We start from the raw sequence: 72,089 nt of genomic DNA on the forward strand, positions 1-72,089 counted from the left end.
ACTATGTTGAATTGGCTAAAGGTTTTACATGTCTATTGAAAAAAGAGGTACCCTTCCATTGGGATTAGGTTGCACAAGCTTCCTTTGATGCTCTTAAAAATTTCCTGATTAGAGCATCATTAATGTATGCCCCAAACTATCAAAAATACTATTACCTGTATCTCACCGCTGCAGATACAACCATTGGTATGGTTTTAGTCCAAGAAGAAAGTGGAATTGAACATCCTATTTCTTACTTAAGTTGTAATCTCAACGATACAGAAAGTAAGTATTCCTATGTCGAAAAGTTAGCTTTGGCAGCCATTGAAGCTGTACAGATATTTTGTCATTACATCCTCCTCCGTAAAACTACCATTATATCAGATTGCAACCCTATGACATACATTTTGTCATGTCAATTGTTGGGCGGAAAATATTCAAAATGGATAGTAATTTTGTAGGAGTTTTCTTTAGAATTCATCAAGTCTAAATCAAAGAAATCTCTTGTCTTTGCCAAGTTACTTTGCGATCTTCCCTCATCCTCCAATGATTTAACATCAAAAGAATCAATCTTGGATGAGTCTCTGTTTCTTATCTCATCAAATGATCAATGGTATGGAGATATACTGGTCTATCTCCAGACCCAAGCTTTTCAGCCTATTACCTCTCGCTCTGAACAACGATGTACTCGATACCAAGCCAAAGATTATCTGATCATTGGTGATACCCTTTACCGTCGTGGTGTCGATACAATTTTACATAGGTGCCTCACTCATGAGAAAGTTGAAAAAGCTTTAAATGAATGTCATTCAGGTGCTTGTGGTGGAAATTTATCTGGTTACGCTACTGCACAGAGAATTCTTCATGCTGGTTATTTCTGGCCAACCATATTCAAAGATTGCATTATTGCTGTCAGAAGTTACCATGCTTGCCAGATATTTGACCACAAAACCAGATTACCACTTGCACCACTACATCCAGTAATTGATGTTGGCCCATTCGCCAAATGGGGCATTGATTTTATGACATGTAACCCCACCATTGACTATTTTACCAAATGGGCTGAGGCGATGCCAACATTGAACAACAGTGGCAAAATAGATGCTTTATTTTTCTTCAACCATGTGGTTGCCAGGTTTGGTGTACCACAAGCCATAGTTACAGATCATGGATCCCATTTTCGCAATCACATGATGGTTGCACTGACTCCCAAGTTAGGATTGTCACATGATATTTATACTCCATACTACCCACAAGTTAATGGACAAGTTGAGGCTATCAACAAAGTCCTTAAGCACATGTTGCAAAGAATGATTGGAGTTCATAAAAGAAATTGGAATTTAATCTTGTACTTGGCTCTGTGGGTATATTGAACCTCGGTAAGAAATTTGACCGGATTTACACCCTTTCAATTGGTGTATGGTTTGGAAGCAGTCTTACCAATCCAATGTGAAATCTCGTCTCTCGAACTCGTGATTGACCTGCTACCCGATACTTATAAAGAAGAAGTGTGTTTCTTGCAGTTAATCCATCTGAATGAAACCCGTCATGATGTTGCATTGGCTAACGAGGCGCACAAGAAATGTATTAAGGCGCAATATGATAAAAATGTCAAGCCTCATGTCTTCTCAGAAGGTGACCTGGTCTTGCTTTATAATTAGGAGTCTGATATACTTGGCGTAGGAAAATTTGAACCACTTTGGATGGGCCCTTATATTTTTAAGCATGCTTTGACGAAAGGTGCCTATGAATTAGTGGACTATGATGGGATTCCATTGTTGCAGCCCAGAAATGGGTTGTACCTTAAACGTTACTATGCTTAGTTAAGTGTAGTAAAAATCACTGTATATATGCTTTGATTGCATGTGTGTGTGTGTTTCTTTTAGAGCTATTATTTGGTTAAGTAATCCACTTTGCATTTGTTGCATATGTCGAAGTTTTCGAAACCATTTGTTGGTTACGCTGATGGGGCTAGTCATAGTACGCAGAATTTATCCTCTGCAGCATGGGCCATTTTCGCTCCAAGCAGTGAGTTAGTGAGTTTTAGAGGGATATGTATTGGATGATAGACAAACAATATCACTAAGTATAGTGCATTGATTGAACTCCTCCCTGATGCCATTTCACTTGGCATATGCCGAATCATCATCAGGCTAGATTCACAACTCATTGTACTACAACGTACTAGCATTTATACCGTCCGAAACCCAGCAATTCATCACATGTTCCTTAGAGTTCGTACTTTGGAAAGGTATTTTGAGTTTATTCAATATCATCATATTTCCAGAAATCTAAACACATTAACTGATTCTCTAGCAAATTATGTTTTAAATAGACATTTGTAACATATGTAAAGTAAACTCTGAATGTAAAATAGATAGTTGTTTTAAAAGTTTTTACAAACAGTTTGTGCCCAAGACAAAAATTACTCATTTGACCCAAAAACTCAAAATGTATGCAAAAAACATCTAAGTAGACTAGTGCTGCGGATGATAATAGGTCATAGCCTGTGCTATCATACGTAAAAGTCTCATCCAATGACTCAGCACACCGATGGTGTGGCGCTACAGTCGCATAGGCAACTCCTCGATCCGGACATCTAGAATGCCTAGGGTGAAACCCTCGATGTGATCCTGTAGCTCAGCCAATGTTTCGGCTAAATCTAAGTCTTGGAGAACTGCTCTCCCAACAGGTCTTTGTGTTGGCCCACCTGCCTCTCATTGGTGCCCCACAGGTCGAACACGTCCAACATCTTCATACATTAAAAAAATGTTTTGTTTAGTCTTGGAAATAATAAAAAAACACAAAAAATGTAGAAACTTTAAAATAAAAAACACTTTGGTCAAAAAATTTACCTATAGCACTCCACTGTGCTCCAACTGGTAACATCAAGTCTGGATCACCACGGAAATCCATTCCTGAATATGGATATTCTGCGACAACCATATCCTGTCGATCAAACCACTCAAAGAATGCAGGGGTAAATGAGATCAATGACTGACCAGCATGTCTAGCCATAAGATCTACCCATCTCTGCATTCGTGGATCTCTAGGTCTAGATACACCCAGTGAAATGAGTTGTGGTTGCATAAGTGGTATTCTCTCCAAGGCAAAAGAAATCAGGATCGACCCATAGCCAAATTTTTTTGTCTTTCCATTCTTCACCTTGGTCAGTTGTTCTTTCATGGATGAAAGAACTGCCTCACACCAGTTGAACACTTTTGGCTCTAAACACTCTAAAGCATATTGCATATATGATTTGTTTGCCAAATGTAGTGTCGCACTACCAACCAGTTTGGCAAGGGTGAAGAGGATCGTCCTCAATGGTAAATCACTAACATCCCTGATGTTAATCTTTCGGTCTTTGCTAGATTGAGCTCCTTCTCAGCAAAACTGTCGTATATAGTCTCTCACTAATTCACCTCCTCTGGAAAATCCTGATAGAGAGATGGGGGCACCCCGCCTCAACAGTCTAGTTAGAAAGTAAATGTCATCGTTGGTAAATGGGATCATTTTGTCCCTAATGTGAAAGGCCTTGATCAGTAGGATCCCAAGAACGAACAAGGAAATGTAAAAGCTCAATTTGTTGCCACATGCTAGATAATCGGAAATACTTGAGTAACCCGCAATTACTTAGGGCCTCAATCGTACCCTGATTATTTAGGGCAACCATATCTTGTTCTTCGTGCTCTCATTCTCTCCATATAATCACCATTTTGATTCGATGAATGTCTGCAATGCAACCATTAGACAAATTAGGATCCATTTTTTTTGCAAAAAAAGGAGGAAAATTTGGGAGAAAATTGCTGTGTAAATTTAGGTTTTGTGCCCAGCGCACCCCTCCCTTAGAGACAGTGCGCTGCAATGCATATAGCCTTCTAGGTGTATGCAATGTAGCACACCTTTCGATATTGAAAGGGTGTGCTAATTCTAGTGTTGAAAATTGAAACCCTAGGGGACTCAAAAACTCAAAATTTTTGCTTAAAACTAAAAATAAATGGAATGAAATGAAAGAGAACAGAGATAGCTCCTACCTGGTCCAGACGACACGAGAAACAATCCACTGAATCTTCCGCAATCAGCTAGTGAACTTCGAGGTAAAAACTGCTCCAGAACACCAAAATCAAAGGGTAAAAGTGAAATGGTAAAACTTGTTTTTATGTTTATTTCTTGCACGTTAATCGAGCAAAAATTAGTTTCATTCATTTTTATCCATGGAACAAGTATTTTTAATCTATTTTGATGGTGTTTTGAGCAGGTTTAACAACTTAAATGTAGAATTTTACGTGCTCAAATGTAAATTGAACATCTTTGACCACAAAGAAAAAATTTATCTATTTTTTGAGCTTTGTTAAAAAGGAAAAAGGAACCCCCTTGGAGTCCTCTTTAAGCTCTTTTTAGACTCTCTAAATATGAAAATATTGTCGAGCGCTTGTCCATTCCAGCTCGTTAAAGGATTGGAAACGATATCTCTCTTGTATTATTTTACGCCTTTTTAAGACTTGAGAGATTATTTTACGAAAAAGAACTTGTGGAGTTTTCTTTTCATCCCTTTTCAAACTCTCTAAACATGAAAAGGACCGAGTTATATTTGTCGTTAAACTCGTTAAAAACATCAAATAGCAACAAACTTTTCCATCTAGACAAGACCGAGTTTCACCTTCACTAGACTCGTTAAAGCATCAAATAGCGATGGATTCGCCCGAAGGGTGAAATTATACAAGCATATGTTATCCTCCTCAAGCTTGAAAAAAATAAAGAGGTACTGGTCAGCAATGACTGGGGAAAATTGGAAAAAGGGGAAAACACTTTATGGTAGCAAGTCGCTCTTGAACATGACACTTTCACCTCATCACCGTGACTATGTGGGTTGGGTCATTTAGTTTGATGGTTATCACACCGTTGGTCTATCATACCATCCATTACTTTGTTTTGGGTCAATGCTACCAATTCATCTTAGTGTCTCCGACATGTTCAAGAAAAGTCATTCAATTTAAATTTCATCCTTTGCAATACCGTAAACCTTCATTTTCATGACCACCATTCCTGAACCTTGTGTCGACAATCGATTTTTCATCTCCAAAATCATTTACCTCATTTCATGTCATTGATGTGGCATACATCAAGGCCCTCCTACGATGAGTCGCTTCTTATCGACATCAACACATCATCTAAGAAGTTTACTTAGAAACACCCCTTCAGTACCTTGAGGCTTGCTTACATCAATGACAGGTTTCTCACTTCCCGCGATAAGTTGACATCACTGGCCTTTGACCGAAATACTTTTTATGTTGTTTGACATCAAATCATTTATTCACACCATGCAAAATGTACTGTAGTACCTTGAGGGTCATCATCATTATCGATGATTCCTCTCGCATCTGTTAACAGTTTACATCATTGGCTGGTAATCAGACGATGTCTTTCCATGTTCGACTTCAGAACATCTATTCACATGGTTAGACTTGTACTTGAGTGAAAGATTGAACGAGATTGAAGACCTCAGATCTAGTTTCATCCACCTGAGCTGCGATATTTTAAGGAGTACTAAATCAAATGTACAATGGCCTTACATTCATGGTCATCCATTCATGGGTCTATATCTGTAGACGACTATATTTGTACATGTAATGAAAGTTTATAAGCTGAGCATGGCTATGCCTTCCCTCAGCAAGTTCATGAGAAAAAATCAAATTATCATGATATATGTATTGTAATTGATGTAGGTCACCTTCCGCTTCGAAACCTCCTCTCCACATCATAAAGTATTTCACTCGACATACATATTTACGACTTCATGCTTTAGGGGGAAGCTTTTACAGATCCATTTGGGCACATCAACCCCAACCTATAGATCAGTACTATTAAGGCCCATCAAACCCTACTTCAGTTGTTACATGCCCTAAACAAGTCAACCATCAAAATTCCTGGCTTCCAAAGAAGTTCCATGACCAAAATCATCCAGAAACTGCCTCTAAGAAGATCAGTGCAGGTAGGCCTTCATTAGGGTGCACTGTAATGCAAACCATACACTGATAGGGTGCTATGCTGCACACTTGGCCCCTCTTTGGTCTACGCTAAGTGAATTTGAGCAAATTTCCATTGGGGTTTAAAAGATTCCTTATCCATTGGATGCCTCTAGAAGTTTCTCAAGGCTATCTACTCCTTTGAGATTGTATTTGGATGAGGAAGGGAGTTAAGGAACATCAATCCCTTATCCCTTCCTCCATGGAACTAAATTCTAAGTTTGGGAGGGCATTCATTATCACCATTTATGGCATAACTTCCTTCATTCACCTATAAAAAGACCGCTCATTCAAGTGATCAGGGGCTGGAAATTATTGAATTATAGGGAGATGCTATTAGTATGAGACTTGAGTTGATCTCAAGTATTGTAATGATGTCAAAATGTCTTGCTTGTTATGAGGAGAGGATGGGATTGAACTGGAGGAGTGATGTTGAATCGAGCAATGGGTTGTAACTCTTCATTTTACTAATAAGGTGTTCAAAACTTTTTCCATATGCTTGTGTTATTCATTTATGCTTTCATATGTGTATCATGTACTTGATTCCATGCTATGTTTAATCAATAGATCATTATCATATGCTTTGATTGGTTGTTGTCTTCTGTTTGTGTGCAAGTACTCTTCAAGCGGATTAAGTACGGAGAGGAGCGACAGAGTTGGTCAATGGAGATAAGGAGCAAGCAAAAGCTACAGGTAGGCTTATTTGCCTCTTATTTAATCTATTGATCATAGGAAAAGTATAGAACTCTTTAAATTGTTGTTCTAGACTTAGCTACTAGTCTAGGGGTTTAACCGTTTATTCGTAGACACTAAAACTTCCCAAAACAACATGTGACCAGGATGTGGACTATTGTCTCACAGTGGATGGTTTGATCAAATTTAGGGACATGATCTATGTGCCAGATAACAATGAGCTCAAGAAACTTATCTTATGGGAATTTCATGTTAAGCCATATTCAATTCATCTGGGATATCAAAAGACATTGACATCAGTGAAGAAGTTCTACTATTGGTTGAATCTGAAGAAGGAAGTGGAAACTTTTGAGGCTATATGTTTGTATTTTCAACGGGTAAAAGCAGAGTGTAGGAATCCAGGTGGTCTAATATAGCTGATTCTAATTCCAAAGTGGAAATGGGATGTCATTTCCATGGATTTCATTATAGGCTTGCTAAGGACACCTAGAGAACATGATTCTATTATGGTTGTGGTTGACAGGTTCACAAAGGTAGCATAATTCATTCTAGTGAAGTCTACTTATTCAGCTAGTGATGTAGCAAAAGTTTTCATCAGGGAGATAATGAGGTTGCACGATGTTTCAAAGAATATTTTGCCAGACAGAGATGCTAATTCCACTTCCAGGTTTTCGAAGGAGTTATTTGCATCTTTGGGTACAAAGTTGGACTTTAATACAACTTATCATCCGCAGACAGATGGACAGATAGAGAGGGTCAATAGGATTTTTGCGGACATGTTGAGAATGTATGTTATGCACCAGCAATGGAAGTGGGAAGAGTATCAACCACTGGTTGAGTTTTCTTACAACAATGGGTATCAAGAGTCACCAAGGATGAGTCCGCTTGAGGCACTTTATGGGAGGGGCTGTAATAGTCCCATATGTTGGAGTGATCTAATGAATAGGGTGTTGATAAGACTAGATATGATGGCAGATATGGAACAAGAAATGCAGGTTATCAAGAAGAATCTAAAGGTAACATAGGATAGACAAAAGATTTATGTAGACTAGCACAGGGCATTTAAGGAGTTTCAGGTTGGATAACATGTGTACTTACACATCAATCCCAAGAAGAGCTCTTTGTGGATTGGGTCATGTATGGAATTTACACCTCGTTATTGCGGGCCTTTCGAGATCCCTTAGAGGATTTGAGCAGTGGCCTATAAACTTGCACTACCTCCGACAGTGAAAGTCTATGATGGTTTGCATGTTTCATTGCTTAAAATATATGTAAGGGATGTTGATCATGTTATTGATTGGTCTATATTGTAGGTGGAGCCAAAAGGAGGATTCCAGCCGGAACCTTAGTGCATATTTCAATGAAATATGCTAATACTCCATAATTAAGCAATCGAGCAAGTTAAAGTGCAGTGGAAGCACTTTGGGCCTGATGAAGCTACATGGGAGATGGTTGATCATATGCGGGCTATGTATCCTTCATTATTTGCCAAAGAAGGAAAATGTGTTTTGGTATATGTACATATTTATGTATGGTTGTCATTGTAAATACCTCAATGAGCTATGTTATAAAGCTCCAATATGCAGCATGGGTGTCATGTTGTTATTTTTGTCATGTTGGTTTTCCTTTCAGCAGGATTATATTGTAAATACTAGATCAAGCTAAGTTATAAATCTCCATGGGTAGTATGTTTTGGTTTTTGGCAGTCTTGTTGGTTGTAGGTGTTATAGAACATTGAGGATGATGTTCCCCTAAGGGGGAGGGGTTTGTAACAACCTTGGGTTAAAATTTCATGTAATAAATATAATAAATGAAAAATAAGACCAAAGCCATGGGACACATATTCCAAGATGAATGTTGGGTAAAACATCATAGTGGGTGTTCATTTGGTTTATTATGGCTAAGGGGAAATTGGCAAAGGCAATGGAAAATACTTTGAAAGGAAAATAGGCATTAATTGGAAATTTTATTTATGAAATAATGGAAAATATAAGAAAATGAAGGTGAAAGGTCACATGTTGCATGTGAGGAGGAAAATGAAGGAAAATAATGGAAATTGAAGAAAGTAGAGGCCTCATTAATAAAAAGTCGTATGAGGATCAGTTCACAACTTTGGTTGGTTAGCCTTTTGATAGTTTTGGGTTGGAGCTCTCTCTCTATTCTCTCTATCATACTCTTGCACACTCAGAGCATTCTTGGAGCACTCTAGCATTAGAGAAATGAAGGTAAAGTAAGTAAAAGAAAGCAAATAGAAGAAAATATCAAGTAAGGAAAATTTGGATCAAGCGACTATAACAGGATTACTCGTAGGTATCTAGTTACATGTATGATTTCCTTGCTAGTTTTGGCATGCATGGTACATGCATGTGTGTATTTGGTTCTCTTTATATCATTGGCATGTGTTTTTCCAGGTGTGACAGTGGTTTCAACCTTGCCTTGCCATTTCAGGATAATCGTGGTGTGATGGGGTTCTTTCATTTAGTTGAGCTGGATTGATGGATGGTTTTGGAACCTAGTGAGGTGGTCTAAGGAAAATTCCCAAATTCATAGGAATCCCTTGACCGGTAATGGAGGGATACATGGTAAGGACTGAGGGTGGAGACGAGAAAATTCCTTAAGGTATTGGTGAAGAAATCTAGAGGCATCCATGCTTGTTTAGGCCTAGACCGATAATGGCAGGATTGTGGTAAAGCCTGTAGTGTATGTTTCTTTGTTTAGGCCTAGGAATCCATTGAACAATAATGGTGGGATACACGGTAAAGTATAGTTGTATAGATGAGGGTTTTGGGCCTAGTAATCCCTTTACCATAATGGAGGGATTCACGGTAAAGCCTGAGTAAGCCCTAGTTGGTTTTGTTGTGAGTCCCATGTTCATGCTTGGAATATGGCACGAGGGTGAATGGATAAAAGAAATATTTTCTTCAGCCCAGTCTATGGTCGGGTGGTACATGGAAGTTTTGATTTGGTCAACTTTTGCATATGTTAATAAGAGCTATTTTTCCCTTATATTTTCATGAGTATTTATGCATGTTTTTATGTGTCTCTTATGGTTGTTATATCATTGCTACTATTTTTTTATATGTTGGTTATAAGCATGGTTTTATGGAAGACTTTAGTTATGGCTCTCATCATGTTTTTATTAGTAAACAAATGGTTAATGAGTGTGTGACCTAATAGATAATAATGCAACTATTGTGAGAGGGCATTAGACCTTCTTAATGATTCTTCGATAAGTATGAGGCCCTTATGTTATGAAGTGTATTTATGACCTACACATTACATGTTCATGATGTGTTTGGAAAAAATCCTGTCACGGTTAGGAAGTTAGGTTAGGTCCTTGTTCAAGTTTTGCATTAGAGGCATTGTCTCCTTGTTATTTATCATTTCTGATAGTTTCATTAAGTTTTGATTAGAGGCCTAGGTCCTAGCCCTGAAAAAGTGGCTCAGATCTTAGGGTCCTTGGCACAAAATTCAGTGAAAAAATCTGCAATCTCTATGATGAAGGCTCATGATAGTGATATAAGGGTCTTAGCCGCTGGATTTCCTTTTCATGGGAGCGATTAAGAACCTAGGTAAGTGAAAAGCTAAGTTATCTCAAGGCTTGGGAACCTGGAGTGGTTGATTAGCTCCTAGGGGTCCCGTAGCACCTGAGGGAGGCCAGTAAAGTTCTGTTTGTTGGATTCCACTTCCTTAACTACACTTAGGGAGTTGAGTCATATCATATTAACTCTTCGTCACATATTTACCCTGGTGGACCGGTAAGATTGGGTAAGTGTGGGAGGAGGGTACTACATTTGATATATTGTCATGATGTTGATTTTCATGGTTACTATCATATGTATCATTTTCATAGTCTCCTGCACAATATTATTGAGTGGTATATTTTTAATGTGTATCATGTCAACTTATATCATTTGTGTTATCACCCTATAATTACCTCTAGGTTGATAAAAGGATCACAGGGGTAACCACAAACCACTTGTAGAATTGGAACCTAGCCCTTCCAACTCCAAAGAGGGCTCTCTCTATAGTATTTTTCAGTCAATTAGATAACTAAGTGTTCAGATTTTGGGCTAGCTCTTAAGGACAAAGAAAAATGAATTTGTTTTAATGGTTTGATGGTAGGTATGAGAAGAAATCCATTGGGCATGGAGTCAGTCTCAGTTGATGTTTTCGATGAATAAATGGGATAATGAAGATCTATTGTAATAGGAGAAATATAGGTAGTCTTATACGGTTTAAATAAAAATTTGTTGTAGGAGGGCGAGCAGAGGAAGAATGAACTTAAGAACACCTAAAGCGCCTCACCAGGGGAAAATTTTAGATGTTTACTGAGGAATAAACATTAAAATGCTTAGTAAGCCATGAATAAGCACCTTAACAATGAATTTTGAAACCAAATTTTTCTTTACTAAAGATGAAGTAAGACAATGATGAATGGAAATAACATAAGGTAATGAAAAAAATATGAAATTACATCCCATAAAGGACTAACACTTGAATTCCTAGAACAAGTCACTTCGTCCTTCTTTCATTCACTAAATTTTTTATAAAATTTACAAAACACAAGTATTTTCTCTCACACTCTGACCAACCAACCCCTTTTTCATCTTCTTACATCATTAAATATGAAGAGGAATTCAAAATTACCAGTCAAGGTGGTCAAATTCACCGCACAGGAGTAAAACAGGATCAATACAATGTATTTGTAGAAAATAAAAAAACCTACCATATAGAAGCTATCATAATTTTAGAAACATCAATGTTTTAAATATTACAAAAAATTAGAAACAACATGTCCAGATTTATCAACTAAACTATCTTATCTACGCTTATCCACACCTATTCAATCGCTAACATACTTCTAGAAGGTCTTGAAATACCAAAATGCAAAAATAAACCTGACTGATATAGTTGCGCAGCAGGGTGAAATATACCTCTAAGCTTGACATAGTTGCAGATCATCATGGACAAAACCAAGCTAATGGGTATGCTTGAAATGGTGTTGTGTTGGTGTAGAACCCCTGATATATCCTCTTTAGCCTTCGCCAACCTCCCAATTGACTGCTCACCACTTGTGCAACTAAAAAAATATTTTGAGGTTGTATTAGAAGCTCTTGATCCAAACTAATTGTAGTGGCCATTCAAACATCTCATTCATCCTTATATAACCCAACATACTTCCAACCTACCAAAACTCGAAATTTACAAATCAAATTTCAAAAAACAAAATTAGAATTTTGTCAGCAAGAAAATGTGGAAAGTGGGTCTCCAAGTGACACTTGTAATTCCCAAACCATGATACTTGTGCACAGAATGAGAGAATTTTTTGTTATTTGGCCCATTTTAGACATAAAACTCTTTTAGTTTTTAAAAATTCACATCCATTTGTTAGAAAAGTGTGCCAAAAAAAACACTGAAATAGGAGGAAAATGCAGAATTTTATTTTTTTGAAAAATAGGCATCCCAGAGCGTTGCATATCTCCAAAACCATAACATATGTAAAAAAAATGAAGGAGGGTTTTGTTATTTAGCCCGTGCTTGGAATAAAAAAATTTCAGTTTTTCAAAATTATTTTCCATTCGGTCATAATCCTCTTTTGAAAATAATTGCCAAAACACTCAATTTCAGAGCAAATCCATAGTAGAGTGCAACATCCTTCATGGTTGACATGGTTGCAAATGGTTCTATGCAAGGGTAAGTGTTTAGGTGTGGTTTAGATGACTTGTTGATTATTAGCACCCCCTTAGTGCTTCCCTCCATGCTTGTAGACCTCCAAAATGATTGTTCTTAGTTTGCACAACATTTGCGCAACGACCTCTTTTCTTTTGAGTTTTCAAACACTAGCTTTCAATTCACAACTTCTTTGAGTGTGGGTTGCAATTAGGTGGGAATGAGTGAAGCTTTTAAAAAAAATTGAATTTAGTGCCTCCATATGCCTTGTTTCATGTCATGAGGATGAATGGTTGAGTGGAGGAAGAGTGAGGTGACATGAGGATATCCCTTACTAATGAAACCAATGATGAGAAGTGAAGACCACTAATATACTTATGATGAGTGAAAACCCCATGAACCGTCAATAATTCCTTTTCCCTCCATGTTTACGCATTTTAATTTATGACCTTATGACCTTCTCATGAATTTTAGATTTGAGCCTTTCACAAAATTCAACCTTAGAATCAAAAACCTCTTTATGACATGAACCTTTACAATGGGGATGACAACATGTGACACACACAAACCCTTTCATATATAAACATTTAGACTACGACACTTTGTGATTCATAGGCTAAATTTTACAAGCATACCTCGAGAATGAAATAGTAAGATAAAAAAACACTATGATTCCTAGACTATAGGACCCTAACAATTTGGACATGATGTATCGTATTGACTTGTATAATTTTGTCTTACATAATTTATCATTTTTATTTATATCATTTGTACATGATGTATCATTTTGAATTATGCCGACTGTTGTACATGCATCATTTTCACATGTCATTTTTTTCAAAAGGAACATGTATATTTATATTAATCAAACTAGAATATGGCCAATGCCATTACATTCAAAAGCATCAAAATTTTCAGAGTTCTCCAAAATTGCTCTGACTAGTATATTTGGGTATGCAATAATGTTTTTCCAGATTTACTACATCATTCTTCTTGTCGTTTCTCGAAAATACCCCATTAATACTTTCATACCTACATAACATAATCTACATAGATATTAATATAAAATTAACTACCCAGTTCCATCCACATTGTTCTGGCCGAGTTCCTCCATAATAACCTTGTCTGCTTCCTCCTACTGGGATGGTTCTGCTTCTCTTTTCTGCCCCTGCTCATGCTCCAACTCCTGTTGATCAAGAAACACTAGAGGGAGATCCCCTCCCTCAACAATATCCATATCTTGTTCACTGCTGTCATTGAGGTCAAATATTTCTTTTAACACTGAAACAACTGAATTCTCGACATTGACCTCAGAGTTATCCACCTTGTAATTAAGATTTTCTATCTTAGATATTATTACCTCCACTATTGCTTGCACAATTTCAACATCTTTTTTAGACCTTCCAATTGACCCATTACCATGGTGAAATGAGAGCCACCAACACCTGGTCAATCTTATCTTGGGAGCCACCAACACCATTTCTTAACGAGGAGGCCATGATCTCTTCATATTAGAAATAATGTATGGAGAGCCATTGTGCATGAATTCTGCACAACCATCCTATTATTTCTAGACTTAACTCCAAAATGGCGGTGGGGGGCATCCCTTCGAGTTTAATGTTGTTTGCATTAAAAATTGTGAATTCATTGCTTCTTGGTCTGGACCATAAACGCACACTGTTGAACTGAGACGTTCTTCCTCGGCCACAAAAATATCAAATCCTTTGTTAGTAACATCCAACCTAGCCACATGCTTAACATTAATCCTTGCATTTAACCATCTATTGGAATAATGGCCCATCATTTTGCTGGAGCGATCACTGATGAGCTATAGCAATCACTGATGAGCTTTTGTACCTTGAAATGACTACCAAGTTTATGCAACCTCAGTCAGTCAGATTAGCCTCCTTATTTACCCTTAAGCATCTCAAGATCCCCGAGTTATGAGAAATCATGGTATGTGACATATAGTTGATATGCCACCCTCCTCCATCAACTCGCCTTGAACCAAATTGATGCCTTTGTTGGCTTGATCATCCAAAAAAGTGTTGGTCTTTATCTGGATATGATAGAACTCCAAAATTTCAACTTTATCCATGATCAATTGGATTCTTTGTAGAGTTGGTCTTGTATTTGGGTCCTTGCAATGATTCAATTTAATATGTTTTTAATTTGTAATGAGAGAGTCTCCAAAGACATATATGATGATGATCTTGTTAGTATTGACTCGTCATTTTTATATGTTGAAAGTGGTTTATGATTTGGATGCATATTTATTACATATGATGGTTTTGATTTGCTGCTCATGATGGATGTTGTGAAATTCACTTAAATTATAGATATTTGATTCACTTTTTTTAATTATAGATGATGATCATGTTACAATAATTATCTTGTTATTTTATATATACTGGATGTTGTAGATTACATTTTGATGGAGATTTAATAAGTATAATGATGTTGTTAATTTGTATGGATGTTAGTTTCCCTAAAATTTCTTTATAAACGTTATCCTATAAAATATTTCAAATGCATTCATATGATGTATAATCATATAACTTATTCAAGGGACATGATATAATTAACTAATTAAATTGGATAAAACATATTAATTGTAGAAATTAATGTGTAGATCCTAAATTGCTCATGAAATTTACTAAAGCACAACACTAGAACGTACTTTATTGATTTGCGAAAGCAAATTCACAATCGAGAACACAAATCATTAACATGCATCAATATTCAACACACATATTATATGTACTACATTAATCAAAGAAACTAGATGAATACAATATTCTCTGCTCAATTTTGAGCTCAGCTTGCACCTATATCTTCTATCCTCTGTCTGATTGACTGAACCTAGCCAACACTTAGCTAATTTTTCAAGCCTCCAAGCTCCTATTTCCTTGAGTTGTTCCTCAATAAATTATCCCCTATTATTTAGGAAATTCCTCAATGTAGATTATGCAATTCCCTTATGTCCTTCATTGTCTGAATGCATGACTTGTACAACTTGGAATAGTTTACAACTTATAGTACACTACCCTTGAACTCCACTCTCAATTGGGTAACTCGAATTATATGCATGCATGAGTTAATTTATGCTAACTGATTAGTTAACTGGTTGGAAACTGAAGTTATACCCCACTACTAGTCCTTCCACTAGTTCCTCCAACAATTGGAACTAGTTTAACTGACCATAACCCAATTTAATTGAATTAAATTGTTACAATTGAAATTAACTCAACCTAGGCTCCTAAAATTTAGGAATAACTTTACATAACTCAATTTTATTCCCGCAACTCGAATTAACTAAGATAACTAAGTGATAACAACTATATCACCTCAGTTAACTCATTCAGGTTGTCTATTGATGTGGAAGTTAAAATTTGTCCTAATTTAATCAAGGGAAAATTAAATTAGGAATTTCTTGTTGCATTTTCAACACTCCCTCTCAGCGAGAAAGGGATTATTGGATACCCTAATCCTACTTCTATGGAACTCGAATTTACATCTTGATAAGGCTTTTGTCAAAATGTTTGCATCATGTTCTTCTGTTAGAATGTACTTCAATAACATGACCCTCCTCTGCACACAATCTTGTAGATGGTGGTACCAAACATCTATGTGCTTGGAACGATTGTGAAAAAATGGATTCTCAGAGAGTTTGATACAACTCTGATTGTCACAATAAATCAAAGTAGGATCCATCATCTGACCAAATAACCCAATAAGAATCTTCCTCATCCAGATAGCCTCACAATCTACTTGACTGGTAGCTATGTACTCTGCTTCTGCTAAATTGAGTGCAACTGATCTTTGCTTCATGCTATACCAAGAAGTTGTTTTTGATCCAACACTAAAAATTTCTCCTGAAGTGCCCTTATGATCTGATGAACTTCCCACCCAATCTGCATTTGTGAAGCCTTGTAGCTTACTCCCTCTATCTGTTTGTACCGAAGTCAAAACTGAGTGGTGCCTCTGAGGTACCGTAGTACATGTTTAGCCTCCCTCCAAAATAAGTTGGTTGATTGAACCATAGATTGGCTTAGCTTATTGACTGCATAACACAAGTCTAGCGATGTGTTCACTAAATACATGAGTGAACCCAGCAACTGCCTGTACACAGTAGCATCTACTTCCTCACCTAAAGTGGTATCCTCTTTCCTCCAATTGTTCACTAGAGGAGTCTCCATTGGTTTGTATCTGTGCATGTGGAACTTCTGAAGTATCTTGTTGGAATACTTTCCCTGAGAGACAAACAATTCCCCTTCTCTCTACCATACTTCCAAACTAAGGAGATAATACATCAACCCCATGTCCTTCATTCCAAAATCTCTTGCAAGACCTCATAAGATTTTCATCACTGGTCAAAATCAAGTCATCAACATAAAGAACAATAATCAATAATTTACCTTCTACCAAAATGTGGTAATGGTTTGCATACGCTTCAATTTTGGTAAAGCCCAACCCGGTGAGGTAGCTATCAATCCTGGTGTACCAAGCACGAGGTTCTTGCTTCAACCCATACAACACTCGCTTAAGTCAGCACACATGCAACTCTCTGTCAAAGGTCTCAAAATCTTCAGGTTGTTTAATGTAAACCTCCTCCTCAATAACTCCACTGAGGAATGTTGTCTTCACATCCATCTGTTGGATCTTCCACCCTATTTGTGTAGCCAAAGCGAGAGTTGATCTAATGGAAGAGTACCTTGCTACAGGAGAAAATATATCTTCATAGTTAATCCCTTTTACCTAAGAGTACCCCTTGGCCAGAAACCTCACCTTGTGCTTCTCAATGCTTCCATCTGTTGCATTCTTTACCTTGTAAATCCATATCGAACCTACCACCAATTTATTTGTTGGTCTTGGGACCACTTCCCAAACATTTTTCTAACAATGGAGTCATACTCTACCATAACATCATCCCATAATCACAAGACTAGAATATACTCTACTGATCTGCGGAGGAAAATTTACGATCCAGAACACAAATCATTAACATGCATCAAGATTCAACACACATACACAGAGATTTATCTAGGGTAAATAAACTTCTCAAAACCCCTTACTATCTGTATTGCATTAATTAAAGAATCTGGATGAATACAATACGCTCTGCTCAACCTTGAGCTTAACCTGCACTATCCTTTGCCTGACTAACTAAGCCTACCCAAAACTTAGTCAAATTTTCAAGCCTCCAAGCTCATATTTCCTTGTGTTGTTCCTCAAGGAATTAGCCCCTATTATTTAGGAAATTCCTAAATCTGGATTGCACAATTCCTTTAGGTCCTTCTCTGACTGAATGCATGACTTGCACAACTTGGAATAGTTTACAACTGATAGTACACTTCCCTTGAACTCCACTTTCAACCACGTAACTCAAATTATATGCATGCATGATTTAATTTAGGTTGATTAATTAGTTAACTGGTTAAACACTGAATTTACACCCCACTGCTAAACCTTACACTAGTTCCTCCAATAGTTGGAACTGGTTTAACTGACCATAACTCAATTTAATTGAATTAAATTGTTACAACTGAATTAACTCAACCTAGGCTCCTAAACTTTAGCAATCATTGTACATAACTCAAGGTCATGCCCCCAACTCAAATTAATTAAGCTAACTGAGTGATAACAACTATATCATCTTAGTTAACTCATTCATGTTATCTGTTGATGTGGAATTTCAAATTTCTCCTAATTTAATGAAGGGAAAATTAAATTAGTAATTTCTTGTTGCATTTTCAACATTAATTTAACTGTATGCAAAACAATAATTATTTTTTGGTAGAAAAAAAAGAAGAAAAAATGGAATCTAAATTGGAAGCCACACTAGAAGCAAAACAAGAAGTAAAAATTAGAAACCAAATTAGAAAGCAAACTAGATGGGTATCCTGGTACTAAACCTGGTGTTATTTCATATCATTGGAAGCAAAAAAAGAAGCAACAATGGAAAGAAAATTGGAAGAAAAATTGGAAGCCACACTGGAAGCAAAAATGGATGTAAAATTGGAAGCCACACTAGAAGAAAAACTGGAAGAAAAATTGGAAGCCACACTAGGAGAAAATCTAGAAACCACACTAGACGCAAAACTAGATGTATAATTGAAAGCCACACTAGAAGCAAAATTGGAAGAAAAATTGGAAGCCACACTAGAAACAAAATTGGAAGCCACACTGGAAGCAAAATTGGAAGCCAGAATAGAAGCAAAACTAGAACCAAAATTGGAAGCCACATTAGAAGAAAAATGGGAAGAAAAATTGGAATCCACATTAGAAGAAAAACTAGAAGCAAAATTCGATGTTACACTAGAATCCAAACCAAGATCCAAATTGGAAGAAAGTCCTAATGCTATTTTTGAATATAAAATGATGCCATTCTAGGCATTATTTATGACATTATTCCTGGTACTACTAATGACTTATTTCCAGCGCCACTTCCGGTGCAACTCCAGGCAAATTGTGGAGCGCTATTTCACGTGCTATTTTGGGCGTTATTTATGTTGCTATTTTTTCAGGTGCTATTTCTAATGCTGGTTTTGGAGCAATTTATGGCGCTAGTACAAACATACCTGGTCATGCCCATTTTTTCACCAGGAAAGATATCCAATTCTTAAACTAAAAAACACTAAATTTCGGTACAAGTTTATGTGTTGTTTCCTTGTTCTGTTGTAGTGTAGGTCTATTGTTCAAGATGAGATAAGTTTACATAAGACACATTTGATTGAAGATGTGGATATGTAAAATGAACAATGTTAAATAAATAATATCTATAATAGCTAACAAGAAAGGAATATCAATAATTAAGCATGCAACATGGAAAACTAGATATTGATATAAGAACTAATAGCAATAATCACAACTCCATTTATATAAGGGACGTCTAGGAGAAAAAACCTTCAATATAATTTAAAATCTAAGTAACTTGACACATCCTCTAGCTCCCATCGTGCCATGTATTTCATGTGTTGGAAATGACATGTGTTCAACATGAGTTTGACTAGTGTCCTATTCATAGGACACGAGTTTGAATTATGTCAGACACGAGCCCTACTGGTGTTGAGCCCTGAAACTACATCTCTTCTACACACTTTTCTAGAATTTTTCCCCTCACCAGTGCCCCACAAGCTATCAAAAATTATTACATATTGATTTTGAGAGTGCATTTAAGTGGTTTTCTAACTATGTTTTTGTGTTTGCTATTTGAATTAGATTTTACTCATCAACTGCAGAATGTAGCCACTTTCCGTAGCTGACTTGAGATTCTGCAGCTGTTTTTGTTGATATCTAGGATGCAGGTGTCAACAAGCAAAACAAGGCATGTGGGCAGGTCAGAAATGATATGGACATGGACCAGGTCCTATTGGTTTAGCCAGATTCCTAAAGGAAAGCCTTCGTCAAACGGTGGTCAAAAGAAGGAGTTCTACAACAAACAGGTCTCTGTTTCAACACGTAAAGGGTCCGAGAACGGTCCTAGATCCGTGGATTCATTTTGACAACTGTAGACTGCCTTCACGACGCAAATCCAACAACCACCTTTTTGTAGATTGAATGATCATGGCAACCAAAATTCTAAGCTCACGGATGTTGTCTTTTGACGTGTCTTTTGCTGAAGGAGTTCCATAGGAAAAATAGTTATGTAATTTCCCTTATAAATAATGCATTTGCAAATGCATGTAGCTAGTTTTTGTTGATGTAATCTTGCTGTTAAGTTTATGTACTGTGCCGTGACACTGGTCCTGCTATGATAACGAGAGGATCCTTCCTCTGTTTTGCAATATAATAAGACTCTATTTTATATGACTGTGTGAGCATAATCTCGGACTGACAGTGTGTTAACCAAGGCTGTGCAGAGGGCCCCTGCTGGCTAAGGTTTTGTTCTTTTATTTCTGTAAAGTTTTCATATGCTGTTGTTTTATTTCCATTGTAGATATTTCATAGTTTGTTCACTTGTGTATATTTCACATTTCAGTTATGGTGTTAATGTTTCATTCTTGTACATGATTCTCCAAGCGTTGTATATTTTTTGCTAACACTAATCAGTGTGTTTCAGGTTAGGATAGGCCCGGGCATTTTCATTCAATGTTTGCAGTAAATAGTGACATGAGCTTGACCTCTCTACTGAATTTGTTTTTCTTAGCTTTCAATTTCAGTAATGCTTTGATTTTAGTTTTATTCATTTGATGTTGATAGTTAGTTTAGATATCAAATTATTCATGTCATTTAACGTTATCTCCAGAGCCATGGCTTAACCCCGAAAAGCTACATGGTGAGCTATCGGATTTTGAGTGAAGTGATTTGATTCTTCATGTTATTGACGTTATCTCCAGAGCCATGGCTTAACCCGGAAAAGCTACTTGGCAAGCTATCGGACTATAAGTGAAGAGACTTGATTTTATTTTCATTTGCAAGTAGATAATTTAGATATCAATTCCTCATGTTATTAACGTTATCTCCAGAGCCATGGCTTAACCCTGAAAAGCTACTTAGCGAGCTATCAGACTATAAATGAAGTGAATTGGTTTTACTTTTATTAGTTTGCAGTTTTTGATTTGTTTGAGTGCAATAGCTTAACTTTTATTTCTGTATTTAGATGAGCAGCAGAGATAGATATTTCATGATCAGTAGTTCATCACTTGTTTGATTCAAATAGCTGCACATTTACATTCTTGTTCAAGTATTAATTTCATCATTAGCATGTTTTGAGATCCTTTGAAGTGTTAAGTTCTGGAAGTCATCATAAAGGACATAATTGCCTTAAAATCTATACCCATACTTGCCTTCTAAAGTATTCTTAAAACTTAGGAATAGGATTTCCATTTGCATTAGGAGACAAACCAAGATAAAACCCCCAAAAACAAGATAAAATTGAAAACAATAAAAAGTAAGAAAGAGGTTGTCTTGCACATATAGTGTGCCACACTTCATCAGTTTACGACTCCCGGATTGATAATTAATGTAGCAATTTAGGACATACTAAATTGACTAAACAACTGGTGCCCTGAAATTTGGAAAAGTGTCTAGTGAAAAAGCACCATAAAATCAATTTATTTCCTCATTCTCACACAATTCAGTCATAGGTTTGGATCTCTCAAAGGTTTTGGAGTGCAACTAAGGGTGATTAAGCAATACTAGAAAGGATTACAAGTGTTGGGATGTGGATTTTGCAAGCCCTACTAATTCTATGCAATTAATGGTAAGGTTAAATTCTTAAAGTAAGGTGACATTCTCCTTTATTTTTCATTTTCATCCTTTTACTTAAATTTTTTAACATTACCATTAATTGACTTGGAATGTTTGAGTGTAGTTCTGACCTCATGGGATTTAATATGGAGAATATAGAGTTATACACACTATTGTCATTGATGACAACCAATGTCATGTCAATGATGTCAAAGGAGGTATGATAAATTGGATATCATTGAGCGTTGTCAAAGGAGGTCATTGAGCATTGTTAAAGGAGGTATGACACCTTAGAGATCATTGAAAATTATCAAAGGAGGTCATTGAGCATTTTCAAAAGAATTTTGATAGTCTGGATATCATTTACTAAAGTTATGATGATCTAATGAGTATGCAGAAGGTATGGTTGGATAGTCCTCTTTGAAAAAATTCGAACGATATACTACACTTGGCCAAACTCCTCTAAAATGAGAAGAAAATTCAGTTTGAAAATGAACGTTGGTAAAAAGGGGTGAAAATGGGTCAAACTCAATTTTTTTTAAATCTCATGCATCTTCTGGGTGGATCTATGCACTCATGGACAATGCATAGTGGATTGACATGCCAACATGCATGGAGTTTAATGCTAGAACCTCACCCCTCCTTTATGGGACCCTACCCCTCATTTTAGAACCCTTTCATAACTACACCACTAACCTTCACTACCCATCCATTCCTACCAATTCTTGGATGACACATCGACAAATCGCTTCGAGGTGGACACATAAGCCTAATGAAAGGATGACACATCATTGACATGTGGATGACATGATTGCCAAGTGGATGATGTAAGTGATGAATAAAAAGTTGGAACATCAGCCCAATGACAGGATTCCATGCCATTGACATGTGGATGAAGTCACTGAGTGGATGACGTAAGTGATGAATAATAGGCTAGCACGCCAACAAAATGACAAGTTGTCATATACTAGGTGAACTCGCTAGTGGCAAGTTGACACATGGTGGCATGAGACTAGTGCATGGATGATGAAATAGACAATAGAATGATGGATTACGTGGTAGTATGATGGATGGCATGTAATGACAAGGACATACAATAGGGTGCCATGTGGCATTTTGAGTCAACATTATTGGGTTATCCGAGGGGGAAAATTTAAGTGACATGTGGCATCACACAAAGGGTGCCAAATGGAACAATGAAATCATACTTATGTTAACATATATTTGTTGATGAAAAATCATGGTCTAGTTCATATTGTATGGTTGTTGAGTATGTTTTCATTGATGTCAAAGTGGGTGCAACAGGTGCAGGATGTCAAAGCAGTTGTAGGAGGGAAAAGTGAGTGTAGGTTTTAAAGAAGGTGAAATAGAAGTAGGATGCCATCATTAATGTCCTTGGTATTCTGGATGTCCTGAATGAGATGATGCAATGACAAAACCCTAGCTCTATGGTTTTGTTTCCTTGGGGGATGAGCACGCTCTGCATTTGATGAGATATTTGAAGGTGTAGATCAATGAATTTTTCTTGGATACCATAACCATTGGATCCTCTTCATCATGCTAATTCTGATAGTATGTGGATCATTTCAAGATCCCTCATGGTTTACGAGATATGCTCAGTCAAATATGGTGCCCCATTCTAGTGGTCAAAAACCCCAAAGCATGGATGGTGTGGCAGTCAAGATATAAGGTTGCTGTAAGGAAACTCCAATTAGTGTGATGATGTGGAAATATAATGTTGGGCATGGAATCCCCCCATAGCATGTTTTGGGGCTCAAAGCCCAAGTTTTGAGTTGCTATTGTTGTAAAGACTCCGCGAATTGCGGGCGCGAAGCGCGAATTGTATGTTAGAGTCACAGGGCTATTTTCCCTAAGTTTTGAATGTAGTGTCGGCCTATCCATGGTCCGTGGACGATGGGATTGTATAAATATAGCGAGGCTCTAAGTTGTAAAGTAACCATCAAAGCATAATAGAATAGAATGGATAGAATGAGATAGAAGTACAGAGAAAGTGTCTAAGTGTATCTTGGGTCGTAGTAGTAGGAAGAGGCTCTACAGTTGAGTGCGTAGAGGCCTAGTAGAGTCCACATCTGAGTGGGCAGGGCGGAGTTGAGTCTGTAACCAAGGAGGAAGAATAATAAAGAGAAGTTTTATCTGAATTCCATGTATCTGTTCTTGTGTTATTACATGTGTCATATCATTTGCAATTATACTGTTTAGTTACTGCGCGCATTTGTATGAATGGTAAATATTGTTAAGTATAACTAAAAGCATACAGACAAACTAAGTTAATCAACTAATATTGGGTTACTGATAAAGAATTGGGTAATAACACTGTTCGGTCCCTGAGCAGGGATGCATGAAGGTAGTATCTCAGGCTATGAGGTACCAATAAGTGCGCGTAGCGATGTGCGCACATGATCGAACCACGGACGACTTGGAACCCATCAGACATCCCAACGGTGTGGAAACCTGGTTCTAGCACCCTCCCATACTACTTCAAGTGAGACCTTAGTCCGCACTCCACGGACTATTGGCGAAAGGGCCAGTAGTACGGGGATTTGTTTGGCTAAATCACCTTTGAACCTGGGTTAGGTCCCAACAAGCCAACAAATGATTCCGTTGCTGGGACCAGGATCTGCATAAGGGATGTTTGATAACGTGTCACTGGAATCCAACGAAGAAAGAAATTGAAGGGTGGTTAGACAAAAAGATTCACGAGTTAACGGCGCAAGAAAACAAGAATCCGTGAGTATCAAAGGAACAGTGGTTGAAGCGCTACTTATATATGGAAATCCACGAAATTTTCTTTGCATCCTTTCCCTCTGAGTTGTATGAGTGGAATGTGAAGCTAGCAGACAGTTAGGGAAGGTGTAAGCTTGACAAATCAATTGTGTGGACTCCAGAATTAGTGCGCAGACTAGAAGCATCGGAAGATAAGATCGTGCGCGTTGTGGACCACTGGCTCGATCGAATTATAGGGGGTTTTATCACCGAGTTCGCAGTAGGCACGACAGTCAACTACAGTGAGGCGAAACGATGCTTCCTCAAAGGACCATGAGGTAAGTACATTAAATCTTTGAACACTTGGATTAAGATGTTATTGTGTGAAAAGCAAGTTATGCGAATAAATTGATGTTTTGGGCTACGCAAAGTGGGAGGATCTATAGAAACGAAGGTATTGCAGAGATAGAAAATATCCCCTTGATTTCGTCTTGGCAGGAAAGCGAGGAAGAGCTCGTGAATGTTTCTCTGAGAAGCGTGGTTAGTCTAATAAGGCAGCGAATTCCATGCCTACCACCTCCACCTGCACCACCACCAGTCTCACCATCTTCACCTCCATCTCTGCCCACACCACCTTCGCCACCATCACAGTTCAATATGGTGAGCGCGATAAAATTTCCGGTATTCAAGGGAGTAGGGAACAAAGATCCAGACCAATTTTGGTTCGTGGTAAGGGCCGTATGGGAAGCACAAGGAGTCATGGATGAAAATATAAAGAAGGCAACGTTGGTGAGCGCTTTGTAGGATCACGCGCTGAGATGGTACATTAAGAATTCTAATGATCATCCAAATGTGGGGAATCGTAGATATCCAGGCCGCACTGAACAAGGAATCTAGCAGGCCGAAGTCGAAGACACAATTGATTATCGAGTTTACGGAGATCGTGATGCTTCTAGGTGAGAACCCATGGGATCTCGATCAGAGAATGAAGAGTATGATTCGTGAAGCCAACATGACCTTGACAGATGGGCAGCACCGCGCATGGTTTGTAGCATCATAAACCCCGCATCTAAGGACGGTGTTGTCACAACAAAAGTTATCCACCCAGGCCGAAGCTTTGGAGATTGCAGTGAGACTACACGAGACCCCAATACAAGATCCTGGCCTGGGAGTCCAACAAATCCACGCGTAACTACAAAATTTGTGTTTGGAAATGTAGAGTTTGAAACAGGACAGGAAAACTCACATAGAAGTGCGTAAGGAGGTATGGTGCATAAAATGCAAAGGCCAGGGGCATGACAAGGACCATTGTTCAATCTTCTTGAACTACTTGGCGGGAGGAGGGTCGATGCCATTAAGAATAGAGACACAAGCAAGACTAAGTGTGGCACCTGCATTATGGTGTGCGATCTATCATAAAGAAGGAAAACATGCTACAAATGATTGTCATCTATTGCAGAAGTATACACAGATGTCCCAACAATTGTTCTATAATTTCTGTAGGATGGTAGGCCATGATGAGCACACCTACAGAAGTTACAAGCTGATGATGGATCAGACTCTTGCCTATAGAGTACATACCGAAACGCGAACCCTCGATCCAAATGCAAGGATGGAACGCGCTGGATTTTAGGGGCGCAGACGAGGTTGAGGTGGAATGGGACCAGGAGCGGGTCGCGGACAGCTAATTTGTAACAATTGTGGAGGGCCAGGGAATTATGCCCGCGATTGAACAAATCCGACAAGAGCATCAAGTTTATATTGTACTCAGTTTGATCATGAGATGGAGGACTTCCCTACACTGATAATGAGGCTGTGCGATAAAGGGATACTCTAGCCTCCCCCAACTCAAAATTTGCAGATGATGAGGTCTGAGCTGTGCGAAGAGGACCCGAATTTAAACACAGTGCTAAGAAGCGGTATCATGACAGGAGATGACAAAGGTAAGTAGCCTGAAGAAAGTGTGTGGGTTCGCAAGGCTCCTACAAAGGAACATGAATTTGATTTAGAGCACACGAAGGAGACATTCATGGAAGCTAAGAAGAGCTTCACGGAGGCCTCCACTTCTGGTAGTAAGGATAAACTAGAGCCGGATATGGATCCTTCAATGATCACTACCATTCTGGAGACATGTATGAAGCTGCTCCAGGATAGAAAGGCTATGAAAGGACTGCAGGAACTTATCACTAGGTGCATTGGGTCAGGAGAACCTTGCGTAGTCTGGAAGCTCAGGAAACATACATCGCAAACAGGAAGGGAAATGCAATTGACTGCGCAAATCGGGTAGTATGAAATGGATCAAGTAATTCTGAATCTAGGATCGGACGTGAATGTGTTGCCAAAGCAAACATGGGAGTGCATGGGTAGGCCTACGTTGCAATGGTCTCCCATTCAATTGCAAATGAAGAACCAACAGAAGGTCCTACCAATGGGAAGATTGCAAGGAATAACAGTAGACATCGAAGGTGCGAGTGCACTTGCAGATTTCGAGGTGATAGAGATTGTCGATGACAACAATCCCTATCTTATGCTACTAGGAATAGATTGGGCCATTGATATGAATGCAGTGATAAATCTAAAGAAGCGTAAAATGATTTTTGAGAAAAAGTCAGTACGTGTAGTGGTGCCTTTAGACCCTGCGGAAGGAGCACACTACACTGAGCCAGTGCGCGACGACGAACTAGACTGTATCTACAAGATAACCACTTGGGAGCAGGACTGGGTAAATCCTACAACGGATGGAAAAATTTTGTGGGAGCGCGAAAGATCCTGCACATTTGATTCAGATGAGGAAACATAATGATGCCAGTACTAGTTACACGAGGTAACCACGCTCAATTGCAACATGATGATAAGATCACTGCGCTGTGTGACAACAGAGGTAAGGGATCTGCCTATGTATGACGAGTTGACAATGATGGATGAATTCCTAAACAAATTTAAAAGTACAGTGCCAGAATAGCAGCGGTTCGATGCTATGAAATGGGCACTACGCGCTATGCCTGCAAGGTGGTGGGGTACGCACCAGCGGAGTTTTGGGGACTAGCGCGAATGTAGAAAGATGATGCGCTTATAATTTGGGAAGCCTTAGATGCGGGTGGAAGCTGAGCATGATGGACAAAACAACCTGCGCGCTCACCTTTCTAGATGGGTATAGGCGTATGGTACGCAGCCCACATGAACACACACTGCTATCATGATAGGAAATAAGAACAACAAGCAAAAGTAGGCAGGGCAAGTGCGCGAACGACAAAGTATGATAAGACCTAGCATGCCAAAAATCATATGTAGGGAAGCCTTCGACAAGGTGTGCGAAGTGCTGAATAGGGTCCACCATGTGAGATGCACCGACTGGGACCTGTGTGCACTAGCGGTTGTATGGGATTATAGGACCATGTGCAAAACTCTGACCACACAAGCGCTTCTGAAGCTAAAGTATGAAGTAGGTGTTGTAGTCCCCGTGGAGCATGCGAAAATGAGTTCGTGCATAATAGCACCCATAGATACGATGGTCTGCGCAGATCGGAATGAAGAAATCACATAGTTGCGTGAAATAGAACATATAAGACTTGAGGAAGAAATCCGATGGGGAAACTTTAGACTTCGCAAACTTGAAAAAGACCGGGTTTGGCTAAGGGAGAAAAGTGCTTTAATGGACGCAGAGGTTAAGAATCTGGAAAATGAAATAAATGAAGCCTTTCTCGTCAAAAAACTGAGGATGGCAAGGCAAGGTGCATACAGCCATACTGAAAAATTGGAAAACTATTTTCGCGAATTGGTTAGTCTGCTGTCGTGGCTGAGACTACATCTCGCCAAACATAGTGACCAGTGCAGCGCAGTGCAAATAGTAGAGTGCACAATGCTGATCACTACAATGGAAGATGGGGATTCTCTGTGAACCATGGTGGAGGATGAGATGAAGCCCCGCATGAGTGGTGCGTCCACCTAACTAGCCATAGGAAAGACAGTCTTAGTGCTCCAGGCAGTTGAAAGGGAACGCGGTACTATAAAATATCCTGCCTGGGGGCTATGTGATATGAGAGATGCGCGCAGGAGCAAGACGTCACAGGGTTCGCAACCGCACATGGAGGGCTATGCTACTGCATGGGTTGGCTGGGAAGTGACCATTGGTGTCACTATTCATGATGGGATGTTCGATTTGAGGCCAAATGGAGCGGGAGGCGGGCATTTAAGACGCAAGTTATGGGAAAGATTTGGGAAAATCTACTGCCAAGAAAGAATTAATGGCCCGAAATTTGGGGGAACGGTCAAATTTTAATTCAAAAGGCACTGTAAAACTCATAGGGCTAGCTAGTGAACAACACTTGGTCGTTTGAGAATTGAGCATCTGAGTAGAGCACAAAGTGTTGAGAGCCAAGCGATAATTGAGCCCCTAAGTTTGCAAGATATAGAATACAGTGTAGAGATGATGACTGCCACTAAGGATGGGTTGGGAATTGAAGAGGGAACCACTGATGAGGCTGCATAGACCCCGATAGTGCAGGATGCTCCCAAGGGCATTGGGGTTGTCACAAAAATCCCCAAATCACCACGGATGCTATGGCTGAAGAAGGATAAACAGGCAATGGGTCTAGTATGCATGTCCCCGAGGAATCCGCGACATAGAAAATTATCAATGGAAGAAAAGGGGAAGGCAAACACAATTGAAACAGATGAGGAAGAAGAAGACTTACAGGAAACAAAACTGCCCACGTATTTCCCTCTACGGAAAGGGAAGACCAAAGTACCAAAGGATCTGGATGCAATGAAGAGTTCACTCCAGACCCCGCTCGTCCTCAATGGCATTATATTTGAGGGCACACACCTAGGCCATGTGCACACCATGAAATTTGAAGACTGGGACTTCGTTGAGAGAGAATAGTTCCCACACCTAGATATGGCGAATCTGGTGAAGCAGAATACCGAGGGGGCGGTGATAGCATTAGAGTCGCGAAAATGGTTTTGCAATGTGGAAAATGCCAGGTTGTTGCACCTATTATGGATACCACATTCCACCACACACCCATCACCATTTTCGTCATCAGGCAGTTGCTCTGTCTGATGCATGATGGGTATCTATGGCTGGAGGAGCCTATTCCCATCATGATAGACCTCATCCACTATATTTCTCGGCTCCCTTGTAAGGGAAAGGACCCCGCGACTATAGTCGGAAAAGGTAGCGATTTGGCTCTTGTAGAATCCATGAAAGTGAAATATAAGCTGGAGAAAAAGAAGAGGGGCTATGCCATCTCCAACATCAAGGATAAGGGGGTGCACGTAGCAACTCAACTCCTGGCTGGTAAAGTGATGGGAAAATGCCATGTTGATGAGGTACCAGCACTAGTGGTCGCATTGGCTAAGCAGTGCTTAGAGGGGGTCTAGTTCAACTGGGCCGAATTCCTCTGCGAGGAATTTTTGTTAAACTTTCGCGAAGCCTAGGAGCAGGGTAAGACCTTCCACTATGCATGGTTTCTATTATCAAACTTGCTGGTAGTGGGAGAATTGCCAGAGGATAGTCAGTTTCCTAGCATTGACTGAGACTTACCAGAGGCCACAAAGTACGCTTCGCTCTCGGCCACCAAGGACACGAAACGGATTTGCAATACAAAAATTTTCTAGGTGCTCATGGAGGCAAGCATCCAAATGTGGATCAAAAGGAGGCCGCACTTGTCACCTATGTTGCACAATAGTCTATAGAGTTTTGCAAACTTAAGGGTGGATATGCACAACATTTATATTAGGGCATGAAAGGACCCGGTGAACCAGTGGATAGAGCTACCATTTGTAGCCATTGACAATGCAATATTCATTATATCGAGACATGGCCTCCTAAGTGGCACACCCTAGATTTGATGGAACTGGAGAAAGCAGCAGCACATAAAAAGAAGGATGATGCCAAGCTGTGCATCACCCAACCAGCTGCGAGAAGGCGAAATGAAAAAGCAACAACTGAGGTATGGGCAGTACGCAAAGTGGGACAAGAAGCCATGGAGTAGAAGGTGGCAGAAGCAACAGCAGCAGCGCAAACAGGAGAGGCAACAACGGTACAGGTAGAGGGGGGCCAAGCAATGCCCTCAGGGCAGGAGGCAGAGGACATAGAAATAGTAGAAGGGAGCGCAGACCCACGGACCACGTCCACACAGCTCAAACGGCCGCGTATCACAAAGAGATTGGGTCCAAGGAAGAAGGTTAAGGCTTTGAAGCTGGCCATTGACCCGATCACCTTAATCAAAGGTGATCTCCATGACATCGGCGAGATGGTTCGCGATGTCACCAGTGAAGCACTTCAAGATTTTATGACGGAGCACCAGACTATGTTGGGGGCCATCAGGGTGCAGCTGCAAGAGTTACAGGTGCGACCCCCTCAGGAAGGTACCCTGTCTACCCATGTCACAGTAGGCACTTCAGCAACAGAGCAGATGCTGCATGCAAGGATGGTTGACACAATAGTGTTTCTAGAGGGAGCATTAGTGTCATCCAATGTGATGGATCGGATGTCACTTAACATGATGAAATACATGGGCCTTAACCTGGCTGCCCTTCCCTGAGAAACACTATATTAGTTACAGGATGGGATAATGGCAAAGCTACAGGATAGGGAGAGCCGTGTGATCTAGGTTCTCAGTGAGCAGAAAATTAACATAGAACAACTCAGTTTGTAGTGCGACGAGTTGGTGTCACAGAATCAACATTTGGTGCACATGGTAGATGACGCTTGCGAACGCGTCTCGGAGCTAGCCATCGCATCAGATCTACCGGTAGAAGTGCGGATCCACAGTTTGGCAAGTGGAGTCCGTGACACGTGAGAAGAGACGATAAGGGTACAGCTAGAGCTGAATCTCTAGATCGCCGAGCTGTGGTTGAAGGCACAACCTTCCACTCCCCCATAAATCAAAGAACAGCACGCCAGCGCTATTGCAGTAGGGTTGGAAGAGATTGGAGGTGTAGTGCATGACTATACCAACATGTTGGAACAGGCACTTGAGGTCCTCACGACGTTGCAAGAGGACCCCAACATCCAGCAGCTTGAGACAGAGGCATGCAAACTCCAGAAACAGTACGACAACATCAGAGGGACTACGTAGACAGTAGTCCTCACTCAGCGGCTTGCGAGGATGCAGCAGGCCAAGATGTTAAAGGAGCAGGTGGATGCGGCGCCATAAGGAAACAGTTCTCAAAGCGTGTGTCCATCCATGGATTAACAAAGCCTTCACAATCATGGTAGATATTGAAGGAAAGCTCGTGCAGATTTAGGGGATGCATGGACAGATGCAGGGAAGCACACCAGAAACAGAGGTCTCAGAAGAGAGAATGCAACAGGTTCAACAAGTCGTAGCTTAGTGTGGTGTAAACATCAAGACCGTTCGGGACTAGCTGAAGGGACTCCGCACCAAGATCGCTACACCGATAGAGTGACTCAAGGGCGAGTCACAATGTTTGTGTTGGGGGCTTATTGGGCATGGAATCCCCCCACAACATGTTTTGGGGCTCAAAGCCCAAGTTTTGAGTTGCTATTGTTGTAAAGACTCTACGAATTGTGGGCGCGAAGCGCGAATTGTATGTTAGAGTCATAGGGCTGTCCACTCTAAGTTTTGAATATAGTGTCGACCTACCCATGGTCTGTAGACAATGTTATTGTATAAATAGAGCGAGGCTTAAGTTGTAAAGTAACCATTAGATCATAATAGAATAGAATGGATAGAATGAGATAGAAGTACAAAGAAAGTGTCTATGTGTATCTTGGGTCGTATTAGTAGGAAGAGGCTTTGCAGCTAAGTGCACAGACGCCTAGTAGAGTCCATAGCTGAGTGCATGGACCCTTGCAGCTGAGTGCGCAGGGTGGAGTCGAGTCTGTAACCAAGGAGGAAGAATAATAAAGAAAAGTCTTATCTGAATTCTGTGTATTTGTTCTTGTGTTATTACATGCGTGATATCATTTGCAATTATACTGTTTATTTACTGTGCGCATTTGTATGAATGGTGAATATTGTTAAGTATAACTGAAAGCATACACATAAACTAAGTTAATAAACTAATATCGGGTTACTGATAATGACTTGGGTAATAACGTTGTTCAACCCCCGAGCAGGGCTGCGTAAAGGCAGTATCTCAGGCTGCGAGGTATTGATAAGTGCGTGTAGCGACGTGCGCGCATGATCGAGCCGCGAACCTCTTGGAACCCATCAAACATCCCCAGGGTGGGGAAACCTAGTTCTAGCACCCTCCCATACTACTTTGGGTGAGACCTTAGTCCGCGCTCCACGGACTGTTGCCAAAAGGGCCAGTAGTATTGGGATTTGTTTGGCTAAATCACCTGTGAACATGGGTCAAGCCCCAACAAGCCAACATCTAATATTGGCCAGCTATTGCACATTTCATGTGGACACAAAGGACTTCCATAAAAAGGATATTTTATTAAGTTCAATTATTATTGAGGATAAATATAAATTTAATATGGTCCAATTTTTGGAGGCAACATTTGGACCAAAATTAAATTGAAATTACAAATAATTTTCTTCCTACTTTGGTAATTCATCCATTTTAAATGCTCATCCAAACTTATATAAAGGCCTCAGTTCTTCTCATCAATTTTGTATCAAAGGTGTATCAAAATCTCTGAGATACCTATGGCCATGAGGAGTATTGGAGATCTGTTGTAGGTTTTTGATTTGTGATTTTTTGTGTTGGGATTCGCTAGGTTGTAAGCCTCTATTTTATTGCATGAGGGATTTGTTGGAATTGTGTTTCTCTTTGCATGACCTTTGAAGTCTTGACCCTCTTAGGGAACCACTTCTTTGAATACGGGGTTGGCTAATTTACATTTATGATTCCTTAGAACATCAAAGAAGCTAGGGAAACGTTGCTCCATATGAGACTTTTTGTGCAGCCTCAACTCTAGTCGCATTTGGAACCGTTCCATCCACTAAACAAGGTTGTTATGAGATATTTTCATTAAATTGTAGTACCATGTTTTGACACCCTTTCTCTATTATGCGGCCTCTCAGATTTTTACATGGTCATTATTTGAATTTCACTTAATTTCTTATTGTAGAATTGGTGTTTTTTTCTGTTGCAAATTGTTTGGGAATCCAAGTCTCGTTTGGAAAATGTCCTAGCAGAGGATTTTTTATTAGGGTATATGTATGATTGTTGGGAACTTGTTGAAGGTCGATTTTACAAGCAACCAGGAATTAGTTTTGAAGAGTATCTCTTTTTCTATTCTATTGTCTTCTATATGAATTGGATTAAAAGACTAACACATGTTTGACACCTTGTATGGAAGCGATATGTACAAAAGACTATGTTGATCATTGATTTGAAATATCCTTGGAAGCATGGATGGAATTTTGGTATGATGGTAAACTCAATTGGTGTAGATAATATGTCAAGGTGTAAGGGAATTATAATGCTACCATGTGAATAAAATTTAAATAAAAACCATGTACCGCTTATATCCTATGCTTGAGGATTCACAAATCTTGTAAATTGTTTCACTTTCAATCACACTAAGTGAAATATTATCCAAGGATCTGAAGAAAGCAAACACTGAAGGATTGTACAAGCTCCTTTGCACACCAAATTGAGCCCTAAAACATCAGTCCTTGGTTGAGTAAGACTTACAGTAACACTACAACCATACAATCCTCTGAACCAGGTAGCGTTGAATTGATTTAATGATTCTAGTTGTGAAAAAAACTATGTGACCCTATTATCCTGATGCTTTTAGCCTAGTGTGAATTCGTAAGAAGTTACGGTGGGTAACCTATTATTTTACTTGATATGGAATTATATAGCACTTGTGGTTGCTTGAGACAACATGCTCTTCACATATCTTCATTTCTCCTAAAGTGTGAATTTGAAACTATTGGGATGGGGTCCCCTGGGTCAGTTTTGGGGTTAAGATAACCCAAGTTTTGATACATTTTGGTAAGTAATGTAAAGTCTCTGCGATTTGTGGATGTGGAGGGCGTAGATAATTAGGAGTCAAAGGGGTTTTAGCCCCTTGTTTATGTAAAGTTTGAGTCGGTTTTGAGATCCACCCATGGTCCGCGGACCATGGGATTGTATGAAAACCACTATAAATAGGTGTGTCTTAGAGAGTCTAAGGCATGTTTTTGATGATAAGGGATGGAGTCTTAGAGGCGACAGTGAAGAGAAGTGAGTCAGATAGGAGAAGGAAGGCTCTGCAGATGAGTGTGCAGAAGCCTAGGTAGAGTCCGCAGCTGAGTGCGCAGACCCCTATCGCTGAGTGCATAGGGTAGTTTTGAGTTTTTAATTCTGAATTAAAGATAAATAAAGACAGTTTCCGAAGAATTCCGACGTATTTCTGTTTTCTTCTGTTTGTGATATATGATGTTAATGAATAATGTGTTTTATGGAATATTAGTTAAATGTTGCGTGATTATGTTGAATAACTGTTAATGGCGTATGAAAAGCATGTTTATGTATTTTCACGAAGACTCTGATGAATTCCCTGATGATTACTAATAACTTAAGTAAATCTGCGTGAACCCCAATTTAGGATTGCTTTATGATGCACGTAAGTAGATAATTTGATTGTTAAAGGTCCGAAAAGACTAATCGTAGACCTTTGCGAAGGTCTAAAGGCCATTTTGATAGAGTTGCAGCTGTGTGCCCTAGGAGTGCACCGATATGCACGAAGGCAGATCTGAGGTGCTAAATAACATCACATTGATCTCTAGATGCGGAAACTTGATTCCAGCATCCCTCCATACTACTACTTCGGGTGAGACTACAACCTGCCTACGTGGGTTGTTTTCAAAAGGGCCAGTAGTGTAGGGATTTGTTGGTTGGTACAACTAACTTTGAACTTGGGTCAATACCCCCTAATCCAATAAATGGTTCCATTTCTGAGACCGGGATCTTCTTGAAAGAGATGTGTGATGTCGTATCATTGGAATCTGACTAAGAAATAAATTGAAAAGTGGTTGGATCGGAAGATTTACGAGTTCACAGTGCAAGAAAACATGAATCCGCGCCTTTCAAAGAAATAGTGGTTGAATATGTATCTGTACACAGAGATAAACAAGATCTTCTTCTGCACTTTTCCCAATGAACTGTATGACCGGTTAGATAAACTGACAGATAGAGAAGGAAGGTGGAAGCTCGATAATCCTTTAGTGTGGAATCCAAAATTAGTACGACAGTTAGAAGATTCTGAAAACAAGATCGCGTGAGCTGTTGATCATTGCTCGATCGAATTATAGGAGGATTTGTTACAAAATTTGCAGTTGATACCTCAGTCTGCTACAACAAAGCAGAGAGGATATTTTTCAAAGGACCGCGAGGTAAGTATTTAAGATCTTTGAATCCTTGGATTTAAATGTTGTTATGTGAAAAACAGGTTATGCCATTGCCTTGATGTTCGGAGCTATGCGAAGTGGAAGACTCTTTAGAGATCGAGAGAGATTATGTCCACAATATAGTCTGTTAATTGGACCTCCTTCAAGTGACGATGAAGGAGCGGTGAAAGCTTCACCACGAAGCATTGTTCAGCTAATCACTCAGGGGTTTCCTTGAATAAATCATTCATCCACTCCACCTCTGCCTCCACCTCCACCCCATACACCTTCGCCCACACCTTCATCGCCACCACCACCATTCAACATGGTGAACACAATGAAGTTGTCAATTTTTAAAGGAATAGGGAGTGAAGATACATAAGAGTTTTGGTTTTTTGTGAACGATGTGTGGACATCGCAACAGATTACTGATGACAATATAAATAAGGCACAATTGGTTACCACTTTGCAGGATCACGCACTGACTTGGTATATTAAGTTTTGTTCTAATAATCCTCTTGCATCGCTAGAAGAGACTAAGGTGGATTTAAGCAAGGAGTTTAGTAAGCCTATGTCTAACTCATAGTCAGTAATTGGATTTAAAGAGATCATGATGAGGGTCGATGAGACACTGTGGGAATTAGATCAAAGGTTGAAGTGTTAGATTCGAGAAGCTAACATGCAAATCTCGGATAGTGAGCATCATGAATGGTTTATAGCTTTGCTTCTGCCCTACGTGTGAATTTCTTTGTTACAACAGAAGATAGGAACACAGGCAGAAGCCTAGGAAATCATGATGAGTTTGCATGCAACGCCTATTCAGGATGCGACCCTTGGGGGTACAATAGATCCACTCTTACTTACAGAGCTTTCACTTAGAATTGCGGAGCTTGAAGAAAGACAAGGAGACTAAACCAAAGTTGTGCACGAAAGTCTGGTGTCTGATGTGAAAGAGCCAGGGGCACGGTAAAGACCATTGTCTCATTTACTCGAATTATATTATAGGAGGGGGACCGATTCCCATGAAACCAGAAGCCCCAACAGGAGCGAGCATGGGGGTTGCACTATGGTGTGCTATTTGTCAGGTTGTTGGACAACATGCGGCGGATAATTGTCATTTACTTCAAAATTTCGTCCAAACACCTCAACAATTGTTTTGTAACTTCTGCAAATCTGTGGGCCATGATGAGCTCTACTGCGAAGCTACGAAATGATGATGGAAAGAACACCTACATACTGGATGCAAGTAGAAACACGGCCTTCAGATCAGGGTGCTGGAGGGGTACGAAGAGGTTATCAGGGGAGAGGATGAGGTCGAGGAGGACCTGGTAGGGGCTGTGGTCAGCTCATTTGCTACAACTGTGGAATGCAGGTCACTATGTGCGAGACTACTAGAATCAGATATGCCCAACATGTAAATACTGCATGAAGTTTGACCATACTATAGAAGAATGCCTGGTGCTGATAGCTAAAATTCAAGAGAATAAAGCATAGCCTATGAAAAACTTATACCTGCAAGAGTTAATAAAAAAATGTCCCAAAAAAGAGAAGGTCCCTAATGGAGACTAGGTGGTTAGAAAGAATGAAAAACACATGGCACGAACAAGGCGCGAGATGAGGCTCACTGTGCAGATAGGTGATTATGAGATGGACCAGGTCATTTTGGATCTGAGATATGATGCGAATGTTTTGCTGAAGTAAACATGGGAAAGGACGGGGAGACCTGTGCTACAATGGTCTCTGATTCAGCTCAGAATGGCGAACCAGTAGAAGATCATCCCTATGGGATGATTTTATAGAGTAACTACTGATATAGAAGATGCGAGTGCGATGGACAACTTTGAGGTTATAGAGATCGTCGATGATAGTAAACCATACCCCGTACTCCTCGAAATTTACTAGGCCATTGATATGAATGGGGTCATTAATTTGAAGAAGAGGACAATGTACTTTGAAAGGAAATCACTTCGAGTTGTAGTACCGTTGGACCTCGCAGAAGGGGCGCACTATACTGAACCAGTCCATGATTATGAAGAAAGTGAGGATGAACTAGATCAAATCTATAAAATAACAGTGCAAGATTAGGACTGGATTAATCCAACAGCATATGGATGGATTGCATGGGACCAGGAGAGTTCCCACACCTATGATTCAGATGAAGAGTTGGAGCATTGGAAAAATTGTTTGGATGAAGTGTCGACATTGGATGCAATATGATGATGAAGTCGTTGCGCTGTGTCTTGTCGAAGGTAAGAAAACTACCCTATTATGATGGTTTAATTGACATCGATTTGTTTTTGGATGAATTTGAGTGTGAAGTCCCTGAGGATCACTGCTTCCAAGCATTAGATTTGGCACTGCGCTTTACGCCTGCATGATGGTGGGGTATGCATAAGAATAGCTTTGATGGGTGGAGAGATTACAGAAGAATGATGAAGTTACAGTTTAGGCGTTTTAATACTCAATTGACTAAGAAATATAATGGGAAGGGTGATCCGCATGATCACTTAGCGAAATTGACTAACGCATGTGGAACAGAACCATAGCCGGAATGGGTACACATCTTTTGCCATACTTTGGATACAATTCCCATGAATTGGTATTTGGAAACGGAGCTCCGCCATGGCAACACAGAGTGGGATATATTGAGGGAAGGGTTCTTATTGAACTTCAACTTTGAATATGTCTTTGCAAGCATCAATGAAGCTCTACAAGAGATTAAGGCATCATCTTTAGAACACGGCAAGAGGTTATGGAATGGGTCCAAGTAGATTGGAGCACCTAGTTGTGCCATGCGCTGGAATGCTATAATGTTACCGCTGAAGAGGATGATGAAGATCCAAGAAACATTAATATTCCAGAGGTAGAAGGGCATCACAAAGTTGAGGGCCCACAAAGAGACAACCCAAACACCACTGTGCCACTAAAAATAAAGCAAGTAAACATTGGCACTGAAGCAGAATGAAAGTTTGAAAAGATTGGAGACTAATTGGACGACACTACCGTGGATAAAGTTGTTGAGTTAATCTATGAATACCAGGATCTTTTCCCCACCGAGTTTTCAGGTTTGAAGGCATAATTGGTGATTTGGGAGTTATAAAGATTACTCTGAAGATGGACGCAAAGCCTATTAAACAAAGGCCTCATCGACTTAATCCTAAATACAAGGAAAAGGTTTTCTAGGAGTTGGATAGGATGCTGGAGGCACACATTATAGAACTAGTTGAAGAATTTGATTGGGTGAGCTCGATGGTAGTTCAAGAGAAGAAGCAGAAGGGTGAAATAAGGATTTGCGTAGATCTGCAGAAGCTTAATGATTCATCTGTCCGTGACCCATTCCCAAAATTGTTTACCAATGAAGTATTAGACAATGTTGTAGGGCAGGAATCCTATTCCTTCACTGATGGGTTTTTTGGGTATCATCATATTAAGATCACGCTAGAGGATAGGAGAAAAATGAGCTTCACGATGGAGTGGGGTTATTTTCAGTACATTGTGATGTCGTTTGGACTTAAGAATGCACCTGCGATATTTTCTCCCGTAGTCATAATAACATTAAAGGATTTCATTCATAAATTCTTAGAAGTGTACTTTGATGACTGGACGGTGTTCAGATTAGTAAAATTCCATGTAGCAAGTCTGCACCTGATGTTGGATACATGTCGCAGATAACAGATTGCGCTGAATTTGAAGAAATGCATATTCTATGTTCCCTTTGGGATCTTGTTGGGTCACGTGGTGTGCAAGCAAGGGTTGATGGTAGACCCTACAAAAATCGCAGTAATTGTGAATTTGGAGGCCCCGAGGAATGTTAAGTAGTTGCGTGTGACACTAGGACATACAGGATATTATAGAAATTTTATCAAAGCCTATGCTCAAATTAATGTGCCCATGGAGAAACTGCTGAAGAAGGATGCAACATTTTGTTGGGACGAAGAATGTCAGCACAACTTGGATGTATTGAAAGAAAATATGGTCATTGCGCCAATCTTTGTATTCCCTAATTGTAAAAAAGAGTTTCACGTACATGTGGATTCCTCTTTCATTGCGTTGGGCGCAATGCTAACATAGGCCAGTGAAGCAGAAATGGACCATCCTATAGCCTTTGCGAGTAGGAAATTATCAAAGGCTTACAATAATTATTCAACGACTAAACGCAAAGGGTTGGCCATGGTGTACGCGCTGCAGAAATTCAAGTACTATCTGTTACGAGGAAATTTCAAAATGTACACAGATCATTCTGCCTTGAAATACCTAGTCAATAAGCCTATGGTGGGGGGGAAGATCTATATATGGTTGCTACTATTTCAGGCGTATGACTTTGAAGTCATTGTGAAGCTAGGGAGGTTAAATGCGGGACCTGACCATATGTCGCAGATTGAAACAGGAGAGGAGCCCAATAATCTAGAGGAAGGGTTGCTAGATGCACATCCCTCTACGGTGCGTGTAGTAGGTAATCATTTTGTAGATATTATTCACTTCTTGACTATGGGGATGGCATCGAAAGGGCATAAAAGTCAACAAAAGAAGGAACTAGTAGTGCGCATTACAAATTTTTCAGTTATTGCGTGACATTTGTATAATATGGGTGTTAATGAAATATTGCGAAGATATGTGATAGATTTTGAGAGGGATAACATTCTTGCTGAATCTCATGGGGGAGCTATGAGAGGTCATTATGTAGGTAAGGCAACAGTGTAGAAGATTTTATGTGTAGGTCTATGGTGGCCAACCTTGCACAAGGATTCCAAGGCGTATTATAAGGCATGTGATGCATGTCAAAGAATTGGCAGGCTATCACGAAGTGATGAATTTCCATTACATCCTCGGGTCTCTTTGCAACCATTTGAGAAATGGGCGATTGATTTTTTTGGGCCAATTCTGCCCCCAAGAAAGAAAATAGGTGCACGCTATATCATCATCGCGACTGAATATCTAACCAGATGGGCGGAGGCACAACTAGTCAAGGATTGTACAAGGGCAATGACAACAAAGTTTTTGTTTGAATATGTTTTAACCAGATTTGGCTGCCTGAAAGTGTTGATGAGTGATAGAGGTATGCACTTTCTAAACGAAATGATCAACGTGTTAACTAAATAATTCCAGGTCTACCATCAGAAGAGCACATCGTATCACCCGTAGGCCAATGGAATTGTTGCAGCTTTCAATACGATTTTCGAGAACACGCTGAAAAAGATCTGCAACGTGAAACAAAATGAATGGGATGTCCATGCACCTGCAGTACTATGGGCTTATAGGACTACTTGTAAGAAGCTGACAGGGAAAACATCGTTCAAACTAGTATGTGGGGTTGAAGCTGTAATTCCCATGGAGTATATTGTGCCTAGTCTAAGCATAACAACTCTCATAGGTATGGCGAATCACAAGGTCTTGGAGGAACGCCTCATGCAGCTGATGGAGCTCGAAGAGGATCACTTTTTGGCAGGATTCCGTTAACAAGTCCAAAAGGAACGTGAAAAATCATGACACGATCGCCACATAAAGCTTCACACTTTCAAGGTAAATGATCTTGTCTTGTTATATGATAGTAAATTCACTAAATTTCCAGGTGAATTCTAGATGCATTAGCTAGGGACATACATTATCAAAGAAATTATAGATGGAGGCGTAGTTCATCTCGTGAAGCTGAATGGGGAACCTTTTCCAGTAAGAGTGAATGGGAGTAGACTGAAATTGTATACAAGGGATCCTGCACAATGACTATATGGTGACAGGATAGTCTTAGTTCTCCAGGCAGTTGCAAGGGAGCGGGGACTATAAAATACACTGCCCAGTTTGGGGGACAAGTGACCGTTGGAGTCACTATTCATGACTTGACAGCCAGAAGATGGTTCAGAGGAGTGGGATGGTGACATTTAAGGAAAAAATATTTGATGATTTTTCACCAAAACAACATTTATTATCAAAAATTGGGAGGAACGAGCGGATTTGAATTCAAAACTCCTTATAAATTACGTGTGCCGGTCCAACAGAGAACACTTTGCACCCTCATAATTGCTATTGAGATTTGCTATCTGTCACCTATGAACCAATCGTGTTGGCTTAGTGGGTCCTGACCCAAGTTCAGAGTTAGTTTTTCCAAAGAAAACCCTACACTACTGGCCCTTTTGGCATCAACCCGCGTAGCACAGACTGAAGTCTCACCCGAAGTAGTATGGGGGGATGCTGGAACCAAGTTTCCACATCCAAAGATTAGTGTGATGTTATTTTATGTCTTAGATCTACCTTCGCGCAGATCTCTAAGCCCTTTGGGCTTGGATTTGTAATTTCCTTCAATTAGCCCCTAGACCTCCACGAAGGTCTACGATCAGCTTTTGTGGACCTTTAAATCTACTTACACACATCATAGACTAACCTCATATCAGAATCCATACATATTAGCTTAAGTGCTTAATATCCATACCAAAAATTATTATAACCTTCACGTAAATACTTAACATGTATTGCGTTCAATTAACAAGACTTATCCAGTAGATTTGCGCATCAATACATCATTATTTCATAAAGACATTCTTTCATGACAATATAAGTTGCATACATAAACACAGAAGTATATAGATAAAACACATGAATTTTCCCGACAGTATTCTTTATTGATCTTTAATATAAGTTTATAGACCCAAAACTTCCTTGCGCACTCTGCTGCAGGGGTCCATGCACTCAGCTGTGGACACTACCCTAGGCCTCTACGCACTTAGTTGTAGAGCCTTTTCCTCCTCTAAGAATTACTTCTCTGTGCTAACTCTCTAAGAATCCATTCGTCGTACCCATAGACAAAACATAGATCTCCCTTATACTCTCTAAGACAACCCTATTTATACAATCCCATGGTCCACAGACCAAGGGTAGATCTCAGAACCGACTCAATCTTTACAGAAACAAGGGTAAAAACCCTTTTGAATCTTATCTACCTACGTGCTCTGCATCCACAATTCGTAGAGACTTTACAACTTTTTGTCAAAATGTACATCAAAACTTGGGTTTTAAACCCAAAACTAACCCAGGGGACCCCATCCCAATAGGTGCCCAATAAAAAGGTCATGAATCACCCTCGAGTCACTTGGCTGGTGCGGTGATCTTACTACAAAGATACCCCAGCTCCACCTACACAACTGCTACCTCAGCAGCAAGTTGTGTAGATGGTTCTTCGCCCACCAGATTGATCTTCTGCTATGTGAGTTGCAAGTTCGTTAGCTTCTCCTGAATGTTGGTTGAGACTTGGTAGGATTCTTCCAACCAAGGACCCAAACTGGCCTTAAGTACTGCCTATTTTTTCTAAGTTTCTTCCACCTGTGCGAGGTGCTGCTTCCCCTCCTGCAACTTGGCGAGGAACTACACTGTAGCAATTGAGTGTGCCATCACCCTAAGCTTGTCATACTGCTTTTGGAGCTCGTGGATCTCTGTACTCAATATCTACAAGTTGGGGTCTTCCTGCAGGGTCATCACCAATTCCATCGCCTGTTCAAACAAGGCTGTGTAGTCCATGACTACGGCATCGAAAGTAACAATCCCTTCCTGGATTGTGTCTTTGTGCTATTCCCGAACCTCGGGCGGAGTCGAAGGCTATGATTTGAGCTGCATCTCCATGATTTTCATGTTGAGTTCAAATTGAACTCGCATGACTTCTTCAAGCTCTATCAGCTGCATGAGCCTTTCTTCTAAGGCTCTGCAGTCTGCCATCCCTATTAAGGCTGCTATGTGTAGACTAGGCATGATATATTCCATAGGCATCACAACTTCTATGCCATAGACCAATTGAAAAGGTGTCTGACCTGTTACCTTTTTGCAAATAGTCCTATATGCCCACAGTATTCTTGGTAAGTGCACGTCCCAATCATTCCCGCTGCGTGTTGCAAATCTTTGTCAGTGTGTTCCCCAAGATCTTATTAAAGGCCTCAACTGTCCCATTATCTTGAGGATGATACAATGTGCTCATATGATGATAAACTTGGAATTCTTCGGTCAACGCGCTAATTGTCTCATTAAGGAAGTGTGTACCATAATCGCTCATCAATACTTTTGGGGAGCCGAATCTGGTTAGCACGTACTCAAACAAGAACTTTGTTGCTATGGTCCTTATACAATCCTTCACAGGCTATGCCTCCATCCATCTGGTCAGATACTCCGTCTCGGTGATGATATACCACGCACCTATTTTCTTGCCTGGGGGCTGGATTAGACCCATAAAGTCAATTGCCCATTTCACAAATGGTTGCATTGACACTTGAGGGTTTAATGGCATCTCATCCCTCCGCGATGGTCTGCCCGTTCACTGACATGCATTTCATACCCTACAATATGCTTTAGAATCTTTATGCAATGTAGGCCACCACAATCCTGTGCGAAAAATCTTCTGTGTCGTTTCCTTTCTTGCATAATGTCCTCCTACAGCCCCTCCATGAGCTTCATCTAGGATGCTACCTCATTCAAAATCAGGTACATACCTGCATAGTATCTCATCAATGCCCATGTTATACAAATGTTGCACGATCACCGAAAAATCTGTTAAGCACACTACTAAATCTTTCTTCTGTTGACTAGTGTATCCTTCTGGAGCCATCCCTGTAGTCAAAAAGTGGATAATATTGGAAAAATGGTTATCTGCTATGCGCACTGTGAAGAGTTATGTGTCGGTCAACACTTCCTCCAAATTAGTAGGCTCCTCCCCTATTTCGATTCACAATAAGTGGTCAGGTCCTGCATTCAAGCTTCCTGGCTTCAAAATTACCTCAAAGTCATATTCTTTAAATAACAACAACCATCTGCAGATCTTCCCCCCCAACATAGGCTTATTGACTAGGTATTTTAAGTCAGAATGGTCAGTATACATCTTGAAATGTCCACCCAACAGATAGTGTCTGAAAGTTTGGAGCATGTACACCATAGCCAATCCTTCGCGCTCTGTCATTGAGTAATTCTTCTCAGCCTTTGATAATTTCCTGCTCGCAAAGGCTATAGGGTGATCCATATCTCCTTCACTGGCTTGTGTTAGCACTGCTCCCAACGCAATACACGAGGCATAAACGTGCACATGGAATTCCTTCTTCCAATCCGGGAAGATCAATATTGGTGCAGTGACCATATTTTCCTTTAATACATCTAGACTACACTAAGATTCTTCATCCCAGCAGAATGTAGCATCCTTCTTCAATAGCTTCTCCACAAACACAGTAATTTGAGCATAAGCCTTGATGAACTTTTGATAATATCCAGTATGCCCCAGCATTGCGTGCAACTATTTGACAATCCTTAGGGCCTTCAAATTGACTATTATCACGATCTTTGCAGGGTCCACCATTAGTCCTTTCTTGCACACCACATGACCCAACAAAATCATGGAGGGGATGCAGAATAAACACTTCTTTAGGTTCAACGTGATCTGATATCTTCGGCATGTATCCAACATTAAGCGTAGACTAGCTACATGGTGCTTTACTAACCCAAATACAGTCTAGTCATCTGTTGATGGTGCTGGACCCGCCAACATGTAAAGGGGATCTCCCCGGTAAGAAATCCCAATTAGACCTAAGACTGTTTGTTGTAGGAGTCCCAACAGTGGGTCGTAAGGTAATGCCTTGACCGCGATGTCACACAGAGGCAAGTAAGATAATTCTGTTAGTAGCAAGGGTGTGACTGATGCAGTGAGTCAAGGAAGGTGTACGATAGGTTTCAACACTTCAAAGGGAGAGGAAGGTGAAGGTGAGTTCCAAGTTGAAATGGATCAGTCCCAACTCGGCTAGGAACACAATACACAAAGGACATGCACAACTTCCGGCGGAGCAGTCCACTCGAATGTGGCAGTCACAACATACAAGGTAAGATAACATGAAAAAAACTCACAGATCAGTCTGAGACAAGTGTGATGGTTGATATAGCAAGGTTCATGAGAAAGGTCTGTCTGATGTTCGGTAGAATAGTCGACACGGACGGTGACAACATTAATAATATATGCAACAAATTAACAACAAGATTCATATAATTGCATACAAATCAGTTCATACACAAGTACGTAAGTTAAACAACATATATCATTAAGGCAACTGAAATAGTCCAACTACAACAGCAACATATGCATGAAAATGTGTTGGCTCTTATTAATTAAAGAAGTGCAAGTCACAATCATACAATACACCATGTAAACCTGCTAGCCCCAATAGTGGAAAGTTACAACCACATCCGCCTACTCCTCCAAAGAGATGTACTAGCTCCGTGCAGTGGAGAAGCCAAGGCACATTACAATACTATGCAAGTCTTATTCAAGATAGTCTTAGTAGAAGCTTGGCTAACCAAAAGCCTATACAATGAGTTATGAGGGACTATTTATAGCAAAGGGTGGGGTGACCCTTGACATTCCCCTTTGTGACAGTTCAACCACCCTCATGGCTCTTCACCTACTCTATGACTGTTATATTCAATTGTTGACACTCGACTTACACTTTACATGACTCAACATTAAAATGCACATGTACTCATGTGAGACAACATGGCTTGAGCAAGCCTAGCAAGACATCACTGACACTCGGTTCACTGTGGTGAGACCAAATCTTTGACATGCCTGTGATGGTGAAGGTGGTGAGATGATGCCAAGCTTGGTCGTCCATGATGGTGTGCATGTACCTCATGGTGACATCTTGCCGAAGCAAACTATTGCCTCTGTTGCAACCGGTGCATTGGTTCGGCCCCTTCATGCAACTTATCTGCTAACATGCGCATGGTCTTCTTGGTTATGGTTGAACAGGCAACACTCTGATGCATAATGTCTGTGCTGATCTTCAAGTGTGTTCTTGTGGTCATGCGCATCAACTTGCTGAAGTGCATGTTCAGCCCCAGTTGGACTTGCTTCTTGTCTTCACCTTGGTGAGTGCGTTGAATATGTTGGATTGCATGCGTGCTATCAATGACATGCATGCTGTTGGATCCTTTGCATGTGATCAAAAGCACTGCTCACCATTTTTGCTCCATGTTAGCTGCTAGGATGGATCCTTAACTTGTATTGGTGTAGTTTCATCCATGAGTGCATGTTGCGCCCACTGCTGTTCCTATTCTTGCTGCAACTCATTGGATTGTCTGTGCAGCTTCATGTTCTTCCTGATTTGCTGCTTCAGCACATCCAACTCCTTCTTTGTTCCATCTTCTGCCTTCGCGCGATCTTCATGTCGCGCCATCATTTCATAGCTTAAGTCTCCAAAGTTTCTTTCATTATCAGTGGATCTTCTTGATCTTGCAACTTTGCTTTGCCTCTATGTCGTCAACAACCTTCCTCTTGCATTCGCTATGTTCACTTCATTCATTGTATTCGCTGCATTTGGTATGCTGCCTTCAGTTGTTTTTCATGATGTTTCTCATTGTGATGCTGCTGCTTGATGTCCTTGCCCATGAACAACTTGATGTTTTCGTGAGTAGGCATGCTCATAGACACATCAACTGCATCCCCAAGCGTGCTTTGAATGGTGTCTTCTTATTTGCTCTCTTGGAAGCCATTGTACCTATACTATTGAGAGGTAGATGAACACCTGCGATACCTAGAGACATGATAACACTCATAGCAAGCAATCTGTCAGTCGAAAACCAGAATGAACATGAGAACTGACTTGCAACATACCTGGGTGGATGATCATGAAGGTTGTGCAATTTTGGCCAGGAGGTCGAGAGACCGACTGCCAAGACTGCACAAGGCACAGTCTAGGCTGCTGAGAGACTGATTGACTGCTAGAAGTGTGCAATGCATAGTCTAGTCTGGTTCCTAACTGCTGGGATTGTGCATTATGCAATTTTAGCTGGGAAGGACTGTTGGCCCAGGGACAAATTTGCACAATTTCTTGAGCCCGGTAGCCACTGTCCTCCATAAACGTGCAAAAAATTCATGGAGGCAAGTGTTGGGAAGGAATGTGTAAATCTGGAGAGGAAGGTGAGCTTTCCTTCTGCAAATTACGTAATGCAACCTTTGTGAAGGCAGAGTTCGGGCCAAGGTTGGCTCGACTCGTTGACAGGCAACTGAAATAAACTAAGACAATAAACGCATGGAGACACTAAGTGATAGCAGAAGTGATTGAGAGTGCATGAAAAACATGAATGAAATATTCAACAAACAGATCAACATGCATGTGGGTGAGGCAGTTTGCTGGTTGGGCGAACATCCATGCAAAACAGTTTCATGCATGTGACAGTAGTGAGATAGCAACAAAAATTGAAACAGAGCTAGGAAAAACTAGAATACATGTAAACTTCAACAGGAATTCAAAGAAATCAATAGAACAACACTCATAAAAGTGAATACATAAAGAGTGTCAGAAATGCAGCACAAGGCATGGGAAGCGAGCTTACCCCAAAACAACTGAGCTGAATGTTCCGACTGCTCCTAGACGTGATGTGGGATGTCAGAGCTACAAGGTTGATGTGAGGAATGAGCTCTGCAGCATATGGTTGATGAGTTTTGATAACATTGAGGTTGTAATGCCCATGCCACAAATCTAAGGGAAGAAACACTTGGAGGGAGGTTTTTGAAATGTTCCTTGGATGTAACCTCCAACTGCTAAACACAGATCCCTAAAACAAGGGATGCCTTTGCATGTTGCATTGGGAGAAACAACCCATGCATGCAAGTCTATTTTTCTCAGTCCCAGAGGGAACCGGTCAACTCAGCAGTGCATGCAAGAGACCGCTTGACTATTGGAGAAAAATGTGCATTTATGGCTGGGAGCTGGGCTGGCTGCCCAGGAGATTTGCGCAATTTCTGGGCTGAGCAAATGAATCCTACCCAGATTTTCTCAAATCCTAGGCTAAATAGCCTGCTGCTGGTGATATTTGCTCAAATCCTGTTGGGAGGGTTAGATGGCAGGATTGCGCAATCCTGGAGAGGCTGTCAAAGAGGATTGCACAATTTCTGGAGGGAATGTTGGTTGCCCTCCATAAATGTGCAATTTTCAAAGGGAATCTGCTCAGCCTATAGCTGGATCAAGTCCGGGTGAGCAGCCTGTGAAGGGAAAAGATCAAATTATGATCGACAGGATGCCTTTGAGCAAGAAAGACACTAAAGGTTGAGGATTGATGAAGCAAGGAAAGTTGTTGTGAAGGTTGGTAGGGAGGGTCCAAAACAGGCTAAGGAAAAATTTTGGAGGGTGGTTTTAGCCGCTACAACATCATCAAAATACACCTCCAAGAACTTGTGAATAAAGTCCTTGAATGCCATAATGACTACGCGAGAAAATATCGTCGACGCATTCTTGAGTCCAAACGGCATTACTGTATATTGGAAACAACCCCATTCCATCGTGAAGGTTGTTTTACTCTTGTCTTCTGGTGTGACCTTAATCTGATGGTATCCAGAGAATCCATCAATGAATGAATAGGCCTCCTACCCTCCAACATTATCCAGTACGTCATCAGTAAACAGTGTTGGAAAAGGATCATAGATACATGTGTCATTAAGCTTGCTCAGATCTATACACTTTGTATTTCTCCCTTTTTTTTATTTTCTTGGACCGCCATTGGGCTCACCCGATCATATTCCTCCACAAGTTTGATAATGTCTGCTTGAAGCATCTTGTCCAAATCCAAGAAGACCTTTTCCTTGTATTTGGGATTAAGGCGATATGGCCTCTACTTAATAGGCTTCACGTATGACTTCAAGGTAATTTTCATCACGCCTAGGTCACCTATGATGCCCTTTAAGTCTGAAAATTTTGGTCTGAAAATTTCGTAGGAAAATTATCCTGGTACTCACAGAGTAACTCAACAACTTTATCCAATGTGGCATCATTCTAGTAATCTCCGATCTTCTCAAATTTTGGTACTGCTTTAGTACCGATGTTCACTTTCCTGGTTTTCAGCAGTGCGGTGATGTCCATATTTTCTATCTGCGGACCCTCGACCTCGTGGTGGCCTTCTGCCTTTGAGATATTAATATTTCTTGGATCTTCATCCTCCCCCTCAGCAGTCACATTATAGCATCCAGCGCATTGCGCAGCTGGGTGCTCCAATCTAGTTGAACCAACTCTAAAGGATACTGTGGAATTCTAAAGATCATCGCCTTAACCTCCTGTGGAGCTTCATCAATGCTTTCGAACCCATCTTCAAAAATGACAGTCATCAAGAAAACCTCCCTTAATATATCCCACTTCGCGGTGCCATGAAGGATCTCTGTTTCCAGGTACCAAATTATAGGGATTATATCCAATGTATGACAGAATAAGTGCACCCACTCTGGCTGCTGCTATGTTCCATAGACTTTGGTCCATTTTTCCAAATGGTTGGATGGATAATTTCTCCCATCATATTTCTCAGTTAATCGTTCCTTCAGAGGACCAAATCACAACCTCATCATCCTCCTATAATTGTGCCATTCATCAAAGTTATCTTTGTGTGTACCCCACCACCGTGCAAGCGTAGCGCATAGCGCAAAATCCAGCACTTGAAAGCAATGATCCTCAGGTACTTCTTGTTGAGCACTAGAGAAGGTATGTTATTATCATTTATTTTGTCATCTTTTATTTAAAACTCATAACCTCTTTACATCATGAACTAGGTATATGACAAGAGATTATGAGAAAATCTAGAAGATTTGTATGCAACGTGAAATAACTAATAATTACGCCTTTTCCTATGTAGAAAAAGGAGAAAATGGAAGATTTAATCCCAAAGGAAAAGACAAGACAAAGTTAACTGTTGTCCCTTTGACAGGGAGCCGCATTCAAATGAGGCAATCCAAATTAGAGCGTATCAGCCAGGAAAAGGAAAAGGAGATACCAAATCGACGCAAGAGAACAAGAGGATAACTGAGAGCTAACAGTTTGGCGAATCCCTCAGGATCCTTTGATCCTGAGGGATTGTTACCATAACGATTTTGTGTATCTTTGATATCTCCGCTCGGTTGCTATAAGAAGGGGGCAGCATTGCTAGCCCGAGGGGACGGACTATTTTTGTTTTTATGAAATTTTCCTTTGTACTTGAAACTTTGATCATCGACTCTCTTTGAAGAGAGATTCACTGTAACTTTGTTTTCACACTTTAATATATAAATCTTGTTTCCGTTCCATCTTTGATTCTGGAGTAATCTTAAGCAGTGTGTCCCTGGAAGCTAAGGGCCCGACCCTAGTGGATCACTTGCTCTTGTACCATTATTTCCGATTCGTGTGTGGCTTGATCTCTTCTATTCGCTTTGTTTAGTAATCTAATGTGCCTTACTACTTTACATATCGGTTCTGTTATATTTCGTTTATACTTGACCAAGTAATGTTATTCTCTGTAATAGGAATGTTATGCTATTCATTCTAACTTTATATCGCATCATTGTTCCTTTAACAATTGATATAACATTGTTGTTCCTTACAGATTTCCATTGCTGTTTAATTACAGAGTAACAGTGTTGTATATTCATAAATCGGTATTACTGTATTTATCTATGGTTTACTCTAAAAACGTGATTGTTGTTCATTTGGGATTACTGTTCCATTGTGATCACAATTGTTGTTTCTTTATAACTATGATTCATACTCGTTGTATCGAAGCTCAGATTACTGTTCCTTTCAATATTAAGATTGGCGTGTGTAATATTTGATCTGGTTTGCTATACATTTGCATTTGATTTAAGTTGTTGTTCTATATTTCATTTATGTTAGTTTGCTATTCTCCTTCTGTTTGCTGATCAATTCATCTCTAAAGTAAAGGTTGTTACTCAATTATTGTAGGATATAATTACTGCTGCATTCATTTCTATAGGTTAAGGTTTTGCTATTCAATCCTATTAATAAGATTAGTTGCTATTCCATTTCCTGTCATTTGAATTATCATTGCTTTGGTGTGCAAAACGATCTGAGATTGTAGTGAACATTGACATATGTTGTCTAGTTCCTAGATTGATGATCTTTTCCTCAATTGCTTTTTAATTGCATCAGTTTACAGAGGGAAGAGTTACCATTACTGTACCCTTGACTGATAAATTGTTGTAGCTTTCTGAATGCATGATTTGAGTTTTAAGTTTCTTTTTGCAAGTAGATTTTATTCCAAGCATCCGTTTACTCTTGTATTTAGAGCACTATACTGCTAGCATTACTCTGACAAATGACAGCCTCAAACTGAGTACACTCTTTGAGATAACAAATCGTTCCTGGATTGAAAATTAATGTAGGGTAAATAGAGGTGGAAAAAGACCCTTTTTACTGCTCGACATTTTGGCGCCATTGCCAGGGAAGAGTGTAGCCATTTGTTTCTTTTCTAGAGTAGTGTAAGAACTTGCTAGGAGAGAATTGGGTTTTAAGAGTGGAAGGTAAGACCTTGTGTACGGAGCATGTAACAATCCTGCTCCCTTGCCCGCTTTCCTGCAGATTTGTTGCTATTTTTGGGTAGAAATTAGAATTTGATTTATGTGCATGACTAAGCAGAAAAACCCTGAAAAGAATCCTAAACCACTACCCAAGTCTGATAAAGCTAAGGGGCCGGTGACCCTTGTCCGATCGACCTTTATAGATGAAATCCTTAAGAAAGCAGAATCTCAGCCTTCAGTAGGACCTAGAAAAGTTGCTTCTAGACAATCTGCTAGTTCCCTTCAGGCCACAGGATCACCATCTGTAGCCTTTGCTAAGGTGCATAGTCAAACTGAAGAGCAAGATTTTCAAGAAATTGAGAATTCTAGCCCAAAATCATTGCAAGAAGGGAACCTTAGCAACCTCTGTGAAGGGAGAGAAGAAATAGGGCAAACTGAAGAAGCAAGATCTCCTCTTGGGATAATTCAGCCATTAAGTAGCCCAGATAAGGGAAGTGTTGTAAAGATCATTCAAAATAGAGAATCCTCCCAAACATTAAATCAACAAGGAACTCTCATTATCCTAGATCAAGGAAGTGCTATTAAGGACAATCCGGCTCCTCGCCAACCTAGGAATACCCTCCTAGACATCCTAGAAGTTTATTGGCATATATTTGACCAAATGGCCCAGAACTAGCCAAACACCCAAACCTCCACACTGCAATATCCCATTGTAGACACTGCAGCAAATGCACCCATGAAAACCATTCCGCTCCAGCACATCCCTACATTTCATGGCCTAACATTAGAAGATCCAGATGCATTTTTATTTGAATTTGATGTGCTGTGTAGAGGATATGACTATACCACCAATCCCAAAAACTAAAATTATTTCCCTCTACATTAAAAGGGGCTTCTTTAAGATGGTTTATGGGGTTGGGTGGTGGTGTTATAAATAACTGGGATGAAATGAAAGATGCTTTTCTGAATCAGGATTATTGCAGGTCTAGAGAGTTAAAAGATGAAATATTTTAGATGGTAGCTAGACCTAATGAAACACTAGAAGAATATGTTGAACATTTTTAGTATAATCTTCAAAGATCTCCTTATGCATCATTACCCTTACATGATAATGTATTAAAAACAAAATTAATTAAAGGAATGAAGGAACAATGGATTGAAACACTAAATATTATAGGAAAAGGAGATATTTATTAGGAAAATTTTGCTGACATTATTGAATTATGTATTAGGAGTTCAAGAGGCAACACAAGACTAAAACCAGTAGAACATGACAGGTTTACAAGAGACAACAAGATCTTGGCAGAAGGAGTAACTCGCGCATAAATTGGAAATTTATTAGAAAATTTCAAAACTGACATATTGGGGACTCTGACAATGCAACTTGATATTATGCAAGCCAAGGAGAAACAAGCAGAGGCAGAACAGAATCTGGCAATCTTCTATCCAAGATGCAGAAAGAAACACAACCACAAAGAGTGTCCATTAGATGCAGTTCAAGTTTGCGCCATTTGTACAAAATACCATTCTACAGAGAGTTGTCCCTCACTTCCTGGTTTGAAAGCAGTATACAAAGAAGTGGAAGAAGAACCAGAACCGGTGTACCTACTTAATCAGCGCCGTCAATGGCAGCTGTGACAATCAGGTATGTTTCCCGATCTAGCTTCTTCTTTTCAGCCTCCGCAATATCATGCTCAGCAATATAATACAATGTGGCAAAATCAACCCCCCTTCCCAAATTGGACACAACAACAATTTCCTTCATCCTCTCCATGGCCGAATCAAACAAGCCAATCTAATTGGCCAAATTTTCCCTATGCTGCACCATATTGGCAAAATAATGCATATCCAACACAATTGTCCCCGCCTACTTCACAGAGTCAAGCCTGGCAGACAAATTGGCAAAGACCGATGAATCAACCAGTAGGAACTATTCCGCTCCCTGAACCTACACTACCAGCTTTACAAAAAAAACCCCAGTCTAACTTAAGACCGCAACTCCAAAAAAAACCCCAGTCTAACTTAAGACCGCAACTCCCAGCCAAACCCAACGCTAATCCAAATAATAGACTAGTCCAATCTATTCTAATAATTGAAACACCAGAACTAGAAACCGATCTAAAGGAGTGCAATGACCTTCACTTAAGATCTAGGTGCATTATAGAAACAGAGGGAAATAAAACTGCTCAAGTTGAAAATCAATTACCTATAAAACAACCACCACAAGAAGAGGATGTGATCAGACAAAAAACTCATGATTAAGCAACCACATCTTCTCCCCCATTCCCAAAACGATTAATCATACCTCGACCTATACAACATCCTGATTTTGACATTCTGGGAGAACTTAAAAATTTGTATATAAAAATCCCACTCCTCCAAGCCATCCAGGACATCCCAATATATGCAAAGACCATCAAAGAGCTATGTATAAAAAAACCAAGGAGGAGAATAACAAATAAGCCAACAGTCCAAGTAGTTAGCACCTTATCTGACCTATTGTCAGGAAATGAAACACCCATTAAATATGAAGACCCAGGAAATCCAATAGTAACAGTACAAATCAATGGAAAAAACTTTTCAAATGCCTTAGTTGATTTAGGGGCTGCAATTAATATCCTAACAACCACCACTTGTCAAAAACTGGGCATTACATCAGTAGAACCAACTTCCACTTTATTAGAACTGGCTGACCGATCCGTGGTTAGGCCAGAAGGCACACTACATGATTTCATGGTATTTGTTGATTCCTGGGAATATCCTGCCGACTTTTTGATAATAAACCCCAAAAATTGACTTGATGGACACCCATTAATGTTAGGTAGACCTTGGCTTGCAACCGCAGATGCTTACTTTGGCTGCCGACAAGGCAGTATGACCATAAATAGTGGGGATAATATCAAGAATCTAGCCTTATACCATCCTGCCCAGCCAAGTGTCACAATAATAAGAACTAACAAACATCCTGTATCATACCTCACCAAAAATATTAGATCCCCATTAACCATAGAAGATGCCCTTGATTTCAAAGATCAAACAGAGGATGATGTCATTAACAACTTTATTAGCCAAACTAAATCTAGATCCCACATACAATGTCACATGATAGAAGCAACATTTGATAATGAATTAGAAGAATATCCTCTCAAAGACACTCATGATCAAAGAATACCTACTACCTCTGTGTCAAATAACAAAACTGTAGAAATTGAGCTAGGAAAAACTTTAAACATTAATGGCAACCTGACTTCCGAACAAGAAGAGAAGCTAATCCAACTACTAAGAAAATACATAGAAACATTTGCATGGGATTATCCTGACATGAAAGGACTTGATCCTCAGTTATGTACACACAAAATTTACACAGAAAAGGATGCAAGACCTATTCGCTAAGCACAAAGGAGACTTAAACCTCATCTAAAAGGCATTGTAAAAGCTGAACTTCAAAAAAATTTAGATGTGAACTTCATTTACCCTATCTCCGATAGCAAATGGGTCTCTCTGCTTGTAGTGGTGCCAAAAAAGAATGGAAAGTGGAGGATTTGTGTAGAATATAGAGAACTAAATAAAGCAACACAAAAATACCAATTTCCCCCGCCATTCATTGACCAGGTATTAGATACTTTAACAGGAAAGAAATTATTTTCTTTCTTGGATGGCTTCAGTGGATACGATCAGATTTAGATTGCCCATGAAGACAAAGACAAAACTACTTTTACGTGTCCTTGGGGAACATTTTCCTACAAATTTTTACCTTTTAACCTATGCAATGCCCCTGCCACATTTCAAAGAGCTATCCTCAACATCTTTTCAGAATTAATAAATTAAGGGCTCAAAGTATACATGGATGATTTTCACCATACGGAGATGATTTTGACCCAGCATTGGACACACTAGAAAAAGTGCTGCAGTTATGCATTGCTACCAGGCTTTGCCTAAGCCATGAAAAATGATATATGATGATGACTGAAGGTCTCATCCTAGGTCATTATATCTCAGCAGCTGGAATATAGGTAGATCCGGCCAAAATTGAAATAATTTTGTTAATACCTACTCCTACCACTCAGACAGAGGTACGCAGTTTTCTTGGATTTTCTGGTTATTATAGAAGATTTATAGAACATTTTTCTCATATTACTGCACCTTTATATGTGCTAACAGGGAATGTTGAGTTTGTTTGGACAGATAAATGTGATCATGCTTTTGAGGATCTAAAAAAGCTTGTGTCAACAGCCTCAGTACTCAGAGCTCCAAACTGGGACCTACCATTTCAAATTTCATTAGATGCTTCAGACACAGCTATTGGAGCAGTCCTTGGGCAGGAAGAAGATAAAAAACCATATGCAATTTATTATATTAGCAAGAATTTATCTCCTGCTGAATTGAACTATACTGTTACTGAAAAGGAATTTTTAGCTGTAATACATGCTGTCAATAAATTTAGGCATTATATCACTAGATATCATGTTGTCTTATATACAGATCACTCTGCCATAAAATATTTAGCAAATAAACCAATCACAAACAGTAGAGTAACCAGATGGCTGATTTTATTGCAGGAATTCGATATCACAATAAAGGACCGACCTGGAAAAGAAAATCCTGTAGCTAACTTTCTCTCACGAATGCCAAAACCAGTGGACGCAGCAGCGGTTGAAGATCAATTTCCAAATGAACATTTGTTTGTTGTCACTGTTAAAACACCATGGTATGCTGATGTTGCAAATTATTTAGCAGTAAGCAAATTACCGAAACATCTAACCCCCAATGAACGAAAGTAGATTGTCCAGTGTAGTACTCGATTTTCTTGGATTGGGGGCTACCTGTTTCATACAAGGGCAGATATGCACATCAGGAGATGCATCCGTGAACATGAAATTTTTGACATCTTGAAATCTTGTCACGATGGACCATGTGGTGGACATTTTGCAGATCAGATAACTAGTCACAAGGTGCTGCAAACAGGGTATTATTGGCCCACAATATTCAAAGATGCAAAGAATTTCGTTCAAGCTTGTGACAACTGCCAAAGAGCAAGACACCCTGGATAGTCTGAAGAAATGCCCCTGAACCCATAGCTAGTCATTGAACCATTCGAACGATGGCCGCTCGATTTTATTGGTCCAATCAATCCATCATCGAACCAGAAAAAATATATTTTGGTAGCAACAGAATATGTCACCAAATGGGTTGAAGCAAAGGCATTGCTGAGAGCTACAGAGGATTCCGTCATACAGTTCCTGGTCCACATATTTGTGCGATATGGCCTCCCAAGTGATATAATTATGAATGGAGGACCACATTTTGCTGGTAATAAAATTGTTGCAACACTAAAAAACTATCATATTCAACATAAAATTACTACTCCATACCACCCACAGGCGAATGGTCAAGTAGAAAGCACGAATAAAATAATAGAAGCAATAATGACAAAAACCATTGCGTCACACAGACGCGATTGGGATACAAGATTGCCGGAAGCTTTGTGGGCATACAGAACAACATGGAGAAGTACTACTGGTTATTCACCATATCAACTAGTATTTGGAAAGGAACCCATCTTTCCAATAGAATTCAAAATACAAACACTGCGAATAGCACAAGAAGTCAGTCTAGATTTAAACGAGGCCCAGATTAATAGATTACAACAGATCAATGAGCTAGATGAAATTAGGCTCTCTGCCCTTCGACATACCACATTAATCCAACAAGAGTGAGCCAAATGGCACGATGCCCTCATTAAAAATAAAGTCTTCCACGAAGGAGATTGGGCGCTCCTATACGATTCCAGGTTTCAGGATTTTCCAAGGAAACTTCAAACTCACTGGCTGGGACCATACGAAATCCAGAAGGTACATGATAATGGCCCCATTACTCTAACCACCATTGATGGATCTAGACATACCTTTAAGGAAAACGGCCATCGAGTTCGATTATACCGCAAACCACTTACTCGGGAATCCTTTACCAGCAACTCCGCGAAGACTCCTACATGCAGATGTTGGTTGAGGAAGAGAAATATTCCTCACCTTTGGTTCATTAAGTGATTTGATTGCTCTTACATTTTGTACATAATTCTTTTGTTTTGTTAGTATAAATTACTTTCTGTACATATTTTTTCATTTCTGTAATGTTTGCATTTTGCTGTTCCTTTTAGGAAGGAACAACATTTTCACCACTTTTCTGTTCCTTTTTGAAGGAACAACACTTCACCATTCTGCTGTTCCTTTTGGAAGGAACAACATTTTCACCATTCTGCTGTTCATTTTTCAAGGAACAACACTTTTGCATTTCGCTGTTCCTTTCCGAAGGAACAACAGTTCCACCATTTTGTTGTTCCTTTTCGAAGGAACAACACTTTTGCATTCTACTGTTCCTTTCCAAAGGAACAACATTTGTGCCATTTTGTTGTTCCTTTCTGAAGGAACAACACTTGAATTTTCTGTTGTTCCTTTCTGAAGGAACAACACTTTCGTTTTCTGCTGTTCCTTTTCCGAAGGAACAACAATTGCGTTTTTCTGTTGTTCCTTTCCAAAGGAACAACACTTGAATTTTTTGTTGTTATTTTTCCGAAGGAACAACACTTGCATTTTTCTGCTGTTCCTTTCCGAAGGAACAACACTTGCATTTTCTACTATTCCTTTCTAAAGGAACAACACCTGCATTTTCTATTGTTCCCTTCCGAAGGAACAACACTTTCGTTTTCTGTTGTTCCTTTTCGAAGGAACAACACCTTCATTTTTTTGCTGTTCCTTTTTGAAAGGACAACATTTTTGCATTTTTTTTGCTTGCGCTTGTTTTTTTTGTTGTTCCAATTAAGGGACAACTGTTGTTCCTCTCAATGCACAACAATTTCGAGTATATTTTTTTCCTTTTTCTTGCGATTTTGTGCACAGTACCTGTTTTATCTTTTTAGAGTACATTTTTCTTCTTTGTGTGTTTTACCATTTAGATCATTTTTGAAGCATAGCTATACATCTATGCAATGAATACAAAAACTAGAGGATACTAAAATCAAAAAATTACATAAAAATTGCTATCTTTATAAGAAATTGCTTTGAATTGATAAGAGAAAAGAGGAAAGGACACAACTATCAATCACCTTGCTGTCACTATTATACTAATACCAATATGATTGGTTATCTTTATCATGATGGTTCTTTCTAAATTTCCATAATCCTCTTTGATCATTATTAAGGAATAAGAACAAACAGTATATTTTTCTATTGAGATGTTAAGACTTCTTCCACCATTCCTACTCTTAAGGAGTGTTGAACCACCCTTTGAGTATAAATAGGAAAAGTGCTTTATAAAGGAAAAAAAACAGAGAAAAATGTCTAAATGATTTGCTAACATGGTTTGTCAAATGAAGGATAGGGGGTCTCATCAAGAGCCAGCCTACCATGATCATAAGGAAGAAGGTGAAGTGGCATTCCCACTATGGCCACCACACCAGGGATATGATACAAGAGGCACATTAGAAAAAATAAAGAGTCCTTGGAACAGGAGGTCTCATCACGAGCCGATCTGCCCACCTTTCACTCCTTCCTGGTGAATGGCATTATGACTTCTCTGGTTACCAAGCTAACAAAATGGCCTCCATTCTGACATTGCACAAAAATTTCCTAAGCATACATAAAGGATCATGGTTCCATGGGTGAAATAAACAACTCTGTCAAGATTATGGACACCTGTGGGCAATAGAGCTCTGTTGATGGTATTGAAGTCACATTCCTTATACACCAATAGAAATTATAAAACCATTCTTCTTCTTATATCTTTGTAATGGGTCAAATGAGATTATGTACATAACCCCTCCAAACCTTTAATACATGAAAATCTATTACAATCAATTATGACGGCAAAATTCGATAATGATCGCATTAACCTTTTGTGCACGTCAGCTGTCCTATCCTCCAAATCTCGCATCATATCACGACATTCTCTTATTTATTAAGCGATTCTATTATACACCTTGATTTCAGCAATCTGCTCATTCTTGTAAACATGGCATCTCAGTATACATTGTTCCTTTATGACTCTGTACCATGGAAATTTAGCACGCCGCTCCTTCATTTGAAGGTCGAGGATGACCTATCACATTGCAGGGGGGAGTAGGTGACCTCATAATTTGCTGGCATACGTGTCAGCCTATCATTCAGAGAATTCTCACTCGGGAATAGCAAGGCTTAACGGTATATTGTTTTCCAATTTGCATGGCTTGCTGTTCCAAAGCTATTTCCATGTTATGCTCTGCAACAATTAGCAATAATTCGAAATTTGAACAAGCTTGCAGTTTCATCATTTTCTCTGTGTTTGCTAACAACTTGAACAGCCTACTGTTCCATTGTCGTCTTTGCATTTTTTTTACAATGTGCTAAGCATGGGAGGAAGATCAATTTGTAGAGAACCACAGGTATTGATAGTCTCTGATGCTGCACGAGAAATCCTAACAAGGGCAAGATGGATAGTTTATCTCAATCGTCTACAACAATCCAACGAGACCGTGGCAATTGAATTTTTGCAGAACTTGCAAGAACATCACTCCATGGTGAGAGGGAGATAGATAGCAGTCACCGATGACATAATTGCAGAGGTTTTGGGACTGCCAGCCACTGGACCTGTGTGGACTCTGAAAAAGGTGAGACTACGAGACACCATAAAAATCTTCCAAGATGAAGGGCAGAACCTGACTGTAAGAGGAAAGGGAGTTCTACCAGTAGCCTTGGGAGAACTTTGGGTAGAGTTGGTGAGAATCATCCAGAGTCACATCACCTGTGAAGGCAAGAAAGATGTGGTAAGACCACGTCACCTTAAACTTTTAGCCATGTTAAAACAAAAATGCACTATGAATTTGCCTGCATTTTTAAATTCTTTATTACACGATGTTGCCCGAAGCATGAAGAAATCTCGCCACGTAGAATCGGTAGTAAGTCACCATGGGTTGGTACGACTAATAGTTAGCTATAGTCTTGCTCAGCAATAGAGCAGTTGGGCAGAACTAATTTTCATAATAGACGGGGGACTGGCTTTGGCAGCCCCAAAACGAAAACATGCTGCCAGTACAACGAATAGACCGCTGAAACGAAGGAAATCCATTAGATTGGCATGGATTAGAGGAAGGCTGGAAAATTCCTAAGCGAACACCAGTAAACTAGTGGAAATAGATGATTTAGGGGACGAGCAATCCCCACAATTGGAAGGAGAGGAACAAAAAGGAATTGGAGGAAAAAGATGAAGGAGAAACAGAGGAAGAGAACGAGCAATCTGGTCAGGCGGAAGAAGAAACAGAGCAACGTGATGAAAGCCCATTGCAAAATCCACTGCAAGAAGATGAATTGGCCTAGATTCTGAACAATATGGGTGAATATGCTCAACCTCTCAGCCCACTAAACCTCCACACTGAAGAAGGACCAAAGGAGCATACTGCTCATGACAAAAATAAATTTGAGGGACTGTGCAATGAGGAAGATGGACCGTAGGAGTACTTTGTTCATGATGAAAGTGCATCCGAAGAATTGTGTGATGAGGAAGAAGAAGAAGATAATCCCTCTATCCATGATGAAAGTGTATCCGGAGAGAAAAGTGATGACGAGGAACAATCTGTTCCTAGTCAGAATACACCAGAGGAACTCCACGAAGAAGAAGGGGTGGAAGAAGAAGTTACCCAGGAGATAACAGAACAAGCTAGGGTTTCTACCCCTAAACAACCCGATCAGCAGAACAATGAGGAAGCACCCCAAGAAGAAAATCAAGAAATTGGTCAAGGTGAAAGTCCAGCCCCAAGTAAACGAATGGCTATTCCTTCCAAGAAAACAAAAGAAATAAAAAGATTACGAAAGGAACAACAAAGACTGCTTAACGTGATAGCATGACTTCAACAACAAATAAGGGTTTTGAAAATGGGGAAGAAAGAAAAAAGGACCTCGGTGGTAAAGCATGCAACCACTCCGGTGAAACCCCTTAAGAAAAAGATTAAGAGGACTCAAGTCCAGCTTTCTGTTCAAAACCGAAAGGAACAACATTTGGCTGTTGCCCATGTCGAAGTACAAACAGATAACATATCGGCCTGTGACAAAGAAATTCAGACAGAGGCACAGTCCTCTAAGGAAATTCTAACCATAAATACGGGACGATGCAATAAGAAGATTCAAGTAAACCTCTCGCTTACAACTACCATGTGGGTTAGTGACCCGAGGACAGTAACTCTGTGAAAGGATTTGGTGCAAGCCCAACAAGCAGTAGAGAAACTTACAGAATAGACTATCTCTCGAGAAAAGTATGAGAAATTACAACAGCAGCTGAGGGACGTTAACTTATCCAAAATTTAGGCCTTCGAAGGATGGAGAAAGGAAGAAGAAAGAGTCAAAGAGGTAACTCATAGACTAGATGTAGTCATCAAACAAATGGATACCTTATGCTCTTTGTATACTGATGTTCTAGCTTGTAGAGAACCTGCTAGGAACTATGCTTTGATTTTAATGGAAAGATATTTTCAATTGAAAATTAAAGCTATCAAAGTAGGAGGCCCTATAGAAATAAACACTATTGATGACTTCATAAACTGTTGTAAGCACTATGGGGTGAAGGTTGAAAGATTATTATGTGACTTCTATTTGCACAACCTTGTGTTAGATCGAGAAACAGAGCAGAATCCCAGCCCTTTCATGGGTTATGTCCAACTGCAGGCATTCATTTCTTTTGGTGTTAATCAAATAAAATGGCTTAAAGCCTACAACACCTTTCAAAGACAAGAGAATGTATGACTTATGGGTGAGAGCTGAACCTAGAGACCCATTCCAGTTATGCAATAAACATAAGAACCTAATGAGGACTCTGGGTGTGATTGAGGCATTGGGACCTATTCATACAACAATCAATCGGAAAGGGATAGAATACTTATTTACCATCAAAGACCTTGCCATTGCAGCTGCCAAATTCTGATACCAGACTTCTAATCCGAACATCCAACATAGGGAACCGTTTAACTATGAGAACTTTAAGCTAGCTGCTAACTGCTTGGGTCTTTATGGTGACCTTATTTTGAGAGAAGGCCCCTCTTGGTTAGGCTGTAGGTTCCGAAGTCCGGTCATTTGGCATCCTGCACCAGGATACCAAGCCTTATACGAAATGCCTAAGGGTCAGACAGGACATCTTTTTGAGCACCTAGCTAGGCATCATGGCTGTAGACCACCTCATAACATCCCGTCTCTAGCCTACTCTCTCATTGCCTTGCATGTCAACTATAATGTTTTCATGAGGGCATGAAAAAGAGTAAGCAAGTGGGTGTGTTGAGCACTAGAGAAGGTATGTTATTATCATTTATTTTGTCATCTTTTCTTTAAAACTCATAACCTCTTTACATCATGAACTAGGTATATGACAAGAGATTATGATAAAATCTAGAAGATTTGTATGCAACGTGAAATAACTAATAATTACCCCTTTTCCTATGCAGAAAAAGGAGAAAATGGAAGATTGCCATCCCAATGGAAAAGACAAGACAAAGTTAACTGTTGTCCCTTTGACAAGGAGCCGCATTCAAATGAGACGATCTAAATTGGAGCGTATTAGCGAGGAAAAGGAAAAGGAGATACCAAATCGGCACAAGAGAACAAGAGGATAACTGAGAGCTAACAATTTGGCGAATCCCTCAGGATCCTTTGATCCTGAGGGATCGCTACCTTAATGATTTTCTGTATCTTTGATATCTCCACTCAGCTGCTATAAGAAGGGGGCAGCACTGCTAGCCCAGGGGGATGGACTATTGTTGTTTTTATGAAATTCTCCTTTGTACTTGAAACTTTGATCATAGAATCTCTTTGAAGAACGATTCACTGTAACTCTGTTTTGACGCTTTAATATATAAATCTTGTTGCCGTTCCATTTTTGATTTTGGAGTAATCTTAAGCAGTGTGTCCATAGAGGCTAAGGGCCTGACCTTGGTGGATCACTTGCTCTTGTACCATTATTTCCGATTTATGTGTAGTTTGATCTCTTCTATTCGCTTTGTTCAGTAATCTGATGTGCCTTACTACTTTACATATTGGTTCTGTTATATTTCGTTTATACTTGACCAAATAATGTTATTATCTGTAACAGGAATGTTATACTATTCATTCTAACTTTATATCACATCGTTGTTCCTTTAACAATTGATATAACATTGTTGTTCCTTACAGATTTCCATTGTTGTTCGATTACAGAGTAACAATGGTGTATATTCATAAATCGGTATTACTATATTTATCTATGGTTTACTCTTAAAACATGATTGTTGTTCATTTGGGATTGCTATTACATCATGATCACGATTGCTATTTCTTTATAACTATGATTCATACTCGTTGTATCGAAGCTCAGATTACTGTTCCTTTCAATATTAAGAGTGTCGCGTGTAATATTTGATATGGTTTGCTATACATTTTCATTTGATTTAAGTTGTTGTTCTATATTTCATTTCTGTTAGTTTGTTTTTCTACTTCCGTTTGCTGATCAATTCATCTCTAAAGTAAAGGTTGTTACTCAATTCCTGTATGATATAATTATTGCTGCATTCATTTATGTAGGTTAAGGTTTTGCTGTTCAATCCTGTTAATAAGATTAGTTGTTGTTCCATTTCTTGTCATTTGAATTATCATTGCTTTGGTGTGCAAAACGATCTGAGACTGTAGTGAACATTGACATATGTTGTCTAGTGTCCAAATTGATGATATTTTCCTTGATTTCTTTTTATTTGCATCAGTTTACAAAGGGAAGAGTTACCATTACTATACCCTTGACTGATAAATTGTTGTAGCTTTCTGAATGCATGATTTGAGTTTTAAGTTTCTTTTTGTAAGTAGATTTTATTCCAAGCATCCGTTTACTCTTGTATTTAGAGCACTATACTACTAGCATTACTCTGAAAAATGACCGCCTCAAACTGAGTACACTCTTTGAGATAACAAATCGTTCTTGGATTGACAATTAATGTAGGGTAAATAGAGGTGAAAAATAACCTTTTTACTGCTCGACACTTCTCTTTCAAAGGCATCCAAAAATTTATTTACATTAGTTAAACCATCGTAATAGGGTAAATTTCTTACCTTCATTGACACACAATGCAACGATTTAGTCATCATGTTACAATGTAGCGTAGATACTTTGTGCAACCGATTCTGCCAATGCTCTAATTATTCATCTAAATCCGAGGTACAGGAGATTTCGTGGTCCCATGCAATCTCTCCATTAGCTATCAGATTAATACAGTCCTAGTCTCACATTGTAATTTTGTAGATCTTATCCAAATCATCATCACTTTCTTCATAGTCATGGACTGGTTCGATATAGTGCAGTCCTTCTGTAGGGTCCAATGGTACTACAGAACAAAATGATTTCCTTTCAAATGACATTGTCTGCTATTTCAAGTTGATGACTCCATTCATATCAATGGCCCAGTCAATTCCAAGGAGCACGGGATATGGATTACTATCATCAATGATTTCTATTACCTCAAAATCAGCCGATGCACTCGCACCTTCTATATCTACGGTGACTCCATGCAGTCGTCCCATGGGGATAATCTTCTACTGGTTCTCCCTCCTTAGTTCATTCAAAGACCATTGCAGCGTAAGTCTCCCCATTCTCTCCCATGTTTGTTTAGGCAAAATGTTCGCATTAGATCCTAGATCCAAAATAACCTGGTCAATCTCATAGTCTCCTATCTACGTAGTGAGCCTCATCTCACTCCCTGTTCTTTCCTTATGTTTACCAATATTTTTGACTACGTGGTGTCCATCAAAAGTATTTTCTTTACCAGCACACTTTTTAATCAACTCTTGTAAGCCCTTTACAACCTTACTATCGCGCAAGAGGTTCCTGCAAGTTTCCAGGAACGTGGTGAGTACAGAGGGATCAATCTCTATGGATGCACTAGTTTCTGGTAGTTTTTCCTGACTTCCTGAGGTAGATGCCTCAATGAAGCTTTTCTTCAATTCCATAAATGTCTCCTTCGTGCATTCTAGATCAAAGCCGACTTCCTTTTTTGGGGTCCTACAGACTCATCCATTCTCTTCAATATGTTTTCCCTTGTTGTCCCTAGTCGGTACTCTGCTTCTTAGCACTATATTCACATTTGGATCCTCCTCGTGGGGCTCAGCCCTCATCAACTGTAAGTTTTGTGTAGGTTGCGGAGGTTGCGCCTTCTTCTCCTACATATTAGCTATCAACACAGGGCATTCTTCGATTGTGTGGTCAAACTGAGTGTAGTATTGACATGACGGGCGCGTTTGATTCGGACAATCCCATGTGTAGTACCCTTGTGTCCTACTATTATAGCAAATGACCTGTCCACAACCTCTACCAGGTCCTCCTCCTCCTCAGACTCATCCGCACCCTTGAAATCCTCTGTGCACTTCCCCAGTGCCATGACCCAAAGGGTGAGTTTCATTTTGCATTCGATACGCAGACGTATTTTCCATCATGAATTCATAGCTATGGTAGTGGCACTCATCATGGCCCATTGATTTGCAGAAATCACAGAACAATTGTTGTGGTGTCTGCACAAACTTTTGCAGCAAATGACAATAATCTGTTACATGTTTTCCGGCCACTTGACAAACAACGCACCATAGTGCGGGTCCCGTACTTGGTCCTGCTGGAGCTTCCTGCCTTTGGGGGCATTGGTCCCCCCTCATGATATAATTTTTGAAGACAGGGTAGTTGTATTTATCATGCCCTTGGCAGTTACACTTGAGGCACCAAACTTCCTCGCACACCTCTGACCTAGCCTCCTTTTCCTTTTTCAAACTATGCAGTTCCAAGCAGAGGTTCTACAATTGCGAGTGAATTTGTTGAACTCCAAAAGACACATCCTAAATAAGCATTTAATGCAATATCATCATGATTTCCAGGGCTTATGCCTGAGTCCCTATCTTTTGTTGTGATAAAGCAATCCTCAGGTGGGGCAGGAGTGAGGATATAAACCACTCGAGGTGCTAACTATCTATGAGCTGCATATTAGCTTCGTGGATCACACACTTCAATATTTGATCTAACTCCCAGGGCATTTCACTAGCCTTCATCGTGATTTCCTTGAATCCAACTACTGATTGCGAGTCAAACTTAGGCTTTTTGAATTCCTTGTTCAAAGTGGCCGTAGTGTTTGCTAATGATTCCAAAGGGTTATCACTGCAGTACTTGACATACCATGTCAGCGCGTGATCCTACAGAGCAGTAACCAATTGCACCTTATTCATATTATCATTTGTAACTTGTTGCATTGTCCATACAGCCTCTGAAACAAACCAAAATTGATCCACATCCTCACTCCCTATACCCTTGAAAACTGGAAACTTCATTGTATTCGACATGTTGAATGGTGGCGGTGGTGGTGGCGATGTGGGAAAAGTTGTATGTTGTGGATGTGAAGGTGGAGGTGGAGGTGGAGTGGATGGATGATGAGTTCGTGAAAAACCCTATCTTATTACTATGTGGTAAAATGCACAGTGTATGGAGAATGAAAATTACCCTCAAAGGCCTTCCCGGGACCTTCGACAGACTGTAAGATTATCTGCAGAAGCTACCAAGTTATACACATGTTCATCTATCAAATATAAGTTAACAAAGTATGGAAAGAGGATTACCTCAAGTCTCCTTCTAGATTTGTTTGGAGATCGCTATGCAGCCAAGAAGAACTCCCTCAAAGCTGGCTCCAAATCAATTCCTGCACAAAGGAAAGGCAAACATAATCACAACATACAATATTGAAAACTAATATAAGAATGCACAATGAACATCTATTTGCATACAACTAAACCACTCATCTAAACAAGTATCGAAATGAACAACTCAATGAACAATGTTACCAACACTATGGAGTAGGGAACACAACTGCAGTTCTGTATTTATAATGGAAGAGTGATTACAACCATCTATTGTATTAGTCTTCCCTTGCCCCTTCTTCTTCTTCTTCTTCTCTCTCTCTCTCTCTCTTTCAGCTCACTTCTTCAAGTGTATGACAGTTCACAACAACTTAGTGGGCTATCCTTTCAAATGCTCTGGCCCATTTCACAATAACCCTCAGCTTGCTTATATAGCAATCAAGTTAGGGTTGTCAAGCTCCTCCTAGAGTTCACTAGGGAAAACGCAATGAACTTGCTCCACTTTTCAGCTCTTTCCCATTTGCCTTATTTTCTTAGATTAGAAATCCTCCAAATATCTTGATTTTGGATGTTTCCTTACTTTTCTTGAGAAAATTAAGGGATAAATATCTAGATATTTGTGAGTCAATTCGTTGGCTTGACCCATTGAACTTCCCTTAGTTTCACTAACGCTACCCCTTCACTAGTAACATGAGTTAGTGGGGTCACTAACGCTCCCTTAGGCTTGGTAACAAGCTTTATAAAGTAGGTTTTCAGTGTGCAACCAGCGTTAGTGTGGAATCAAGACCTGCAATTGTGGTCTTTGCTTCAGTCATCATGTCTCTCACCTCTGAGTTGATGAGGAGGTCATTTTGTTGTATAACAGATGCCCCCTAAAGTATGAGATGAGAGGCAAAGACAATGGCCGAAATACTTTACTAAAACTGTAATTTTTCCTGTCAAAATTTGTAGAGAGAGAAGCTTCGGGAAGCAAGGAAAACCTAATACAACACATATATATAAAATTGCTAAAATCATGTCCTGAGTCGGGCATTCCTATGCTCAATAGCTATGTCAGAATAATTTTCTCCAAAGAGATATAAAAAGGTTAGCCACCAATAAGCACAATGCGGATCCAGTGTCATAATAGAATCATCCTGAAACAATTGTCTCCAAAAAACAATATCCGCAGCTTGGGAGAGGAAACAAGGCTGAATGATGCAAGCCTCTACCCAAGGTCTTGATTTCCGCTTCACCGAACAACATAGATCGATACATGTGAAAATTATGTGTTGATGTTGAACATGCACGAAATCATCTGTTTACCAGTCAATAATGGAGACTGTTAATAGATGTGAGGAAGGCCACCGATAATGGTGATGGTCTCCAAGATGCACAGTACAAACTAGCGAGTGTGAAAGATTTATTTGTCATCGAACACCCGTAGAATCGCTTAACTAGGAGCCAATAATGAGAACCCCTAATCAAACACAAGGTAACCTGCCACTAATGTATGCAAGTACCAAGGCACTGAATGTGTTTCTGGGTTATCTTCCTAGATAGAGTATTGAAATCGATAGGAAGAAACCTGTCAAAAGGTAGGCAATGATGTGTCCCATCAATCGACACAAAAAGGGGCAAGAATGATTTTGTTTTTGAGGAATTTTTTGAGCATTTGGGTCTAAACAACGGAGGGCATGATGAAAGGATATGTTTGATCAGTTGATGGAGGAAAAAAATGGGTAACCCTTGAACAATAGAAGGTAAGACAACGGTTTTAACCAGACAGCACTAGACTCATGAACACTACAGAGTGTTAGGATACAGAGACGCAATTACATTAGGGTATATTGGCTAAAACTCATAGAATGGTAGGGTTCATATTGAGAGGCCATCAAAAGGAAGGTTTATCTGAGGGAGTGCCATGTTCAAGGGTACGACTGCTACCAAACCACGCTTTCGAATACGGAATATAGTTGTATTGTCCACTTTCCCTTTCTGATTAATTTAATGAGTCCAGACGGGTAAACTCACTGATCTTTTCATGTTTAAAGAGTCTGAAAAGGATCACAAAAAGAACGAATCTTTGCCCTATCTAATTATTTTAATGAGTCCAGATAGGCAAACTCGTCGATTTTTTCATGTTTTAAGACTATTAAAAGTATTGTAAAAAGAACGACTCTATATCTTGTCTGTGTAATTTAAAGAGTCCAGACTAGACAACTCAGTGGTCTTTTCATATTTAGAGAGTCTGAAAAGATCGTAAAGAGAGACTCCATGGTGGTCCCTTTGTCATAGTTGTTAACCGGGTGTGACAAAAGGTTAATAGTATACCTGGATTTGTTACTTTTCAGTAAGTTAATCTATTGGACCCGGATAAAGAGAAACCTATTTTCAATAGATGTTGACCTCATTTTGTTACGAGTATCAGGCGATGAACTAAACTTGTTCTTCATCGTGAATTTTTAATGAGTCACGCGACGACAAACTCAATACCTTCATCAAATTTTTTGTTAATGAGTCAAATGAAGAAAACTCAGGGTATCTTTTTCAGTTTAGTGAGCCAGAAAAAGAGGGAAAAGAATGGCTCATCTCTTCTTCATATTTTTATGAGCTCGAAGGAGAGGAAAAACTCAGGGATTTTTTGATTTAAGAGTGAGAAATGGTCCCAAAAAAGAAAGTGCTCTTGCTGCTGCTGTATATTTTTAACGAGCCCGGTAATAAAAACTCAGCATTCTTCAGTTTAACGAGCGAGAAAAGTACCTAAAAGAATGCTTGGGTCATCTTCATCAAGTTTAACGAGCAGAAAGACTAGGCTCAGAATTTTTCAGTTTAAAGAGCGAGAAAAAGGCGCCTAAAAAGAATGCTCTTTTGGTCTTTTTTAGTTTATGAGTTGGAAAAAGATCAAAAAAGAGTTGCTCAGAGCATCGTTGTATGGATTTAATGAGTGCAACAATGAAAACTCAGAGATGTTTCTATTTTTTAAAGAGCAATAAAATATCACAAAAATTTCTCTAACTATCGTCGCATAGATTTAACAAGCTCAACGATAAAAACTTGGAGATGTTTATATTTTTTAAAGAGCAATAAATATCACGAAAAGTGCTCTATTGTATTCTTTGTTGTAGTAGTTTAATGAGCCAAAATTAGAAGACTCGAGGTTTTTCAGATTAATGAGTAAGAAAAATACCATAAAAAGAACGCTCGATCTTCATGGTAATTTAACGAGCCTGAAGAAGGAGACTCGAGGATTTTTTGGATTAACGAGCAAGAAAAATACCATAAAAATAATGCTCGACCTTCCTTGATCTCATTCTTGACAATAGAAGGGTCTATGCCATGCATTTCCTCATAAGACCAAGGAAAAACATCGTGGAAGTCCCTAAACGGGTAGGTGAAGCTCACAATTTCCTCAGGATTGTGATTGGCTCCAATCTGTATGTTTTCCGTGATCCTTGTCATGACAGAAATATCGATGAGAAATGGTTTTGAAATATTTCCCCTGTTTCCTTCTAATTCCAAAGGTTGGATAGTCGTACATGGTGAGGAAACTATTTCTGGTGCGTTAGGTGACATAATTTGAAGAGGCATCATGTCTGAATCAGATATCAAAACATGATGGTGCGAATCCTCCCAAGGTCACTCTCCTAAACTCGTGACCTCTCTAATAGCTTCATCCATATGTAGGACTTGATTGAGTGGATCGAAAGAAGGAGCGGTTATGGGAGGGGCAGTGGTACCGTTGGCCGAAACCAAAGTGACCGGAGATTTGGATGCAATTTGAATGGCTTCGCAGGCCAATTCAGCTGGTGATAGTGGAATTTTCTCTCTGTATGTGTCAATTTCTGAAGGAACCGGTAAGATCCATGGATCGTTGTTCATGAGGAATAGATGAGAGCATATTAACCATCTATGAAACCTTCGGTGGCTAAAGAGGAAAACAACCCATGAGGGAAGAATCCTTCAGTAGATCAGTACCTAAACTGACATAAGAGTCAGTTCCTCCTCCTACTAGGGTTACGGAGCCACTTGGTAATGGTGAATAATCAGGGAAGCATAAAGACAACTGATCTACTGTAGCTACCTCTCCATCCAATGGGAATTGGATGATGCGAAAGACAGTAGATACGACGGCCGTCATGGCATATGTCCAACTGCGACCCAGTAAGAGATTATAGTCGAGTTTTTTGTCTACGACTTCTACGTCCACGATTATGGCTTTCCCACACAAAGTGATGGAGAAACTGACTAGGTAGCCTATTGGGATAAAGGTGTGGTTTTCGAAATCTTTAAGGGAGTTTGACGGTGGGGATAGGGTTTGGGAACCCAGGGCGAGCCAACATGAAGCCGACATGACGCAGGTTGAAGCACCTTCTTCGATGACAGTTCTGTGTATACCTTTACCTTTCGAAGTTATATGCACCTGGAATGCAAGCTGGTGAGAAAGGGGAGGTTTACACTTGTCCATGTCAAAATTAGCAAGCATGGAATCCGTTGCTTTGGGCATGTTTGTAATACTTCAAGCACCGACATAGCCAACGACGCTTACGCCAAATCCTCTACAATGTTGTAGTGTTGGGCGGCACGTGCAGAT

Source organism: Pinus tabuliformis, chromosome 2_2, assembly GCF_031772625.1.
Source record: "Pinus tabuliformis cultivar Carrire ecotype Pingquan chromosome 2_2, CPIR1, whole genome shotgun sequence".
NCBI classification, from domain to species: domain Eukaryota; kingdom Viridiplantae; phylum Streptophyta; class Pinopsida; order Pinales; family Pinaceae; genus Pinus; species Pinus tabuliformis.